Source organism: Aquarana catesbeiana, linkage group LG04, assembly GCF_042186555.1.
Source record: "Aquarana catesbeiana isolate 2022-GZ linkage group LG04, ASM4218655v1, whole genome shotgun sequence".
Taxonomy (NCBI): Eukaryota; Metazoa; Chordata; class Amphibia; order Anura; family Ranidae; genus Aquarana; species Aquarana catesbeiana.
In genome coordinates, this window is record NC_133327.1 from 9,092,654 (window position 1) to 9,164,742 (window position 72,089).

The window sequence follows — 72,089 nt, forward strand, 5'->3', positions numbered from 1 at the left end:
GTCTTTTTTTGTTTGTTTAGCAAAAAATAAAAACCCAGCGGTGATTAAATACCCCCAAAAGAAAAATCTATTTGTGTGAAAAAAAATGATAACAATTTCATTTAGGTACAGTGTTGTATGACCACGCAATTGTCATTCAAAGTGCGTCAGCGCTGAAAGCTGAAAATTGGCCTGGGCAGGAGGGCGGTTTAAATGCCTGGTAAGCAAGTGGTTAAGGACCGTCCACCAAAGGTAAAGAGAAGGAGGATCCTGCGTGTCACCTTCAAAAAAGGTAATAAAACATTAATATGTATATATATATATATATATATATATATATATATATATATACTGTATGTTGAGGGACATCTAAAGCTAGGGGGAGGACTGGACGGAGAGAGTGGAATTTGGCTTTAAAGAGGAAGTAAACTTCCTTTACTGACTTTTATGCATGCGCGGGAGTGACGTCATCACGGCTCCGGCCAGTCACAGAGCCGGAGCCCGCGAACCCGGAAGGAAGACAGGTAAAGATGGAAGCGGCTGCAGCGCTGACATTGCGGCACTGGAACAGCTTAGGTTTGAGGTAAGTTTCACATAATGTGCTAGTATGCAATGCATACCCTAGCACATTATGCAGGGAAAAAAACGTCCAGCGGTATACAACCATATTAAGACTGATCTCTGGCCTTCCCTTCAGTCTTGAACAGTTGTACAAGTTCCTCTCCGGAACAGAGCTTACTCTGATTTCACTGCACAATGTGCATAGACCCCCAGAGTCTCCATAAAGAGGCCTGTCACCTGCTAGACACTAGGGGGCTATTCATGATCGGATCGCTGTTTAGGTTTTGCGGTGAAATGCGGCATCGCACCTGTGGAATGTGTAGAGCCACGAGTGTTATTGTTCAGGGGGTCCTGGGAAACTATTTTGGTTATTAAAAAAAAAACGGTCCATCAAAGTTCATTTAATTTAACTCTCACAGTTCCATAATCAGTCAATGATCTGGTTGTAGCTCTCTGGCCATCACAAGGTAAACGGCAGCTGTTAGTAGACAATAGGGATGGTCCCGATGTTCGAGTCAAATGTAAGTCCACGCCCCACACTATATAAGGCTCCACACTATATATACGGCGGCCGTATATACAGTTGTGCTCATAAGTTTACATATCCTGGCAGAATTTATGATTTCTTGGCCATTTTTCAGAGAATATGAATGATAACCCAAAAACTTTTCTTTCATTCATGGTTAGTGTTTGGCTGAAGCCATTTATTATCAATCAACAGTGTTTACTCTTTTTAAATCATAATCACAACAGAAACTACCCAAATGACCCTGATGAAGTTTACATACCCCAGTTCTTAATACCGTGTATTGCCCTCTTAAACATCAATGACATCTTGAAGTCTTTTGTGGTATTTGTGGATGAGGCTCTTTATCTTCTCAGATGGTAAAGCTGCCCATTCCTCTTGGCAAAAAGCCTTGAGTGCCTGTAAATTCTTGACTAGAAGATAATTAGCAAGTTAATTGAAACCGCACTCTCTGTAAAGTGAAAGTGAAAAAAAAAGATCAATCTCTTACAAAACCATATAAAAAAATATTAACTGAAAGCATATAGTATACTCTCAAATAAAGTCCGATCATAAAACACCACATAAGTGTTTGATATCATGTGTCCAAAAATTTAAAAGATGTTCAAAGTAAACAAATCCAGAATGACTTGGGTGTTTAGTGCCATCAAAAAAAAGTGTTCAAATAGACAATTTCTGAATGATTTCTGGATAAAATTTTCGTATTATTCGGCAATCATCAAAGAGCTTGCTCTTCCACCACCATCACCGGCCACACAGTCTACTCACCAGAAAGTAGTGACACCCATTACAGGAGTCAAAAGCGCTTCAGTGGAACATGCCAAATAGATTCACACGACCGCGACTTGATCTGGATGATAGTGTAGTCAGGAGTACTGTGACCTGCAAGGAAGCTGGATGGACTTGTTTGTGGAGCCCTCTGTGCGGGATTGGTCATTAAAGACCATCAGTGCCATGAATTGGGAAAAGATAGAAGGCTCCCATAGTGAAATATGTCAAAATTTATTAAAAACGAAGTAAAAAGCACATATCAACTTCATAGCAACTTGTGCAGATAGTCCATATACAAAGAGACGCCGCTGGTGCTCCAGCTGCATTGGCAAAGGCGGAAGTGACGCATCACGCTCAGTATACCCTACCGGTTTCGTCGTTACACTCTGATGTCATCAGGGGTCATAAGAGCGGACACATCGCCTCCATCTAAATGCAACCGCCAATTAAGAATATCCAGTCCAGTGCAATCCTTGATAATTACCTGAGAAAATTTCATTAGGATTAGCTGGATAGATGTAGACCTCAAAGGGCTAATGTATTATAGTACTATTAGTTTAATAAACTAAATTTAAAATGAAATTTAAATTTAAAATTTGACTGCCATCTTGTGGCAAAAGGCCAAACTACAATTACATAAAAAAGAAAGATTATAGAAAGCATTCATTGAGCCATCTTGTGGTAAAAAAAAGAAAAATGGAATTTGACTGAATAATTACTCGATGATTGCGCCTTAAAGGTGCAACCTACTAATGTCCAAATTTCCAATTACAAAGCTGAATATATAAGACTGGAATGGATTAACCTTTTAACAATAAATTAATAATTAGACAGATAACAGTTTAAATCAATATCATATATATATAGATAGATAGATATATAGATATATATCTATATATACAGTGCAGTCAGTGGTACAGTATATAATACAGTGTATTGTATAGTGGAACCCTATGACAGAATTAAGAAAAAAAAACACATGCCCCCCCCCAGTCCATACCAGGCCCTTTGGGTCTGCTATAGATTTTAAGGGGAACTACACACTAAAATGTTTAAAAAAAAACAGCGTGGGGTCCCCCCCCTCCAAATCCATACCAGGCTCTTTGGGTCTGGCATACATTTTAAGGGGAACTCCATGGCAAAATCTTTAAAAAAATTGGCATGCCCCCCCCCCCAAAATCCATACCAGACCCTTATCCAAGCATGCAGCCTTGCAGGCCAGGATAGGGGGGGACGAGCGAGTGCCGTTGGTTGTGGGGGTCTGCAGGTGGGGAGCTTATCGGAATCTGGAACCCTTTAACAAGAGCTGGACATGCTTGGACACTTTTTTTTCTTTTTTTGAAAAGGAATTGTCAAAAACTGCCTTTTGGGCTTTTTACTTTTTGACACTTTTTTTGATGAATGGGTAGGGGTACCCCTACCCATTCACATAGGGGGGGACCAGGACCTGGGGGCCCCCTTGATAAGCCCCCCGCCCGCAGACCCCCATAACCACCAGGCCAGGGTTGTGGGGACGAGGCTCTTGTCCCCATCAACATGGGAACAAGGTGCTTTGGGGGGGACCCCAAAGCACCCTCCCCATGTTGAGGGCAAGTGGCCTGGTATGGTTCAGGGGGGGCACTCACTCACCCCCCCTTTCCTTTGCTTTGCTCGGATAAGGGTCTGGTATGGATTTTGGGGGGGCCCCACACCATTTTTTTTTACATTTTGGTGTGGAGTTCCCCTTAAAATCCATACCAGACATGAAGGGCCTGGTATGGATTTTGGGGAGGGACCCCACGCTGTTTTTTTTTTACATTTTGGCATGGAGTTCCCCTTAATATCTATAACAGACCCAATGGGCCTGGTATGGACTGGGGGGAGAACCCACGCTGAACCCACATCGTCTTAGCTCCCAGCCATCACAATGACAATCCAGCTTACAATATGAGGACAGGCACTGGCAAGGCTGAGCTATTTAGTCTTCCATCCATTGGGCAAAGGATGATTTCTCCCCTGCTTCTTTGCTATTGCTCTAGCACGTGAGTATGGCTCAAATCTACACTCTGGAGATGCCATTCTGGGGCCTACTGTCCACCAGGTGGTCTTGCTTTGTGCCTTTCTGAGGTGTTGGCACCTTGGTTCCCTGATTGACGGACTCATTTTGGTGGATTTGCACCCCTTGTTTTGTTTTTGAACACATGCATTATTCACCAATTTTTATTCCCAAAATGTACAGACTTGGGGGGTTATTTAACGAAAGGCAAATCCACTTTGCACTACAAGTGCACTTTCAAGTGCAGTCGCTGTAGATCTGAGGGGGACATGCAAGGAAAATAAAAAACAGTATTTTAGCTTGCACATGATTGGATGATAAAATCAGCAGAGCTTCCCCTCATTTCAGATCTTCCCCACAGATCTACAGTGACTGCACCTGAAAGTGCACTTGTAGTGCAAAGTGGATTTGCCTTTCGTAAATAACCCCCTTAGTCTTAACTGGCTCTTTCATTCATACTTGCAATGTGAGGACTATGCCTATCAGGCTTACTCATTGATAATCATACCTTAACAACAATTTGTAGCAGATTTCCAGGTAGTTGCACAGTAGTGTATACCATGGATGTCTTGATATCTACAGGCTTCTTGATCACTGAATGTCTCTTCTGGCGTTTTCAGGCGCAGTCACACACTCTACACCCTATTTTATGTATATATCATTCACTGTCCGCAGGGATGCTTGGCTGGGGTCTCTGATCCTCTTGGTGCCTCACCAACCCTATCCACTTCCTTTTGCCGGCTTTTGTGATTCCTGTTTTTGTGTCTTGATCATTTTCTGGCATGATGGAGCTTTTCAAGAGCTCTCCTTCACCTTCACTTTTTATACCCCCAGAGCGGCCCTGATATAACTGAGTCTCAGCTCAGCACTCTGTTTAATGGCTATGATATTATAGATACAGCATGTGTTTATGCTTCCTTAGCACTATTCATTGTTAACTACCTCAATCTATTGTCCAACACAATTGTCTCAGGGTTCAGCCTAACGTTTTTATACTTTGATTTACATTTATCTAGAACCTAGCAATTGCTCTTGATAGTGGCATAGTTAATCTGGTTGAAAAAAGACACAAGTCCATCCAGTTCAACCAATAAAGCAAAAAAAGAAAACCTGATATACTCAAATAAAAACCTTCATATATATCCTATACCCACAGTTGATCCAGAGAAAGGCAAAAAAAGCAATAACTCATGATCAAATTTGCTCCAGCAGGGAAAAAGTTCCTTCCTGATCCCCCAAGAGGCAATCAGATATTCCCTGGATCAACTTTACCTATAAATATTACTACCCAGTTATATTATGTACATTTAGGAAAAAATCCAGGACTTTCTTAAAACAATCTACTGAGCTGGCCAGAACCAGCTCTTGAGAGAGCTCCACATTTTCACAGCTCTTATGCTGCGTACACACGGTCGGACGTTTCGGCTACAAAAGTCAGACGGACGCCGACGGACCAAGTCCGGCGGACAATCCGATCGTGTGTGGGCTTCCCCGGACTTTCAGCGAACTTTTCCAGTCACAAATCTGACGGACTTTAGATGTGGAACATGCTTCAAATCTTTACGTCGTAACTCCGCTGGACCCAGAAATCCGCTCGTCTGTATGCTAGTCCGACGGACAAAAACCGACGCTAGGGCAGCTATTGGCTACTGGCTATCAACTTCCTTATTTTAGTCCGGTGTGCGTCATCACATGCGAATCCGTTGGACTTTTGTGTGATCGTGTGTAGGCAAGTCCGGTCGTTAGAAAGTCTATTGAAAGTCCGCCAAAAGTCCGCCAAAAGTCTGTCGAAAGTCTGTCGGACGGGCTGTTGGACTTTTGTAGCTGAAAAGTCCGACCGTGTGTACGCGGCATTGCTCTGAAGAAACCTTTCTGTATTTGGAGATTAAATCTCTTTTCCTCCAGATGTAAAGAGTGCCCCCTTGTCCTCTGTGATGACCTTAAAGTGAATAACTCAACACCAAGTTCACTATATGGACCACTTACTGTATGTATTTATACATGGTGATCATATCCCCCTTAATCTCCTCTTCTCAAGAGAGAATAAATTCAGTTCCTCTAATTTTTTCTCATAGCTGAGCTCCTCCATGCCTCTTATCAGTTTTGTTGCTCTTCTCTATACTTTTTCCAGTTCTCTAATATGCTTTTTGTGAACTGATGCCAAAAACTGAACTAGTCTAATGCCCCGTACACACGGTCGGATTTTCCGGTGGAAAATGTGTGATAGGACCTTGTTGTCAGAAATTCTGACCGTGTGTGGGCTCCATCACACATTTTCCATAGAAATTTCCGACACACAAAGTTTGAGAGCTTGCTATAAAATTTTCCGACAACAAAATCCGTTGTCGGAAATTCCGATCAAGTGTACACAAATCCGACGCACAAAGTGCCACGCATGCTCAGAATAGCGACGAAAGCTATTGGCTACTGCCCCGTTTTACGTCACCGTTTTCTTGACGTTCAGAAATTCCGATAACTTTGTGTGACCGTGTGTATGCAAGACAAGTTTGAGCCAAAATCCGTCAGAAAAAATCCATGGATTTTGTTGTTGGAATGTCTGATCAATGTCTGACCATGTGTACGGGGCATAAGTCTTACTAATGATTTGTGCAGGGGCAAAATTATAACTCTCTCTCTGTGGAGTCCATACCTCTCTTAAAGCGGAAGTAAACCCATTCATAAAACAGTTTCATTTACGGAACGTGCCGGAAATGTAACACTCCCATTGGTTGTGCTCTCAACCAAACTGTCAAACCATCCAATGGCTGGTGTCATAACTGATCACATGTGCAGCATCATGGCAGTTGTAGATTAAACATAGGCAAAGATGGCTGATGTTTGAAAATGATAAAAGGGTTTACTTACACTTTAACCACTTCAGCCCCAGAAGGATTTGCCCCTTTAATGACCAGGCCATTTTTTGCGTGGTCGTGCCCAAACAAATTTTTTTTCCCACAAATAGAGCTTTCTTTTGGTGGTATTTGCTCATTGCTCAATTTTTATTTTTTGCGCTATAAACAAAAAAAAGAGCGTCAATTTAGAGAAAAAAAAAACATTTTTTTTAACTTTTTGCTATAATAAATATCCCCCAAAAAATGTAAAAATCAGACAGATCGGACACTTTTGACACTTTTTTGGGACATTGACATTTATACAGCGACCAGTGCTATAAAAATTCACTGATTAATGTGTTAGTGTATTGTATTAGTGTGTTACTGATGGTAGCCTTTGTTACGTTGGTCCCAGCTCTCTGCAGGTCATTCACTAGGTGCCACCGTGTGGTTCTGGGATTTTTGCTCACCGTTCTTGTGATCATTTTGACCCCACGGGGTGAGATCTTGCGTGGAGCCCCAGATCGAGGGAGATTATCAGTGGTCTAATATGTCTTCCATTTTCTAATCATTGCTCCCACAGTTGATTTCTTCACACCAAGCTGCTTGCCTATTGCATATTCAGTCTTCCCAGCCTGGTGCAGGTCTACAATTTTGTTTCTGGTGTCCTTCGACAGCTCTTTGGTCTTCACCATAGTGGAGTTTGGAGTGTGACTGTTTGAGGTTGTGGACAGGTGTCTTTTATACTGATAACAAGTTCAAACAGGTGCCATTAATACAGGTAATGAGTGGAGGACAGAGGAGCCTCTTAAAGAAGAAAATACAGGTCTGTGAGAGCCAGAAATCTTGCTTGTTTGTAGGTGACCAAATACTTATTTTCCACCATAATTTGCAAATAAATTCTTTCAAAAATCAGACAATGTGATTGTCTGAATTTGTTTCCACATTTTGTCTCTCATAGTTGAGGTATACCTATGATGACAATTACAGGCCCCTCTCATCTTTTTAAGTGGGAGAACTTGCACAATTGGTGGCTGACTAAATACTTTTTTGCCCCACTGTATTAAAAAGTAAGGGTCCAAACACTGAACATTGGGGTACACCACTGATAACCTTAGACCATTCAGAGTATGAATTATTAACCACTACTCTCTGAATTCTGTCTTTTAGACACTTTTCTATCCATTTATTGTACAGACTGTTTTTTTCAAGCCTGTAGACTTTAACTTACACATTAGCCGTGTGGGGAACTGTGTCAAACGCTTTAGCAAAATCCAGTTATACTATGTCCACAGCCACCCCTCTGTCCAAGGATTTGCCCACCTCCTCATAAAGAGAAATCAGGTTTGTTTGACATCTTTCATGTATCCATGCTGTCTGTTGTTTAAAATGTTTTTCAAGCAAAAACTCATCTATGTGGTCTTTTAATAAACTCTCCAGTATCTTCCCCACTATAGAAGTTAAACTAATAGGTCTATAGTTACTTGGTAAAGACTTTGACCCCTTTTTAAATATAGGCACCACATTGGCCCTACGCCAACCCAGTCATTAACAAGTCCCTAAAAATGAGGATTAGGACTTTAGGATCCGTAGTTGAATGCCATCTGGTCCAGGTGCCTTATTCACCTTTATTCTGTCTAAGTATTTCTGGACCATATCAATTTTGAGCCATTGTGCATCGTTTGCCCATCATAGACATGGACTTCCTGCTTCTTTGTATACACAGAGCTTAAGAAGGTATTTCATAAATTTGCCTTCTCTTTGTCTTCTCTCTTCTCTTTGATAAGGCGATCCTAGCCTGGATCACCTTAGTTCTGGGCCTTGGTTAATGACCATGTTTATTATGCATTTCATTTTTCCACAGCTATGATTTCTTCCCCTTCTAGCATCATAGTAGTAGGGATCATCTTCTGATTTTCTTTTGGTTCTGCACTCCAAATCTGGTCCTTGTCATTTTTCTTTGCCATTTCCCTTTTTCCTCTCTTCTTCCCCCTTTTCTATTATTCCCTTCATCTTCCCTACCCAAACCCCTCTCCTGTCTTCCGTTTCCCATTTTTACCTTAGTCCACGTGGCTCGGCCACATTCTAACACCTCGTTCCTCCATGTCCACTCATCCTCTTTTAGTGCTACTATCTGCTACCTAGCCCCACCTCTCATCCGCCATAGCTCTCCGATTATTAACTCTGCCTATACAGTAAAATAGCATACTGCCTTCAATTGCTACATACAAAAGTGGACGTAGCCTGCATGCAGGAAACTAATTTCTGCACCCAAATACTTTCACCCAGCTATTTCAGTTGTCTATGTGGCCTCGGCACCCACTAAACATCGGGGTGTTTTAGTTGCTTTCTCCAAAAGCATAACTTTTGTATGTAAGAAAAAAAAATCTCTGATCTACAAAGTCATTAGATTCAAGGTTGCAAGGTATGCTTCAGGGGGCTGTGTCCACTATAATCTGTTACGATGCCCCGAACACCACCAATCTCCTCTTCATTTTACACATCCTAGAGTTGCTTCACTCCCACAGCAGCAGGATTTTTTTTTGTAGAGATTCTAATTTAACCACTCAACTTGTTAAATCAACTGGCTCTATTGGCCACTCCAATTCCAATTCTAAATGCTGTTAGGAAATGTTCACAGAGGCCGGCCCGGTGGATGCTTGGAGGGAACTCAATCCCTTCTCTAGGGATTTTCTTTTTTCACTGCAAATCATCTATATACACGAAACAGACCACATTTGGCTTCAACAAGCCTTTTTACCTGAATGCCTCAGAGCATCCATCCCCTTTGTTACACCATCACCAGGTGGTAATCTTATGTCACTATCTTATACAGACAACTGGCCCCTCAGCTTGGACTCTGAACGATCCCCTATGGTTGTCCCCTCCGAGGTCCTTTATCAAATACATGCAGTGACAAATGATTATTTTACACAAACTGTTGACTCTCCCATCATTCTTTTGGAATCTTACAAGGCAGACGCCCAGGGTTCCCTCATGCAGTTAGCCTCCCATAGACATTGTTTGTGTGACCAGCCCAGGAAAGATCTGGAGCTGGAACTGGGACAGGCCCACCCTCGTCCACAAAAATAGCCCTTCCCCTCAAACCTGACTCCAGCTGGCTAACGTTCGCATCAAACTGAATTTGTACCTCTTGGACATTGCTGAACGACAACTTCCCTGGGCCAAACATAAATTCTACCTACATGGTAACAAGCTAGGCACAATGTTTTCTAAATGCTTGCATTGTATGACCCCCCTTCCCCATTGAAATGCATTACTAATGAGACGTCATGTACTCACAAGTAACCCAACTAAAGTGCTATTGGAATTCCAACACTGTCTTTCTAAGCTCTATTCAGCTCCGGAACCCTTCCTAGCTGACAAGTAGGCAGATTTCTTCCCTCAGAGCACTTGTGATGATGACACCCAAACCATCCACTGACCCTCATTCCTGGTCCAACTACAGATCAATATCACTCCTAAATAATAATGTAAAACTCCTTTCCAAAATGTTAGTGTTTAGGCTCAACCCCTTCCTGGGCCACCTAATCCATTAAGACTAGGTATGCTTTGTCCCGTAAAGTGAAGCATGCAACAATATTAGTCAAGCGATACAGTTTATCCACTTAACTAAAACCCGTTCATTAGAATCCATGCTGCTCAATGTCTATGAGGGCTTTGTTCCTATCTCATGGCAATACCTGCTTTTTTGCGCTCCAGAGATGAGGCTTGGGGCGAGCTTTAGGCTGCATTTACATCTGAGCGTATCATTTTCAGGCGGAAAGTTGTGCGTTTTTGTCGCGATTTTAGGCGTTTTGCTTCAGGCGACAAAACACTCAGATATAAATAGGGGCTATTTAAATTAATAGGATTTTGCTTGTTGGGCGTTTTTGAACTTTTGAGATGAGCGTTTTACGAGCTGAAAACACTCAGGTGTGAATACAGCCTTATATCTTGGGTTCGAGTGCTCAACACTCGCACATCAGCTACTGTTAAATAGCCTAGCTTTACCTCAATCCCCTTTTCCATCCACTGAGGCACAAGGAAGGGGGGTGCCCCCTATCACTCATTCTTTTCATTTTGGCATTAGAGCCTTTGCTGGCAGTTATTTGGGACCAACCTGAAGAATTATTTAATCGCAGCCCAAATAACGCCCTTAGTTTCTCTGCACGCCACTCATGAACTTCCCATCTAGACCCACTTTACTATTGCAGACTGTCCTCCTCTACCAATATACAATCTGATTTGGCCTCTCTAAACAAAAAAGGAAGTTGTCAGACTTCATATTTTTGGCTGCCAGGCAGATGATAGCAAAAGCATGGAGACAAGCAATTGTTAATTTCTCCAAGGTAAAACAAAGGGTTATGGGAATCATAGTCCATGAGAAGCTTACCATTATTCTTAATAATACTCATGCCTAATTACTTAAAGTTTTGACCTCGTGGCTAAATTATAACAGCAACCTCGGCCTTGACCATTCCCTCCTCTCCCTATAGCCCTTTATTAATGGGACAGTGTGTGGTGATGGCTTCACTGAGCCCTGCAGGCTCCCCGAATTCTCCTCCCTTCCCCTCTTTCTCCCCTGCCTTCTTCTCCCACCTCCTCTTACTCTTCTCTTTTGTACACGCTTTACTCCTATTCCTCTTTTCCTTTTAGTCATTCCATTAATACAATGATTGAATGAGCTGCCAGCCCTTTTTCTTCCTTTCTTAGTTGTAACTGGTATCATGTTTACGTGTGCAAAAACTACTATTGCACATGCCTGACTCAATGTTCCTCATTGTTATAAGTGGTATGTTGTATTGCTCTTATGCCCCGTACACACGATCTGACTTTCCGCCAACAAAACTGTGGATTTTTGTTCAAAGATTGTTGGCTCAAACTTGTCTTCCATACACATGGTCACACAAATATTGGGCAACAATTCAGAATGTGGGAACGCGGTGACATACAAGACGTACGACAAGTCGAGAAAAAGGAAGTTCAGTAGCCAGTGTGGCTCCTTCTGCTTGATTCCGAGCATGCGTGAACTTTTGTGCGATGGACTTGTGTACACACAATTGGACTTTCCGACAACAAAGTTTTATTGGCGGAAAATTTGAGAACCTGCTAGCAAACATTTGTTGGCGGAAAGTCCGACAGCAAATGTTCGATGGAGCATACACATGGTCGGGCTTTCCGACAACAAACTCACATCCAACATTTCCCATCGGAAAATCCGACCGTGTGTACGTGGCATAACTCTTATTGCACTTTTGTGCCTTAACTTTGCTGCATTGTCTCAGGTAGAACAATTCCCAGCTATTGTATGCCTTTATGCTTTCTCTGTATTGTTCTCAAATTTTCTAAAAACTAATAAAATCTCTGTGAAATAATTAACATACCCGGGAATGTCCTGACCCCAGACAGACAGGAAGTGATGTCAGGTACAAACAGAAAGTGAGAAATATAACCTGTGCCTATTCTGCTATAGGTCAACAGTCCATAATACTCAGAGTGCAGGAGTGTGCAACACCCTAATCGTTTTCCCTATAGAGCAACCTCTAAAGAAGAATGTAAATACTTACCTCCCCCACTTACTGTACCTCCTCACCACTGAGCGCTGCAAACACACTACAGGCCAGAGTTGAACAGATTGAGATTAGCTTGTTGTTTAAGTGAGACAATAGAGAGAACAAAACTAAACACCACAATAATATGGACAGGGCTACAGGTGTGTAAGAGCAACAGTGATTACCATAAAGGAAAAATTGAGAGCAGAGTCCGCCTATTAATTTCTTATATCCCCACCCTAATATTGTACAACCAATACCATCCAGATAATTCTACGCTATCTGTTTACAGAGGAACCTGCATAGATCACATGACCACACTAATGAAGATGGAGAAGGACCGGAGTCACATGACTGAGAGGATGCTAAATCTCACCCTGGAGATCATCACCCTGCTGATCGGAGAGGTAAAGAGGATTCTGGGAGGTCACATGACATCACTCTTATCTCTGTTAATAAAACAGACCTGACCGGAGAGGTAAGGAGGATCTTGGGAGGTCACATGACATCACTCTTCTCTCTATTAATAAAACAGACCTGACCGGAGAGGTGAGGAGGATTCTGGGAGGTCACATGACATCACTCTTATCTCTATTAATAAAAACAGACCTGACCGGAGAGGTGAGGAGGATTCTGGGAGGTCACATGACATCACTCTTATCTCTATTAATAAAAACAGACCTGACCGGAGAGGTGAGGAGGATTCTGGGAGGTCACATGACATCACTCTTATCTCTATTAATAAAACAGACCTGACCGGAGAGGTAAGGAGGATTTTGAGAGGTCACATGACATCACTCTTCTCTCTATTGATAAAAAAGACCTGACCGGAGAGGTGAGGAGGATTCTGGGAGGTCACATGACATCACTCTTATCTCTATTAATAAAAACAGACCTGACCGGAGAGGTGAGGATTCTGGGAGGTCACATGACATCACTCTTATCTCTATTAATAAAAACAGACATGACCAGAGAGGTGAGGAGTATTCTGGAAGGTCACATGACATCACTCTTATCTCTATTAATAAAAACAGACCTGACCGGAGAGGTGAGGAGGATTCTGGGAGGTCATATGACATCACTCTTATCTCTATTAATAAAAACAGACCTCACCGGAGAGGTGAGGAGGATTCTAAGAGGTCATATGACATCACTTTTATCTCTATTAATAAAAACAGACCTGACTTGAGAGGTGAGGAGGATTCTGGGAGGTCACATGACATCACTCTTATCTCTATTAATAAAAACAGACCTGACCGGAGAGGTGAGGAGGGTTCTGGGAGGTCACATGACATCACTCTTATCTCTATTAATAAAAACAGACCTGACCGGAGAGGTGAGGAGGATTCTGGGAGGTCATATGACATCACTCTTATCTCTATTAATAAAAACAGACCTCACCGGAGAGGTGAGGAGGATTCTAAGAGGTCATATGACATCACTTTTATCTCTATTAATAAAAACAGACCTGACTTGAGAGGTGAGGAGGATTCTGGGAGGTCACATGACATCACTCTTATATCTATTAATAAAAACAGACCTGAATGGAGAGGCGAGGAGGATTGTAGGAGGTCACATGACATCACTCCTATTTCTAATAATAAAACACAGACCTGAATGGAGAGGTGAGGAGGATTCTGGGAGGTTACATGACATCACTCTTATTTCTATTAATAAAACAAAGATCTGACTGGAGAGGTGAGGCAGATTCTGGGAATATGACATGATATTACTGTTTTTGCTTGAATGCAGAGTTTCCCTCCTGTGAAGTCTGGAGATCAGATCACCATCACAGTTCCTCCACTGCACTCTTTCACACCCGAGCTGAACAGCAAAAAGATTCTAGAAGTCGCCGACAACATGATTGAGCTGCTGACAGGACAGGTGAGCGGTGCTGAGATTTCCAGGACATTATCCAGTAACAGACAAGGGATGTTTCTGGATGGTGACTGTATCATTGTGTGTGTCAGGTTCCTTTATATTTCTCCATGGAGTTTCTTAAGCTTTTAGAAGAACAGAATGATCTCTTCAAGGACATCATAATGGAGAATCAGTTGCCCTTCGCATCACCAGGTAACGGAGACTTTATTATAAAGGTGAGAGCAGTATGGAGGGTCCACCTACTGTAGATCCCATCACCTAATAACACACAGAATGAAAGTTTCTTTATTGTACATCATGGGACACTTCAGTTTTCTTGCCAGTGTCTGAAGGTGATGCTCCCTGCTGTGCAGGTTTCTGCACAATGTTTCCAGATTCTCAACGGTTCTGACAAGGACCAGCAGACTGGTGCTATCCAGATCGACTTCTGAAGCTATGATCCCTTAGAATGGTACCCGGACCCCACACTGGATGCGGAGGATGAGACATGGGGACAGCCTGTAACGTTGTTGGTCGGCACTGGACCCTGCGTTTACGGAACCATGTGCAATGTATGTATTGCCAAGGTGGTTTCTGATAGGGTGCCATACAGGTCTAGGAAGTGAACCTCAGTAATAGGGATCGAGTCTCTGAAGGCACTCTGGGCATGGTCCGCCATGAGGGGTGAAGATTGGATTCCCCTCCCCTGGGAAAGTTTGGGTCCTGCAGCTGGACTGCTGTGTGCCTCTGTTAACCCTGCTGGTACCTGTCTAGCTTGTTACCCTTCTCCTCTCTAGGCAGCTGGTTAGGTGGTTAACTGGTTTGATGGATGTTTTGTTTGTGCTGGCCGGGTTAGCTACAGGGCTCTGTGATGTTACTATATGTCCCATCACTGAGGGGCTGCCTGGGCTTTGCCAGTTTTTCACTGCATGCTGCTCTATTTGGCTGTCCTTATATAGTTTTCCCAGTGTGCTCCAGTGCCAATAATGAGACTGAGGGGCAGCCCAGGAGATGTTGGGTGCCAACTGCGGGAGCCGGAACTGTGTCTTCACCCCCCACTCTGAGCCAGCCGTACACACTGACTGGGCTGAGCTCGACAAGATGTTCAATCGAAGAGATTCACACAGTAATACCCAACGGAGAATCATTTCACTATGTAGCGCAGTATGTCCTCAGTAGATGCGGCGATTTGTTGTCTAAACATGATCATGGACTATGTTCTGGTGTTTAAAGATGAACATCTGCAGACCTTGTTAAAAGTGTCTTTTGCTTTATGGGGTGCAGCCGTGCAGCTGGTATTTGCATCTTGTGGAGTCTGCCAAGGCCTTAAAGCGAAGTTTCACCCAAAAACTTCTACTCATTTGTTTCCTCCCCCTTCCGGTGCCACAATTGGCACCTTTCGGGGGGGGGGGGGGGACACAGGATATCCTGTTCCCACTTCCGGGAGCCACAGCCGATGATATTGATGTCATGGCTCGGCTCCCTCCTCTTCCCCTGTCGCCGGACCAGTAGGAGAGAGGAGCGGAGCCTCGCACATGCGCAGTTGGGTTCCCGGCGTGAAGTCGTAAGGCTACACTGCCGGTTACCCTTACCCGCAATGGCGGCGGCAGCACCCGACAGCTGATGGAAACATCAGCTGCGGTGTCAACATCACTGGACTCCAGGACAGGTAAGTATCCTACTATTAAAAGCCAGCAGCTGCAGTATGTGGTTTTTAATTTTTGCAGCGGTGGGCGGACCTTTGCTTTAAGGTGAAGCATGTGGGTAAGGTGTCTTTAGCAGTGATAACGAGTTTGAAAATTGCTTACATTTTTCCTCTCATGTCCTTTGTTTTCCTGGGGAAGCTTTGAAGGTTTCCATCCAGCAATTTTTTTGTTTTAGGACTATTGTCCGTAATTGGGGAGTTGGACAATCACGTGCACCGGATTCTCTGGCTAAGATGCTGGTGTGCAGAGTTACTCTGCAAGAAGTTGCTGGTGAATTTTCCCCTTCATGGGGGATGTTTTTTTGGCCTTACCTGGATTTAAAGCATGAAGATTTCAGGTAGTAAGAGTTCTCTGTTGCCCTATAGGAAGCTGGGAAAGCATATGACTCAAAGGTCTCCTTCTATGTCTTCCTCCACAGGGTAATCCTTTTGTCACTTTATGGCCTCGACTTCAAGGTGGAAAGCTCTGTTCCAGGTCTGTAAGAAGTTCTGGGCCTCCCAGCCAGCAAAGTTGGAGCCCAAATCCTCTTCTTATTGAAGAGACACTCCCACACATGTGGGGAAGGGGGACGTTTGTAGGCCTTGTGGAGATTCGGAAGTGGGACATAGCGGACGAGTGAGTTCACTGTATAGTAGCTCATGGCTACAAGCTGCAATTTCAGAGCTTTCCGTCTCCATGCTTCTTGCTTTCAAATGTTTTCTTTGAATCTGTGAAGGAGCTTTACTCTTTTGCAAGTTCTCGATCATCTTCCATCTCAGGGAATGATCATTTCAGTGCCAGAGAAAGAGAAGTTCTGCAGGTTCTGCTCCAGCCTCTTCATGGTTCTAAAAGCAAATGGCAATGTTCCACCCATCTTTTACCTCTTTCCCCATCATTAGGATTTCATGGCATTGGTGGACATAAGGGATGCATACCTACATGTCCCAGTCTTTCCTCTGCCAGAGGTTTCTTTGGTTATGGTGGAGGATCATCATTTTTCATTTAGGGACCTGATGTTCAGCTTGTCCACTGCTCCTAGTGTGTTTACCAATGCCCTGGGTCGGGTTTTGGGACTCTTGTTTATCTGAAGTATATCTGTTATAGGGTACCTTGACAACTTACTTTAGGGGGAGCAACTCGTTTCCCTTTAGGCACCAACATGTCTCACATATTGCACACTCTGGTGAGGTTTGGATAGGTGCTGAATTTTCAGTATTCTGACCTAATTCCATCCCAGGGGTTAGAATATCTGCACCTGACCATTGCCAAGTCATGCTCTGAGGATGCAAGTGGATTTGCTCAAGACTCTAACAAATCTCTTGATTCACCTCGGATTGAGGGTTCTAGGAAAGATAACAACTTTATTTTAGGCAATGCTCTTTACCCCATTTCTTTCCCTCCAATGGAATGTCTTGGCAACTTTGTCCCAGAGAAGACAGTTGTTGGATTCCATGATGCAGACTGTCTTTGGACTGGAAAATCTCCTTGTGGATGGTGAAGATGGTAAAGTAGTTCCCCCCTAAACTTTGGAAGGATCCTGATTGCAGATTCAGGTTTGGTGGGCTGAGGAATAATTTGTTGTCCATCAACATCCTGGAATACAGCAATTCGCCTTGCCCTGCTTTAGTGATCAGTGTAGCTATGGAACTTCCCTGCAAGGGTTCAGTTGGACAGCAGCATGACAGTGATGTACATAAATTATCAGGGAGGCACCAGAAGTTGGGTGGCCCAGAGGAAGTGACTTTAATCTGATCCTGGGCGAAAGGTTTTTTTCCAGCACTGTTCGCCATTTGCAACCTAGGCATTGAAAAATTTGACAGGTGGTTTTTCTCTGGGGGAGTGAGCTCCTAACACAGTGGTGTTCAAGGAGTTCTGCCGCTCGTGGGGAACCCTGGAAGAGGATTTTCTGGCATCCACGTTCAGTGCAAGGCTGGACAGGTTTTTTTCTCCAGATCCAGGTATCCTCAAGCATTCACAGTGGATGCTTCGGTGATACTATGGTACCAGTTCTCCCTAATTTGTGCAACCACACTGTTGCAGCCTCTACCTCATCTGCTTCACAGGATTTGAGTGGAAGTAGTTCTGGTGGTTCTGAGCGCCCCAGCCTGGCCACAGGAACTTGGTACTTGGACAGTGTGATCAGGTTGATGAACAATCCTTAGACCCCCCTCCCCCAGATCATCCTAACCTATTGTCAAAAGGTCCAATCTTCCATCCTGCCTTACAAAACTGAAGCCCTGCCTGCAGGGAAGGGGTTTTATAGGAATTCCAGTGCCTAATCACCTATAAATGACACATAACCCTGTTAGTAAGTTGCTTTGTGTCCTGTAATGTACTCCAAGGAATGGATATTACAGGTTAGCTAAAAATCCAGTTATTCAGTCAGTTTGTGTGTTATATACAGATACAGATGGATCCAGTAACAGAAACCCTCTAGAGAGATGTTCCCGTCCACTGAATTTCCAGGATTCCAGACAGGAAGATCTCACCATCCCTCACTATTTCCAGGTAGGTGGAGTATGGAACATAAAGAGATTGAACCCTCTGACGGAGACAGTGTGGAACCTGTACTTCTATTTTACAGATGGTGGCATTAGAATGTAGATGTAAGGTGATATCCCAGATATTGTCTTAATTCAGAGATGTTACAAATATGTTGTTCATTCAGTGATTAATGGGGCGTACACACGGTCTGACTTTTTCGACCGGACTGGTCTGACGGACGCCGAATCCGGCGGACAATCCGATCGTGTGTGGTCTTCACTGGACCTTCAGCGGACTTTCGCAAATCTGACGAACTTTAGATTTGGAACAGGCTTCAAATCTTTACGTCGTAACTGCGCCGGACACAGAAATCCACTAGTCTGTATGCTAGTACAACGGACAAAAACCGACGCTAGGGCAGCTATTGGCTACTGGCTATCAACTTCCTTATTTTAGTGCGGTGTACGTCATCACGTACGAATCCGTCGGACTTTGGTGTGATCATGTGTAGGCAAGTCCGTTCTTTAGAAAGTCCGTCGGAAGACTGCTGGAAAGTTGTCGGACCAGTCTGGTCGAAAAGCCCGCCCGTGTGTACGCGGCATTACAATCACTTTGCAATTTTCAATTTGAAAGGAGAACTGAGGCCGTGTATTGAAGGAACTAACGTCCAGCTGTTAATGACCCCCTGACAGGTCCTCTATGCGTTTTTGCACATGCACATGAAGGATCAGTTGTAGATTTGTGATCTTCAAACCCAACAGAGTAAATGAGATCTGAACACACTGGGCTCCCCATTGTCTACAAAACATTTGTCCTTAGATCAGACTAATTATGTTTCATTGCTAATAAAGCCCAAAATATTGGGCAGAGGGGGAGATGGAATTGGTTCTGTCTGATAGGACTTACTGTGGACTACTTACAGATGAGAAATTGTATGTCCTGGCTTTACAGAAGCATATAGGGAACAGCAAAACCATTATTTGGGCCCTGCCCATGTGGTGCTTGGACTTGTTGCAATTGGGCAATGTCGGAAATCTAAACCCCGACCCAGCCAGCAGAACCAGCTGGTCCATATAACATATGGCCACTTTAGAAGGTCAGAGCCTCTCTTCCTAGCAGGTGAAGTGATACCTCCAGAGGTGATTAGCCTAGGCTTATGCCGGTTACACACGGGCGGACTTTTCGACCGGACTGGTCCGACAGACTTTCCAGCGGACTTTCGACGGACTTTCTAACGAAAGGACTTGCCTACACACGATCACACCCGACGGATTCGTACGTGATGACGTACACCATACTAAAATAAGGAAGTTGATAGCCAGTAGCCAATAGCTGCCCTAGCGTCGGTTTTTGTCTGTCGGACTAGCATACAGACGAGCGGATTTCTGGGTCTGGCGGAGTTACGACGTAAAGATTTGAAGCAGGTTCCAAATCTAAAGTCCATCAGATTTGCGACTGGAAAAATCCGCTGAAGGTCCGGTGAAGCCCACACACGATCGGATTGTCCGCCGGATTTGGTCCGTCGGCGTCCGTCAGACCAATCCGGTCGAAAAGTCCGAGCGTGTGTACGCCCCATTAGTGTACAACTTTTAGCCATACCTCAAAATGAGCTGTGTGACAATGACCATTGCAATTTGTATTCTGAACACAGCGAATTCCTGACTTTTGTCGATGTGCTTCCATCAGGAGGATAAACCATACTTCCAGTGGTGGCTGGTGAAGTTTTATGATGGGGGGGCACCAGACCACCACCCTTCCTTTTTGACCCATCCCACTTCTTATAAGCCCCACCCCTTATATAATCCACCCACTCCATCCTCTGTATTCCACCCATAGTGTCTGGTGTATACAGCTCAGCAGAATATACAGCCCCAGAATCACAGGACAGAGTATATAGCTCAGCCTCACAGATCAGGGTATATAGCTCAGCATTACAGATAGGGTATATAGAACAGCATTTAACCCCCCGGGGGACTGTACAACCAACCCCCCCGCAGGTGGCTTGTGGCACTGGTAGCACCCGCCACCCCCCCCCCTCTTGTGGCTTGCGGCACCCCACAAGCATCCAATAGGAACACCTGGCGCTTTGGCCAATCGGGAAACAGGTCTTACTGACCTGCCTCCTGATTGGTGGGGAGGCACTGTATTGTGAATAATAGTGAAAATGAATTTGCTATAGTCACACAATTGGGTGGGATCGGGGCTCACCCAATTGTGTGACCATAACGAGACCACCCTTTTTTGAAGCCTATAGGAGCCTATTATTTAAAAAGGTTCAAATTGCACTTACATGTTAAAAGATTCAAAAGTCATATAACAAAGTATAGGTATACTTGACTTCCTAAAATGGCGTCCAAATCTTGCCCAGTGTGATGACGGCAATGCCCGCTGACTCACATCAATAATAAGAAACAGTTAGGGTAAAAAAATGGCTCTAATAGGAGACTAGAACAAAATATAAATATGAAATCAGATGTATCTGCCTATATGCCTAATGTATGGGAAATCACCTCTATTGAATATATAAATAATAATACTTATTCCAATATACACAATATACTGTATATACCTCATGAAAAAAATGTGAATATAAATAAAATTTTCTTACTAAAAAAATAGAGAAGCAAAAAGGAAAAAAAAAAAAGACACCCCCCCCCCCCCCCCCGAAAAAATAAATAAATATTGTAAATACCGGTACATCTAATTAAAGTAAATTGCTCTACTAAATATAAGTGGCTAAGAAAAAGAATTTCTAAAAAAAAAAAAAAAAAAAGAAGACCCCCCAAAATACCATACTTAGTGAGAGATCGCTGCATTGTGTTACCAGTGCCTGTATGTTCGGTGTGAGTTATTGTTATTCTATTAATCTGTATAAAACTGCACACAGATTAGTGTCAGTGTATATAAACTGCCGTATCTGACAGACGGGAATCCAGGTGTGTGTATAGTTGACTAGCAGACCAGTCGGCCGACTGTAGATGGTGGGAAGCTACCCTAAGTTGTGTATCAAGTGTGTGTGTGTGGGCAATGGGAAAAGTGCTTACACCAAGGTTCTAGCTTATTGGATAGCTTGGGGAATCTCAGAAGTGTCTGGGAATTACTAGGAGGCTCCACAAGTCTTAGATTGCACCAGATTGCATTACTAAACTACCTCCTCATTCTTAATACACTAAACAAGGTCCCTATTTCAGTCAGTGGGTCACCATGGGTGTGCATCCTTGACAATGGTATTTTCTGCCATTCTGTTGGTTTAGGGTGAAGACCTAATGAACATGAAAGTTGAGGGTGAAGTAGAAGAGACATATGTGATGGATGATCAGCAATATATGGAGAAGCCTGGAATGACGAAGACATTCCATGAGGGGGACACTCTTACAGAGATCAGCACAGGTGAGCCATAATATACAGTATTCTTCTATTATCGCTGCTCTGTTACCGTACACTGATTGGTCCAGAGTAGAGCAGAAGATGAGTGCTATCAGCCAATAATAGGTTTATAATAGTCAAGTTCCTGTACTGATACCTGCCCTATATATTAGATCTTCTTATCTCTCAGATAAAATCTCTTCTCTGTACTACAGACACAATTTATTTATTTAGACATGATTTATGTATAGTGATGAGCTAACCCGACCTACGTCCGGTTCGGGGCAGATTGGGCGAACCTGCTGAGTTTGAACCCCATTGGAGTCAATAAGAACTTAATCTTTGAAATCAGTAATGCCCATTTTCTACACTAATAGGCAAGGGATTTTCAAACAAATGAGATGCTGAGCACTGGCCTTGGGGACATGTACCAAAACACCAGCCTTTTTTCTTCTTAACTGAGCTTGCAGCCTGGGATAAGAAGAAAGAGGGGTGTTCCTGCACCCCCCTTCCTCTTGAACCATGCCAGATCAAACGCCCTCTTCTCGTCCACATACTCTTCTGTTTCGAATGGAGATTTATGCCTTGTCATACCTCTTTAAGGCTGGTACACACGGGACAAATATCGACTGGTTCAACAGAAACAGGATGACAATCGGCCCTTATGTGAAGCAGCCTGTCCAACAGAAGCTGGACTAATGACTGGCTTCTGCTGAGCCGGAAAACCAGCATCCCATCAGCGCTTGTAGCCAAAGAATGTGAGCGCTGAGCAGTGCGTACTGGCGGGAGGGGGGTTCCTCTGTCAGAACACTGCGGGGGAGATCGCTGAACCAACGCTTAGTATGGTGAACTCTCAGATTTTTTTTTCATTCGGCCCGCTGGGTTGAATTAAAAAAAAAAAAACTTTTTGTGTACTTAGCATTAGACCCAGTCTGTCGGGACAATGCGGTCACCTAATGACTTGGCACCATCCACAGGCAGCTTAACTCTTCAGTCATCAAAAAGGGAAAGTGGGTAAGGGAAAGGACATGGACCTTTTGGCCATAGTGTCAGCTGGCCAGGTCAATGGTAGGGGTTCCGACTCATCCAAAGTGAGGATGGAGTTCACCAATAAGGACCAATAAAGTATTCAGAACGGGCAGAGGGTGAGGAAAGATATCCTCAAAAAAAAGGGGTCCGTACCCTCAAGAAGAAGAGATGGGAACACACAGCGGAGTACTCCTAAGATACGCTTTATTGAAAAATTGCACACAAATAAACAATTGGTAAACATTCACAAAAGATGGCAAAAAACTTTTTTGCCATCTTTTGTGAATGTTTACCAATTGTTTACTCCGCTGTGTTCCCACCTCTCTTTTTGAGGCTACGGACCCTTTTTTTTGAGGATATCTTTCCTCACCCTCTGCCGGTTCGGGAGCTTAACTCTTCAACAAGGCACAAAAGTTGAATCAACTCAATTTTACTTCAGCTAATTGCATTACAGAGGATGTTTTTCCAGTCTTTTGAAGAGTATGAAAGTAATGAGTTTTCTAAGTAGTGTCTCCGTAAAGAGCTAACATTGAGTGAAGCAATAAACTAGGAGTGACTAGCTGGGACTGAGCTAACTAGCACCAAAAATCTGAGGAAGACAGGAGATACCAAATCAGTAAACACGTTGTAGTGGCTCTAAACCACCACTAGATGTCAACATATGTCAAACAATAGTAATCTGATGCTGTTTAATACAACTAAAAAAAAAATACAAATAGGTGGAAGCTTACACCTGCTTATTAATATTCTCAAACCTATTTATGTAGATTCTGGGGTTCAGCTGGCTGTATGAGTTTGTGTTTTAATCCCAGTTACAGTAGCATTTTCTTAGTTTGGTCTAGTCTTGTGCAGAACGAAAAAAAAAAATGTTTTTTTGTTTTGATTCGTTAGTTTAGTTAAATTTGTTAAATTCATTTTCAAAATGTGCTTAGTTTATTTTATTAATTTTCAAATTTGATTCAGATTTTCAGAATTCGACCAAATCCAATTCAATTCGACCTAATTCCTAAATTTCGAATCGGCATTCGAATACAATTTTTTTTTTTTCAATTCAAATGCGGCCACCGAATTTTTCACAAATATAAAAATTGCAATATGTTTATATTTTATATTCGTTTCCAAATTCAAAATGAATTTGAATTGAATTAGAATTTTTCATTATTTCAGACAAATTTAAGTTCGTTACATGGATTACTAGATTACTATTGTGATTTGGAATTCGGATACATCTGAATTTCCGAATATATAAAATTTGTTCGAATTTAGATTCGGAACAAAACGAATCTCATGTGTCGAGTTTGGTCCCTCTTCTTTGAGCCGAACTATAGCTAAAGGGTAACATAAAACTCTATTAACAGTCTTAGTGGGATGAAAAGTCAGGAGGAACATAGAAAACTGAAACACATTTTTGCAAAAGAAAATACTTCTTCAAACACCCTCCAGTGCTGCTTGTCACCAGAATTCAAGGCCTAAAGGCTGAAGGGTCTGCATTCTGAACTTAGAACTTCTTCATTATCAGCAATCCCTTGACCCAGTGCCTCAGCTTGTGGTTGTGTGAAGAGCATGCACCTCCCAGTCCCCATTGGTCCCCGCTCTTCTGACAGGGCTGTGTACATGTAGAAGTGATCTAGGAGAAGGAGAAAAAGGCCCTTTTACTGAAGAGGTTGGAGCTGGTTGGAACATTCACAGAAAACATCTAGTCATTCAAATTGACCTGGTCCAGATGGAATGCTGATTTAAACCCTCTGATATCTATTAATCATTACACACAAAAAACCTAGCCACTATATTTGAAGGACTATAACGGCACCAAAGGGGTAAGAAGGTATCAAAAATATTTATTATACAAGATAAAATCTTTTGAAAGACATAAAAAATATACACATGTGCTTAAAACAAAACATCCAATGTAGCACACAAATATTCTGTAAATAATCACCAACCCCACTGCAGTGGAGGGATGAAAAACTTTAGCTGCAACTTCTTCCGACGCAGATTGCATTTCACGGCACATAGCCCGCTTAATCAGGAAAGTATCGCAGTCATACACTTAAAACCTATACAAAAACATATGGAAGATCAAGAGTCATATACGGTCTTCATACAGCTAGCTGCTGCCACTTCCCGGTCGAATGGTATAGTTTACACACAGGTTTATAGGAGGGCCAAAATCCAATGAGATCTATACGTGTGAAGGTCCACTCTCCTATTCCTGTAACCTCATGTCTAAGGGAAGATACCTATGGACAGGGGGAGTCATTTAAACGCTGAGGAACGGTGCTGTGGGACTCCAGGCTCATCACTCTGTCCCAAACTGTCCATAGGTATCTTCCCTTGGATCCAGACCATAGGTTACAGCAGCCCTCAAAATTTCCACTCGCCTGCTTGCATTTGGTGAGTGGAAATTAGTAGAGGGCGAGTGTGGAGCTGCATCAGAGGGGGGGCGTGTGCTGCCGGCACCAGATCAGCTCTACAGCTTTCCTCCACCTGGCTGGGCAGCCACTGCTCTGCATTCATCTGTCAGGTGAGCTCTGTGTCTTCTCCAGGTATGTCTATGGGCAGGGCCTTATGGTGCCGGGGTGGTGGGGGCTGTAAAATGCACCTTCCCCTGAGAATAATCCTTGTACCATCCCTCTGGTGTCTCTTCCTCTCCCCGATCACCCCCTGTGCTTTACCGTCGCTCCCTCTTCTTTTTTACATCTCCACCTCGTCCCTTCCCTCTGCTTGTATTTCCTGCCCTGTCGGTCTGGGACAGGGTTCCCTTGTGGTTCCCTGATTGTGTGGAGGCTCCCTGCGGGATGGGAGAGCGCTCCCCTGCCGAAGGACCCCACTCCTTTGCACCTCTGTTCCATCCCCAGCACAGCCTGGCTTAATTAGGTGTCTCTCTTACAGAGAGAGCAGGAGGAGAGAGAGCCGGGACAAAAAAGCTGCCAGCCGAATGTTTAATAACCGGCTGGTAAGAAAGCAAACAGGAATGCAGCTGAGCCTGTGAAATGAAATCATCCCCCAAGTGGATGTTTAATTTGTTCAAGTGAAATAGCTTGCTGCTTATCAAAACTTTTCCTGTTTGCTTCCATACCAGCCGATATATCAGCTGGATAAAAATTTAAAAATACCGCGCTGACGCTCAGAAATAGTATATAGAGCAGCCAGCACAACAAAAGACAATTTGTAAACAATGGATGATGGAATAATATACAGCGCTCAGATATACAATGAAATACTGATACAAAACTGTGTGACCAGAAGTGAAAAACAAATAAAGGGTTAATAGGACCCTACATTGGTGTTGTTTCGTCTGGGGTGACGTCTGTGTAGACAAAACGCATCGGATCGAGTCCTGACAACATCATTGCGCCTTTCTTTATCGTCCTTGTACATGCATTTATCTATAGATGAAAGGTGAGTGTTTTTCCGTTTTTAATTCCTTTTAAGTAAATCCTTTTATCTGCGATATCACACTATGTGGAACCTTCTTTCATTTTTTGGTTGCATCGTGTGAATACTGAGATTCATTGTGGTCCTCTCTCCATCCATGAAATATACATCTGCACATCATACTGGATATTTGTCGATGAGGAGTGTTCGGTCTTGATCTGGGATATCGATCGTAGATGTTACATCTCTGTATATACGGTGTTTAACACCACAAGACTTCATGACTTGAGAGGTGTATACCCCTTTAAGTCCATACAATCCGGTAAGCTTATGCACAGTCGGTGGTGGTGGTGGTTGTCTGCATATATTTTCTTCACCGTGTTTCCAGTGTGGTTCCAGCGGAGTCAATCAATTTTTGCTATCAAGATTTCTTTATGGACTTTTTCTTTTGTCACATGATTTTTTCCAATTTGTTTTGTATTCACCTACAGGACTTTATATTTTTCACCTTAGTGATAATATATTTTTTTCAACTACACCATTGTAGGGTCCTATTAACCCTTTATTTGTTTTTCACTTCTCATCGACATTATATCAGCTACAGTACAGTTTCCCACATATTGTAGCACCCATCCAATCTGGGCTGAGGACTTGTGTGTTCTTCTTTGGACTTTTCTGTGTGGTTGTCTGTGAAGCATTCAATAAAGGTGTATCAGTTTTATGGATGCTATACTGTATGTTTATTGTCATTTACATTGTGTACAGTGTGATGCTGGTAGATTTTGGGGGTGTTTCTTTTACAATGTTTGCTATGTTGGTTGGTTTGGCTACACTACTCACTTATTGGCATTCTAGTATCTGTGTCTGGTCACGGATTAGCGCAGATATAGTTATCCTATTTTTACAAATAGGGTGAAATGTGCAGCGCTTATGTGATCATATAAACCATAACAAATAATATTAGTACAGAAAACTTGAATAATAAATGATGTGCTCAAAAATACTCCAAGCAGTCCTCTATTATGACATGTGATGTCTATAAACAGAGTAACTTGGACGTGTGATGTCCAAAAAAGAAAAAAGTCAGTGACAAGCTTCAGTCATGTGTGATGATAATCCTCAACCACATGTGGATATAATATAGTGACAGTCTTTAACTTCAAATATGTATGATGTAATAACAGTTAATAGTGGGTCCACCACCAAAGACACCAGAAGCTGCTTACCAGAGGGATTGAACTCAAATAGGTGTACACCTAATGAGTCAATCAAGCTTTGTGGTATAATATACCAAGGGGATCAGATGCTCTATCCAGATATGACCTCCAGATGGACCTCCGAACAAGTGTAAGGTATGGATGGACTCAGTAGATATAGGCAGTCAGCCCCATAATTAAAAGAAAGAGGAAGGCATATAGTGTAACTCCGTATGGAAATTTTAATACATAAAAAGCAAAGGAAATACACTCACGTGTTAAGCAGTAAAATCAAGCGCTTGTATAAAAGAAGACAGTGGTCTCAGCATATCCCTCCGACGCGTTTCGACTTAGAAGTCATCATCTGGGGTGATGACTTCTAAGTCGAAACGCGTCGGAAGGATATGCTGAGACCACTGTCTTCTTTTATACAAGCGCTTGATTTTACTGCTTAACACGTGAGTGTATTTCCTTTGCTTTTTATGTATTAAAATTTCCATACGGAGTTACACTATATGCCTTCCTCTTTCTTTTAATTATGGGGCTGACTGCCTATATCTACTGAGTCCATCCATACCTTACACTTGTTCGGAGGTCCATCTGGAGGTCATATCTGGATAGAGCATCTGATCCCCTTGGTATATTATACCACAAAGCTTGATTGACTCACTAGGTGTACACCTATTTGAGTTCAATCCCTCTGGTAAGCAGCTTCTGGTGTCTTTGGTGGTGGACCCACTATTAACTGTTATTACATCATACATATTTGAAGTTAAAGACTGTCACTATATTATATCCACATGTGGTTGAGGATTATCATCACACATGACTGAAGCTTGTCACTGACTTTTTTCTTTTTTGGAAATCACACGTCCAAGTTACTCTGTTTATAGACATCACATGCCATAATAGAGGACTGCTTGGAGTATTTTTGAGCACATCATTTATTATTCAAGTTTTCTGTACTAATATTATTTGTTATGGTTTATATGATCACATAAGCGCTGCACATTTCACCCTATTTGTCATTTTTGCAACTTTATCCACTGCTGTGCTGGCTGCTTTAGTTTTTTTTTTTTTTTGAGACAGCGCGGTATATATTTGTTTATAACTTACATCCTATTTTTACAGCATGAGAGAGCTAATCAACAAAGTTGTTGTTAATATTTATATTTAATAATATTATTTATTTTATAATTTTTATTTCAATACCGGGCATTTTCACCCCCTTCCTGCCCAGGCCAATTTTCAGTTTTCAGCGCTGTAACATTTTGAATGACAATTGCGCGATCATACAACACTGTACCCATATGACATTTTTATAATTTTTTTCCCCACAAATAGAGCTTTCTTTTGGTGGTATTTGATCACCTCTGCGGTTTTTATTTTTTGCGCTTTAAACAAAAGAAGAGCGACAAGTTTGAAAAAAACACAATATTTTTTACTTTTTGCTATAATAAATATCCCATTAAAAAAATATATTTTTTTTTTTCTCAGTTTAGGCTGATATGTGTTCTTCTACATATTTTTGGTAAAAAAATTGCAATAAGCGAATATTGATTGGTTTGCACAAAGGTTATAGTGCCTACAAAATAGGGGATAGATTTATGGCATTTTTATTTATTATAATTTTTTTTACTAGTAATGGCAGCGATCTGTGATTTTTATTGTGACTTTGACATTGCGGCAGACATATTGGACACTTTTGACACTATTTTGGGACATTCACATTTACACGGCGATCAGTGCTATAAAAATGCACTTATTATTGTATAAATGTCACTGGCAGGGAAGGAGTTAAAACTAGGGGGCGATCAAGGGGTTAAATGTGTTACCCAGGGAGTGATTCTAACTGTGGGGGGAGGAGACTGACTATATACGGGAACACACACACGCGATCAGTCTCCTCTCCCCTGACAGGACATGGATCTGTGTCCTGCTCTGTAACGAGCGATCACGAGTGCCCGGCGGTCTTTGCGAGCGCCGGGCACGTGCATCGGTTCCTCGGTGACGCGGCGGGCACGCGCGCGCCCCCAATACCGCCGGAAAGCCGAGGACGTCATATAACGCCCGCCATATAACGATCCCATCTGTGGACGTCATATGTCTATGGGGCGGTAGGGAAGTGGTTAAAGAGGAGCTCCAGCCCCCCCCTCCATGAAAAAAAAATTAAAAGTCAGCAGCTACAAATACTGTAGCTGCTGACTTTTAATATTAGGACACTTACCTGTCCAGGGCGCCCACCATGTCGGCACCCCATGTTTCCATTGGCTCTTGGGTGCTGCCATTGCCTGTAAGGGAAACCGGCAGTGAAGCCTTGAGGCTACAGAGCTGGTTCCCTACTGTGTATGTGCGAAGCGCACTACGCTTTGTGCATGGCCTGGTGGCGGGGGAACGAGGAGGGGGCCGAACTTCTGGGGGACCTTGCCGCAGCCAGGTCTCCCGGAAGTGGGGGCGGGTACCTGTCAAAAACAGGTACCCATTTCCCCCTATGAAAGGTGCCAAATGTGGCACTGGAGCGGGGGAGGAAGCAGATAAGTGGATCTTCCTCTTTTGGGTGGAACGCCGCTTTAATTCTGCATAAAACATTTAAAAGTGTAATTTCATGAGATAATTTACGAGGGCGTGTTTAGGGGCGGGGCAGGGTAGAAGTTGGGTGGGGCAACTGGTGGCGAGTTACTCTTAAGGTCTGGCTATTAGCTCAGGACTTGAAATTTTGAGCCCTGGGTTAAAAGAATAGGAGAGTGGACCTTCACACGCATAGATCTCATTGGAGTTTGGCCCTCCTATAAACCTGTGTGTAAACTATCCCATGTGACTGGGAAGTGGCAACAGCTAGCTGTATGAAGACCGTATATGACTCTTGATCTTCCATATGTTTTTGTATAGATTTTAAGTGTATGACTGCATGATACTTTCCTGAGGAAGCGGGCTATGTCCCGTGAAACGCAATCTGCGTCGGAAGAAGTTGCAGCTAAAGTTTTTCATCCCTCCACTGCAGTGGGGTTGGTGATTATTTACACTTATGCCGCGTACATGCTAGTCCGACTGACTAAAACCGACGCTAGGGCAGCTATTGGCTACTGGCGATCAACTTCATTATTTTAGTCCGGTTGTACGTCATCACGTACGAATCCGTCGGACTTTGGTGTGATCGTGTGTAGGCAAGTCCGGTCGTTAGAAAGTCGTTAGAAAGTCAAAGACATGCTGGTCGTTAGAAACTCCAAAGACATGCTGGTAGGTTAATTGGCTTCTGTCCAAAATTGGCCCTAGTATATGAATGGGGACCTTGGATTGAGGGTAGGGACTGATGTGAGTGTGCGATGTACAGGGTTAGGGACAAGGGTCAGGGTTGTAGACACACACTCACTCAGGTTGAACTGGATGGACTGGTGTCTTTATTCAACCTTACTAACTATGTAACTATGTAACTATGTAACTATGTCAGTCGAAAGTCCGTTAAAAGTCCGTCAGAAAGACTTCCGACCTTTGTTCGAAAAGTCCGACCGTGTGTACGCGGCATAAGAAGAATATTTGTGTGCTATGTTTTGTTTTCAGTACATGTGTATATTTTTTGTCTTTCAAAAGGTTTTATCTTGTATAATAAATATTTTTGATACCTTCTTACCCCTTTGGTACCGTTATAGTCCTTCAAATATAGTGGCTAGGTTTTTTTTTTTTGTGTAATGATTTTCTCAGGATGAGGTACTGGACCATTGTTGTCCAACAATTTAGGGCTCTCTCCTATGAGATCCCTCTCCCATTTTTTCTAATATCTATCAATTATGTTTTTATATTTTTCCAGGACACGCCATTGAGGAATCTGGAATGGATCATCTCACGTTATCTTCAAGCTGTGAAATGGAAGATGAGGACGTCACAAGAGATCATGCAGGAGAAAAGACATTGAGCTTGGCTATTGATGGTGGACTTCTCAGTGTGGATGAACCATCAGATCCTTCTGACTCTGAGCAACCTCGTACTGTGAGGGATGGTGCCACGGGTGGTAAACCACATTCCTGTTCTGAATGTGGGAGATGTTTTTCACATGTTTGCCATCTTTACAGACATCAGAGGTCTCACACAGGGAACCGTAGAGAACCATACTCCTGCCCTGAGTGTAGGAAATGTTTTGAATTTAAATCAATTCTTGTTAGACATCAAAAGTCTCACACAGGGGAAAAGCCATATTACTGCTCAGAGTGCGGGAAATTTTTCTCAGACAAATCAGGACTTGTTTGTCATCAAAGATGTCACACCGGGGAGAAGCCGTATTTCTGTTCTGATTGCGGCAAAAGTTTTAGGGGGAAGTCAAAACTTAATAGACAACAGAGGTCTCACACAGGGGAGAAGCCGTATTCCTGTGCTGAGTGCGGGAAATCTTTTTCACGAAAATCAATCCTTGTTATACATAAGAGGTCTCACACAGGGGAGAAGCCGTATTCCTGTGCTGAGTGCGGGAAATCTTTTTCACAAAAATCAAACCTTGTTATACATAAGAGGTCTCACACAGGGGAGAAGCCATATTCCTGTGCTGAGTGCGGGAATTCTTTTTCACAAAAATCACACCTTGTTATACATAAGAGGTCTCACACAGGGGAGAAGCCGTATTCCTGTGCTGAGTGCGGGAATTCTTTTTCACAAAAATCACACCTTGTTATACATAAGAGGTCTCACACAGGGGAGAAGCCGTATTCCTGTGCTGAGTGCGGGAAATCTTTTTCACGAAAATCAATCCTTGTTATACATAAGAGGTCTCACACAGGGGAGAAGCTGTATTCCTGTGCTGAGTGTGGGAAATCTTTTTCACAGAATTCAACCCTTGTTAAACATAAGAGGTCTCACACAGGGGAGAAGCCGTATTCCTGTGCTGAGTGCGGGAAATCTTTTTCACAGAAATCAATCCTTGTTAAACATAAGAGGTCTCACACAGGGGAGAAGCCGTATTTCTGTGCTGAGTGCGGGAAATCTTTTTCACAAAAATCAGACCTTGTTATACATAAGAGGTCTCACACATAAGAGAAGCCCTATTTCTGTGCTAAGTGTGGGAAATCTTTTTCACAGAAATCAACCCTTGTTATACATAAGAGGTCTCACACAGGGGAGAAGCCGTATTTCTGTGCTGAGTGCGGGAAATCTTTTTCACAAAAATCAAACCTTGTTATACATAAGAGGTCGCACACATAAGAGAAGCCTAATTGCTACCCTGAGTGCAAGAAATGTTTTTCAGAGACCCCCAAGCTTTGACCACACTCTCTTGGAAACATAAATGAGGTTCACTCATGACTGTGGTATAGGCTTCACTGCTACAGCGTGGCATGCTTGCCAGACTACTTTGTTTATTTTGTGTCCTTGCTTTAATAACACATTTTTCACACTAGATGGCGCACCGTGTTTATTAAGAATTAGGCATTGTAATTCTAGTGTGAGTACGTTGCCAGGATTAGAGTTGATGATACTGGTGAAACACTAGATGGTGCACATTAGGAATAACCGAGTGTATACCGATATTTTTCTTCATGTTGGGCATTCTGCCAGTATCTAAGATGGTGATAGCGCTCATTTTGATGTGTATTTAAATGACGTGCGTGACGCTCTCCCATAGCCCACCCCCGTGATGACTTCATCAATGACGAAACGCGTCGGATGGGGCTTATGGGAGTGACGTCATCATGCCCAGGTGTACGATTGAATTAGCAGGATGAATCCAAAATATCCTATAGGAACGCAGTGTGGATTATACCATACACACTGTGAAGCTCTTTTGGCTCTTTTGTAAGTGTTCAATTTTATATCTTAAATAAATCTTAAAATACGTTTTTACACTATAGAAGTGCTTTTGCCTTTTCTCTTTGTGTTTTTTGTATATGTAAGCACATGCTGATTGCGCATTAATTTTCACATTACAGATTTATGCTATAGCAAAATTTTTTATGATCACTTTTAAGAGGATAGGATTTTTGTTAACACGTATGCACACAGGAGTCGTATACTACCTCATTCACACTGTTTTTTTAGAACGCTGCACTATTTTTTAACTCTCTCCAGCCCTGGACCCTCCACATAGAGCAGCCCTGAACCCTGTACATAGTGCAACTCTGAACCCTGTATGTAGCGCACTCCAGAACTGTACATAGTGCCCCCCTGAACCCTGCACCCTGCACTCAATATGGAGCATACCTCTGAACCCTGCACTCTGCATGTAGCGCACCCCTGAACCCTGCACTCGGCACATAGTGCACTCCTGGAATTGAATGCCCCATTTAAGAACCTCCAACTATGCAAATTTTCCACGCCCACCATGGTGTGGGGCAGGTGTGGTATGGTTGAATTCCTGCACCTATTATTTGAGAAAAAAAAGCCCTGGTCTAGAAACATATAAATTTGAGTCCCACCCTATCAGAGATGTTCCTTTATTAATCCTTTTTTCTCCAGGATGAAGAATTGTCCAGCTCAGCAAATCTGATCATATGCTATAGGAGCCGTTGTAGACATAACATGTTGTAATGCCCCGTACACACGGTCGGACTTTGTTCGGACATTCCGACAACAAAATCCTAGGATTTTTTCCGACAGATGTTGGCTCAAACTTGTCTTGCATACACACGGTCACACAAAGTTGTCGGAAAATCCGATCGTTTTAAACGCGGTGACGTAAAACATGTACGTCGGGACTATAAACGGGGCAGTGGCCAATAGCTTTCATCTCTTTATTTATTCTGAGCATGCGTGGCACTTTGTCCGTCGGATTTGTGTACACACGATCGGAATTTCCGACAACGGATTTTGTTGTCGGAAAATTTTATCTCCTGCTCTCCAACTTTGTGTGTCGGAAAATCCGATGGAAAATGTCCGATGGAGCCCACACACGGTCGGAATTTCCGACAACACGCTCCGATCGGACATTTTCCATTGGAAAATCCGACCGTGTGTACGGGGCATAAGTGTTGTCGGAGACTGAGAACATTTTTAACCACTTCAGCCCCGGACCATTTGGCTGCCTAAGGACCAGAGGACTTTTTCCAATTTGGCACTGCGTCGCTTTAACTGCTAATTGCGCGGTCATGCAATGCTGTACCCAAACGAAATTTGCGTCCTTTTCTTCCCACAAATAGAGCTTTCTGTTGATGGTATTTGATCACCTCTGCCATTTTTATTTTTTGCGCGATAAACAGAAAAAGACCCAAAATTTTTTTTAAAAATTATATTTTCTACTGTTTATTATAAAAAAAAAATCCAAAAAACTCAATTTTAGTCATACATTTAGGCCAAAATGTATTCGGCCACATGTCTTTGGTAAAAAAAATGTCAATAAGCGTATATTTATTGGTTTGCGCAAAAGTTATAGCGTGTACAAACTAGGGTACATTTTCTGGAATTTACACAGCTTTTAGTTTATGACTGCCTATGTCATTTCTTGAGGTGCTAAAATAGCAGGGCAGTACAAAACCCCCCCAAATGACACCATTTTGGAAAGTAGACACCAAAAGGAAATTGCTGAGAGGCATGTTGAACCCATTGAATATTTATTTTTTTTGTCCCAAGTGATTGAATAATGACAAAAAAAAAAAATATTTACAAAAAGTTGTCACTTAATGATATATTGCTCACACAGGCCATGGGCCTATGTGGAATTGCACCCCAAAATACATTCAGCTGCTTCTCCTGAGTATGGGGATACCACATGTGTGGGACTTTTTGGGAGCCTAGCCGCGTACGGGGCCCCGAAAACCAATCACCGCCTTCAGGGTTTCTAAGGGCGTAAATTTTTTATTTCACCTTCACTACCTATCACAGTTTTGAAGGCCATAAAATGCTCAGATGGCACAAACCCCCCCCCCCCCAAATGACCCCATTTTGGAAAGTAGACACCCCAAGCTATTTGCTGAGAGGCATGTTGAGTCCATGGAATAGTTTATATTTTGACACAAGTTGCGGGAAAGTGACAATTTTTTTTTTTTTTTTGCACAAAGTTGTCACTAAATGATATATTGCTCACGCAGGCCATGGGCATATGTGGAATTGCACCCCAAAATACATTCAGCTGCTTCTCCTGAGTACGGGGATACACATGTGTGGGACTTTTTGGGAGCCTAGCTGCGTACGGGGCCCCGAAAACCAATCACCGCCTTCAGGATTTCTAAGTGTGTACATTTTTGATTTCACTCTTCAATGCCTATCACAATTTCGGAGGCCATGGAATGCCCAGGTGGCACAACCCCCCCCCCCAAATGACCCCATTTTGGAAAGTAGACACCCCAAGCTATTTGCTGAGAGGCATGGTGAGTATTTTGCAGCTCTCATTTGTTTTTCAAAATGAAGAAAGACAAGAAAAAACTTTTTTTTTCTTTTTTCAATTGTCAAAACTTTGTGACAAAAAGTGAGGTCTGCAAAATACTCACTATACCTCTCAGCAAATAGCTTGGGGTGTCTACTTTCCAAAATGGGGTCATTTGGGGGGGGGGGGGGTTTGTGCCACCTGGGCATTCCATGGCCTCCGAAACTGTGCTAGGCAGTGAAGAGTAAAATCAAAAATTTACGCCCTTAGAAAGCCTGAAGCCGGTGCTTGGTTTTCAGGGTCCCGTGCGCGGCTAGGCTCCCAAAAAGTCTCACACATGTGGTATCCCCGTACTCAGGAGAAGCAGCAGAATGTATTTTGGGGTGTAATTTCACATATTCCCATGGCATGTTTGAGCAATATATCATTTAGTGACAACTTTGTGCAAAAATTAAAAAAAAATTTTTTTAAGCAAATGCCCTACAGATTAAAATGGTGGGTGTTTCATTTTTTTTTTCACACAGTATTTGCGCAGCTATTTTTCAAACGCATTTTTTGGGGAAAAAACACACTTTTTTAAATTTTAATGCACTAAAACACACTATATTGCCCAAATGTTTGATGAAATAAAAAAGATGATCTTAGGCCGAGTACATGGATACCAAACATGACATGCTTTAAAATTGCGCACAAACGTGCAGTTGCGACAAACTAAATACATTTTTAAAAGCCTTTACAAGTTACCACTTTAGATTTACAGAGGAGGTCTACTGCTAAAATTACTGCCCTCGATCTGACGTTCGCGGTGACACCTCACATGCATGGTGCAATTGCTGTTTACTTTTGATGACAGACCGCCGCTTGCGTTCGCCTTTGCGCGAGAGCAGGGGGGGGACAGGGGTGCTTTTTTTTTTTTTTTTTTTTTTTTTTTCTTTATTATTTTTTCGCTTTTTTATCTTATTTTTAAACTGTTCCTTTCATTTTTTTTAAATCATTTTTATTGTTATCTCAGGGAATGTAAATATCCCCTATGATAGCAATAGGTAGTGACAGGTACTCTTTTTTCAAAAAATTGGGGTCTATTAGACCCTAGATCTCTACTCTGCCCTCAAAGCATCTGACCACACCAAGATCGGTGTGATAAAATGCTTTCCCAATTTCCCAATGGCGCTGTTTATATCCGGCAAAATCTAAGTCATGAAATGCTCGTAGCTTCCGGTTTCTTAGGCCATAGAGATGTTTGGAGCCACTCTGGTCTCTGATCAGCTCTATGGTCAGCTGGCTGAATCACCGGCTGCATTCTCAGGTTCCCTGTTGAGACAGGAGAGCCAGAGAAAAACACGGAAGACGGTGGGGGGGGGGGCATTCCCTCCCACTGCTTGTAAAAGCAGTCTAGAGGCTAATTAGCCGCTAGGATTGCTTTTACATGAAAGCCAACCGCTGGCTGAAAAGAATGATACCAAGATGATACCTAAACCTGCAGGCATCATTCTGGTATAACCACTCAAAGTCGTGAATGGCGTACCTGAAGACAAAAAAATGGTTAACAATAAAACACAGTAAACGGTAAAGTATAAAAAATTGCATACCTGAAAAGCAAACATGATAAAACATAATAACAATAAAACATTGCAGAATAGAATACAGTAAAAAAGAGCAGAACAAGAGAGAGAGAATAGAGAGAGAGAGAACAATAAAACGACAACTATTATTTTTTATTTTATATATTTATTTATTTTTTTTTTTTTTACACTTTTTTTTGTAACTAACTTTTATAACTGTAACCGGTTCCAGGTTCGGGTCTCTCAAAATGCGATGGCATCTTGGGAGACCCTGTGAAAGTGTGCCTAGTCTGTGCAGTGCTGTACCCTACGCTAATACTCAACTAGTGAATGGTAGCGTTCAAAACATTCACCAATGCAAAGACCAGGATTGTCAGGACAGGAGGGACAATAATAGCAGGTGTCACGCCTATATCCGCGCTTGCTGCAGACACGACATCTTTTTTGGAGGGGTTCGCTGGGTAGGGGTACTCGGGAGGACATAAAAATGCCTCTCATGCAGCTGACTGCATTTGGTTGGGGATGTAAATATGGGAAGTATGGGCGCTGCAGAAGTGGTTGGTTCCCAATTATTAGGATTGGCGAATGCAGCAGGAAGGGCATTATGGGCACGACAGGCCTGTTTGTCTTCTTCTTGGTGGCAGAGGGACACTACTTGTGCTTGTCACCTCACCAGCTTGAACTGCACTTATGGGACTCGCCACGTCACCAAGTGTTACTGCAGTGCTGGTTTGACTACGACCGGGGTGTACTAGGCCGCTGGTGCTTGCCAGTTCACCAAAACGCTACCAAAAAAACTGTTAGCGATCGCAGGGATCAGGCCTGACTCTGTGAACGCTGCAGTTATGCGTTTAGTGTTTTGTAAGTGACAGTGATCGATCGATACTGCACTTGGGTGGGCTGGGCTGGGCTGGGCGGAGGGGCAAAACGCAGGTGCTAGCAGGTATCTGGGCTGATCCCGCTAACACTGCGTTTTTGGGAACCCTAAACTGCTGGGGACGCTAGTATAGATCTGATCGGATCAGATATTGATCCGTTCAGATACTATACCACTAAGGGAGGCGTATGCTGCGTGAGTGGGTGGTAGCGGTACTGGCGCTAATCTGACGCTGCCTGGGGCGACGCATATCACCGCCGGGCGATCAGGGGGCTAAACCTTTATTCGATAATAAACGGTGGGTGCCCTGACACTATAAAAAATAAACGAACTAACCAGCGTCACCCGCAACGGTTATACGGTGATCAGTGGTGAAAGGGTTAACTAGGGGGCAATCAAGGGGTTAAAACATTTATTAGGTAGTATATGGGGGTCCCTGTCGCTATAAAACGCTGACAGCGAACCTAATTATTTACCTCCCTACCTAGCGTCACCAGTGACACTAATACAGCGTTCAGAAAAATGATCGCTTAGTGACACTGGTGACGGGGGGTGATCAAGGGGTTAAAACTTTATTGGGGGGGTTAGGGGGGTACCCTAGACCTAAAGGGGGCTAACAGTAACTGTCCTACCACACTAACTGTCACAAACTGACACCATGCAGTAATCAAAAAAAAAAAAAAAAAAAACTGCTTGGTGTCAGTGTGACACGGGGGTGATTAGGGGGTGATTGGGGGGATCTGAGGGTAAAGGGGGGTGTTTTGTGTGCCTGGCATGTTCTACTGTATGTGTAGTGTGTTTTCACTCACAGTGCAGTCTTCTCTCCTCGGCGCCAGAACAGAAAATACCGAGCCGAGGAGAGATGACATCATTTCCTTTGCTGCTGTTTAGCATACAGCAGCAGAGGAATGATCTGATTGGCCGGCGGCGATCGCGAGGGGGGGGCCACGAATGGATGGTCTCCTCCTCACCTCCGATCGCCGCTGGACAAAAGCGGACCGCCTTGGGCACCGGGGGGGGGGTCCGATTGGACCCCCCGCCCACGGGAGGCAGATCACGTTCATGTACGTGATTCTGCCTGCCCGTGCCACCTTGCTGACGTACATCGGCGTGAGGAGGTCCTTAAGTGGTTAAGGAGTTTGGACAATGGGGACATGCTACAGGATTTGTTGGAGATGGTGGACATGCTGTAGGAGGTGCTGGAGACTGGAGACCTCCTATAGGAGTTGCTGGAGATGGTGAACATACTGTAGGAGTTGCTGAACAATGCAAAAATTGCTATAGAAGCAACGACTGGTGACATGCTATAAGAGCAGCTGGAGACAGTGGACAGGCTGTAAGAGTTGTCTGGGACATTCTCTATGAGTTGTTAGAAATTAGGGGCATGCTATAGAAGTTATTAGATATTGGGCATGCTATAGGACAGGGTCTTCAAACCTACGAGACAAAGGGCCAGTTTACTGCCCTTCAAACTTTAGCAGGGTCGGAAGGTGGCTACTGGGAGTAGAAAATGCCCTGGCATCGGTGGGAGTAAACAATGCCATAGGTTTGGTGCTCAGTGGGAGCAAAAAATATTATGTCATTGGTGTCAGTGGGAGGAATAGTGCCCCATCATTGGTGTCAGTGGGAGGAATAGTGCCCCATCATTGGTGTCAGTGGGAGGAATGGTGCCCCATCATTGGTGTCAGTGGGAGGAATAGTGCCCCATCATTGGTGTCAGTGGGAGGAATAGTGCCCCATCATTGGTGTCAGTGGGAGGAATAGTGCCCTATCATTGGTGTCAGTAGAAGGAATAGTGCCCCATCATTGGTATCAGTGGGAGGAATAGTGCCCCATCATTGGTGTCAGTAGAAGGAATAGTGCCCCATCATTGGTATCAGTGGGAGGAATAGTGCCCCATCATTGGTGTCAGTAGAAGGAATAGTGCCCCATCATTGGTGTCAGTGGGAGGAATAGTGCCCTATCACTGGTGTAAGTGGGAGAATTAGCTGTTCATTTCTGGTATCGGTAAGAGGAATAGCACCCCATATCAGTGGAAGGGATAGTGCATCAGGGTCCAGATAAAGGCAAGAAAAGGGCCACAACCGGCCCACAAGCCACAGTTTGGAGACCCCTGCTATAGGAGTTGTATACAAAGAAAACTAATAACACACTTATTCAAAAACAAATTGGTAAAGCTGTAAACACATAAGAGAAAGTATCCCTTACAGCAGTGGTCATCAACCCTGTCCTCAGGGCCCACTAACAGGGCAGGTTTTATGTATTACCTTGGGGAGATACAGACTAGAATACTGCAATCACTGAGCAGCAAATGATATCACCTCTGATGTATTTCAGTTATCTTGCAAACCTGGCCTATTAGTGGGCCCTGAGGACATGGTTGATGACCACTGCCTTACAGTGAACAGAAATATAGAAAAGTGTTGCGCTATACCCAACAAATTACAAATATCAGTGAAATGTGACAAAATTGATACATAGATCATATGATAAAATAATATATAGAATATATAATAAACTAAAACTAAATCTTATGAAGTCCAAATAATTAGGTTCAATATGATCAAATGCTCAATCAGTAGATTCAACAAGACTAGACATGCCGAAAATTTTGTTCATTTTAGTTCTCGTTTCAATCCTCTTTTCTTTTTTCCGTTTTTCAGGTCATTCGTTATTATCGCAATTCATAAATTCGAAAATTCGTAAATTTGAAAATCCAAAAGTAAGATAGAAAATCCGAAAAAGTAGTAGTATTAAATAAGCCCGATTATTTGTGTCAGTAGGATCACATAATCCCTGTTGGTGTCAGTAGTATGAAATAAGCCCCATTGTTGGTGCCAGTGGGACAAAATAAGGTGTATATTATCCCACTCACACCAACACTGAGGCTTTGTTTTTTTCTACTGATCCCTGGACTCTGCATTACTCACTATTACTACTCACATTTACCTTACTTTTTAATTGGGTCATGGGGTCTGCACATTGCAGCTGACAGCCCACACCGTGGCACTTCTGCCCATTGGGGCACTAGAAGACCAGGAAAAGGGCCAAGGGCTGTTACCCCCTCCTTGGACACTTCCCTGGTTTATCAGTACAGGACGGAACAAGAGACGGCCTTCTAGCAGTTAGTAAAGGCAAGACAATTCCATAGAGTGTTAATCATGACTACAAACTGATCTCCGGATAACAGCTCCTATGATGACCATAGAGGTGATCATTTTGGTTCTTATCTTCTTTCAAATGAAAAAAAAAAAAATTTGCATGGCATGGAATGGTCCACATCAGTTTGCTGTACATGGTTTCAATCAATTTTCAGGGAGCCAAAACCATGGGGCGAAATTTGCATGAAAATGTTGCAGCTGGCATTGTAGTTTTTCTAGACAAGAAAAGTTGCATATATTTTTGTCATCCTAAATGGGAAAAGACTTAGGTCCCATTCACATCTCAGCTTTTTGAAGCTCGAAGCTCCAAAACGCTGGGAGAGGAAAAAAAAATCAATTATTCTCTAGGGAGATGGTTCACATCCCTACTGCAAGTCACATGAAGCTCAACAAAGTTCAGCAGTTGGCATCAATAGACCCTTCAGCACACCCCGGCACCCCATCCAGTTCTGGAGTTCCCTGCGGTCCCGCTGAAAAAAAAATCCCTGTATGTATGGATTCCTCAAGCCATAGAATGGGGGTATCATGTATAGCTGTATCAAGTGTGGGTAATTAATGAGAAACTCTCTCATTGCTAAACAGGAAAAAGGGTCTTTTCAACAGACTGATTTATAAAGCTACCCAAGAACTTGGACTACCATATCTAGCTTTATCCAAAGATACCCCATTATGTTCCCATAACTTTACAATCACTTATAATTTCTCCTATCATTGCTATGTACAGTACACTATATACAGGGGGGCCACTGATAAGGGGGTGGAACTGGCCCTCCTGTATGGGGCTGATACCTCTTTTTTATGGTTGACTAAGGGGAGTGGGGGGACCCTGCTAGGTAGGCTGTATGCAGCCCTATGATTTCTAATGGTGGCCTTATCTGTATATATATATATATATATATATATATATATATATATATATATATATATATATATATACACACAGTATATATACTCTGTGTGTGTGTGTATATATGTGTGAGTGTGTGTATATATATATATATATATATATATATATATATATATATATATATATATATATATTATAAATACTGTGTGTGTGTATATATAAATGTATGTGTATAAATAATACACATAAGGCAGGAATTAGGCCAATCTGAGTTTTAATAATTCTCTTCATCTTCATAACAGAGTGCCATCAGAGGATGTATTTGGAGGTGATTAGCGATCATTTTGATCTGATGAGATTGGGTTCATCCATCCAGAGGATTCTGGGGGGAGCTTCAAGAAAGAGAAAAATTATTACAGTGATATTCCCAACGTTACGCATAGTTATATATAGAGAATCAGTTATAGATAAGTTGATAAAAAGACATCTGTTCATCAAGTTTAAACCAAAGAAAAAAAATAAATAAATTAAAAACCTACATCTTCAGATCCTTAAAGTATCAGTAAACCCACATCATAAAAAACAGTAAATGGTGTATTACATGCTGTTCAAACTCACTCAGTCTCTATGAGATTTGTTTTCTGTAGTCTGCGAAAAAGCATGGTTGATCCTGCTGCTCTCTATCTCCCCCTTCTGTCCATGTCCCCAATTCAGCCAGGGATTTTGCAGGGCAGTGTTGGCAACTCTGCACATGCTCAGTTTTCCGTGAGTTTCTATGCTAAAAATGTCCTCCCTATCACATTGGAGCAGCCCATGTGACTATAGAGTCACACATGTGGGCGTATACACAGTGGTAAATGACAACCCACTCACTCCCCCTCCTCCATGCCTACTAACCAGCTAAACACAATGGGAGCAGGATATTACATGTAGTTTGAGAGGGGCGTGACACAGCATGTGACTGGTAGAAATCTGCCCACACCATGTTATTACCAAAGAATATTAAAGATTTAATTTCAAATATACAGTTGTGCTCATAAGTTTACATACCCTGGCAGAATTTATGATTTCTTGGCCATTTTTCAGAGAATATGAATGATAAAACAAAAACTTTCCTTTCACTCATGGTTAGTGTTTGGCTGTTTATTATCAATCAACTGTGTTTACTCTTTTTAAATCATAATGACAACTGAAACTACCCAAATGACCCTGATCAAAAGTTTACATACCCTGGTGATTTTGGCCTGATAATATGCACACAAGGGGTTTGAATGGCAGGTAGACCAAATAACATTTCAGCCACAACTGCCAGGAAAACTGTTCAGGATGCAAAGAAAAACCCGAAAATAACTTCAGGGGAAATTCAGGACTCTCTGAAAACATGTGGTATGGCTGCTTCAAGATGCACAATAAGGAGGCACTTGAAGAAAGATGGGCTGCATGGTCGAGTCGCCAGAAGAAATCCATTACTATGCAAATGCCACAAACTGTCCCACTTACAATACGCTAAAAAGCACAAAGACAAGCCTCAAACCTTCTGGCACAAAGTCATTTGGAGTGATGAGACCAAAATTGAGCTTTTTGGCCACAACCATAAATGCTACATTTGGAAAGGAGTCAACAAGGCCTATGATGAAAGGTACACCATTCCTACTGTGAAACACGGAGGCGGATCGCTGATGTTTTGGGCATGTGTGAGCTACAAGGGCAAAGATTTGTCTAACTTGCTTTTTTTAAAGCAGACACTCACTAGATCAACAAGCTACTTATAAATATTATTAGCCAGTTATATTTTGAGCATTTGCCATCACATCCTGCCCTTTTTTAAAGCAATCTACACAAATGTCCAAAGCTAGCTCCTTTGGAAGACTAATGTACAGTTACTGTAAAGAAGCCTTTCCATATGTGAAGGTAAACCTCTTTTGCGCAAAGCGTAAAGAGTGGCCCCTTGTCCTCTGGACCTTTAAGTGAAAAATGAAGATGAAGTTTACTATATGGATCATTTATATATTTATGCATATTCTCTCTAATCACCTCTTCTCAAGGAAGAATACTGTACTTCAGTTCAGCTAATCTTTCCCTATATCCAAGGTCCTCCATGCCCATTATTCTTTTAGTTGTTCTTCTCTGCACTCTCTCCAGTTCTCCAAACTGGTGCCCCAAAATGGTCTACATTTTCCAGATGAGGTCTTACTAATGCTTTGTACAGGGGCAGATTATATGTCTCTCCATCATGAGTCATGTTTATAACTAGGGATGAGCTGAACACCCCCCAGTTCGGTTAGCAGCAGATCATGCGAACAGGCAAAAAATGTGTTTAAACACGCAAACACCGTTAAAGTCTATGGGACACGAACGTGAAAAATCAAAAGTGCTAATTTTAAAGGCTTCTATGCAAGTTATCGCCATAAAAAGTGTTTGGGACCCGGGTCCTGCCCCGGGGGACATGTATCAATGCAAAAAAGTTTTAAAAACAGACGTTTTTTCGGGAGCAGTGATTTTAATAATGCCTAAAGTGAAACAATAAAAATGAAATATTCCTTTAACCACTTCCCGCCCGCCCTATAGCGGATTGACGTCCGGGAAATGGTTCTGTTATCCTGACTGGACGTCATATGACGTCCAGCAGGATAACATGCCGCAGCGCGCCCCCGGGGGCACGCATCGCGGCGATCGGTGGAGCGGTGTGTCAGTCTGACACACCGCTCCACCGTTCTTGGTAAAGAGCCTCCGGCGGAGGCTCTTTACCACGTGATCAGCCGTGTCCAATCACGGCTGATCACGCTGTCAATAGGAAGAGCCATTGATCGGCTCTTCCTCACTCGCGTCTGACAGACGCGAGTAGAGGAGAGCCGATCGGCGGCTCTCCTGGCAGGGGGGGTCTGCGCTGATTATTTTTAATTAATTTCTAATTATGTTTATCAGCGCAGCCCCCCCTCAGATCACCACACTGGACCACCAGGGATCACCACTAGGACCACCAGGGAAGGGGCAACATGTGGATGGCCAGGTATGTACCCCATGGCCATCCACATGTGCCCAGTGTGCCAAATCTGTGCCAATCAGTGCCCACAAATGGGCACTGATTGGCACCATTATGTTGCAGTGATGCCCAGCAATGCCACCCTTAGGGGCATCACTGCAAACAAGCAGTGCCATCAGTGCCACCCATCAGTGTCCATTCATGCCACCTGTCAGTGCCCATCCGTGCCCATCAGTGCCCATCTATCAGTGCCCATCCATGCCCATCTGTGCCAACTATCAGTGCCACCCATAAGTAACCATCAATGCCACCTATGAGTGCCCATCAATGCCACCTATGAGTGCCCATCAGTGCCGCCTATAAGTGCCCATCTGTGCCACCTATGAGTGCCCATCAGTGCCGCATACCAGTGCCACCTATCAGTGCCCATCAGTGCCGCCTATCAGTGCCCATCAGTGCCACCTATCAGTGCCCATCATCAGTGCCCGTCAGTGCCACCTCATCAGTGCCACCTCATTGGTGCCACCTCATCGGTGCCCATCAGTGCCACCGTATCAGTGCCCGTCAGTGCCCGTCAGTGCAGCCATATCAGTGCCCGTCATTGAAGAAGAAAACGTACTTATTTACAAAAAAGTTTTAACAGAAACAAAGAAAAACTTGTTTTTTTTCAAAATTTTCGGTCTTTTTTTATTTGTTGCGCAAAAAATAAAAACCGCAGAGGTGATCAAATACCACCAAAAGAAAGCTCTATTTGTGGGAACAAAATGATAAAAAATTTGTTTGGGTACAGTGTAGCATGACCGCGCAATCGTCATTCAAATTGCGACAGCGCTGAAAGCTGAAAATTGGTCTGGGCGGGAAGGTGTCTAAGTGCCTGGTATTGAAGTGGTTAAATATCGTGCTTGGGGGTGTCCTTAGTAAGCCTGTAAAGTAGCGTATCTTTCCCATGTTTATAACAGTGACACAGCAAAATGACATTTCTAAAGGAAAAAATTTCACTTAAAACTGCTCGCGGCTGTAATTTATTGTCGGATATAGATAAAAATACTACAAATACCCCAAAAAAATGGCGTGGATGTTACCCCCAAAATCCATACCAGGCCCTTCAGGTCTGGTATGAATATTAAGGGGAACCCCGCACCCAAATTTAAAAAAAAATGGTGTAGGGGCACCAAGGCACTGTATACTCTGAACAGAAGTATATATACTATGCGGCCTGCCCTATATACTCTGCAGAAAATTGGGCCTTACGTGTTGGTGGTACCAGAACACTGTAAGCCCTCACAATTACTCTTGTTGGGCGTAGGAACGGGCCCTGTTGTGAAATATTATATCAAGAATTGTAATTACATGCCCCTCTTAAACAGGGGCAGAAAAATTGGGCCTTTGGTGGTGGTGGTGCTTCAACACTGTAACCCCTCACAGATACTCTTGTTGGGCGCAGAAATGGGCCCTGCTGTGAAATATTAGATCAAAAATTGTAATTACATGCCCCTGTTAAACAGGGGCAGAAAAATTGGGCCTTGGGTGTTGGTGGTGGTGCCCTACACCAAAAATATTGTTGGAAGCTAGCATCATCAAGATTGAGGAGGAATAGGATAGTCAGCATAGGCAGTCTTCAAGGGATCCCAGATCAAAAGCAAATTCAATCAGTTACATCAGCATCAGGTGCTTGATAGCTGCTGATCCAAGACTGATTCATTTTTATGAATGTGAGCCTATCAACGGAGTCTGTGGACAGGCGCACTCTTTAATCCATTACAAACCTTCCAGCAGCACTAAATGTGCGTTCAGAAAGAATGCTGAATGCAGGACCGCCCAGTTGCTCAATTGCATATTAAGCAAGTTCTGGCCACTGGTCCATCCTCAAGACCTAGTAACCCAGTGGATACTATTTTGGAAAGGTCTCCAAGTCTGTTCTTGCCCCTAGATATTCCTGCACCATGTAATGCAGATGCTGGTGATGGTTGCTTGAACCAATCAGACCTTGGCGCTGAGGACTGAAAAATTGTTTAAAGGCATCGGTCAGCCGGCCACCTTCTCCACCGCTCTTCCTCTGACTGAATGAAGCCTCAGCAAAACTTTGTCCAGCACCAGGAAATTGTAACCTCCCAGGGTCTGGAAATGCATTGCACAAAACTTTCTTCGAGGCCTCCTGAAGATGTTTCATCCTCTGCTCCCTCTGCGAAGGCAGGATGAGCTCTGCAACCTTACCCTTGTAACGTGGATCAAGAAGGGTTGCCAGCCAGTAATGATCCCTCTCCTTGATACCACAAATCCTAGGGTCCTTTCGCAGGCTTTGCAGAATCAGGGAGGCCATGCAGCGCAAGTTTGCAGAGGCATTTGATTCTGAGTCCTCAGAGTCACTAAGGATTACATGATCCGTAACTGCCTCCTCCAAGAAATGTACAACTCCTTGGGTTTATGTGGACTGAAAACCATCCCTTGAAGACTGCTGCTGAGTGTTATCCTCCTGACACAATCCTCCTCCTCCTCTTCTTGCTGTGTGTTTGGTGGGCCCGCAGGAATGCTATCTGAATAAAGGGGGCCTTGAGAGGAAAGGGAGTCCTCCTCTTCCTCCTGCTGTTCTGCCTCAAGTGCCCTCTCCATGATTCCACAAAGCATGTGCTCCAACAGGAAGACTAGAGGAACAGTGTCACTGATGCATGGATTGTCACTGCTCACCATCGTCGTGGCCTCCTCAAATGGTGACAGGACAGTGCATGCATCCTTGATCAGTAGCCACTGGCATAGCGAAAAGAAGCCAAGCTCCCCTGACCCTGTCCTGGTGCCATACTCGCACAGGTACTCATTGATGGCCCTCTGCTGTGTGTGCAGCCGCTGCAGCATTGCCAATGTTGAGTTGGTGGGCATTTCATAAATGAGGCGGTTGGTGGGCAGGTTGCATTCCCTTTGAATGTCAGCCAGCCCAGCACTGGCATTGTGTGACCAGCGGAAATGACCACAGACTTTTCTGGCCTGCCTCAGGAGATTCTGTAAGCCTGGGTACATGCTCAAGAATCGCTGCACCACCAAATTCAGGATGTGTGTCAAACATGGAACATGGGTCAATTGTCCCTGTCAGAGGGCGGAGAGAAGGTTGGTGCCATTGTCACATACAACCATTCCTGGCTGAAGCTGGCATGGCATCAAACACCTCTGAGCCTGCCCCTGCAGAGCTGACAGAATTTCTGCCCCAGTGTGACTCCTGTCCCCTAGGCAGACCAACTCAAGCACCACATGGCATCTTTTAGCCTGATTGCTTGTGTAGCCCCTTGAATGCTTACAGAGCATCGCTGGTTCAGAGGACAAATCTGCAGAAGAGGCCATAGAGGAAGAAGAAGAGGAGGGGGTGGAGGAGAGAGCTGTGGCAGAATCACCACTAGCATTTTGGAGGCGTGGTGGCGGAACAAGCTCCAATAACATTGAACCCTGTCCTGCACCCTTCCCAGCTCCCAGCAGAGTTACCCAGTGCGCCATGAAAGAAAGGTAATGCCTGCTGGACCATGAGTCAGCGGTAATATGAACCTTACTGCTGACCGCCCTGTCCAACAAGGCCAAAACATTGCCTTCCACATCCCAGTAGAGAACTGGAATGGCCTTCTGTGAAAAGCAATGGTGTTTTGGAACCTGCCATTGAGGTACAGCACATTCCACAAATTCATGAAAAGGGGCAGAGTCTACCAGCTGAAAAGGCAGCAGTTGCAGTGCTAGCAATTTGGCCAAGCTAGCATTTAGACGCTGAACATGTGGATGGCTGGGACCGAATTTCTTTCAGCAACTGGGGTAGGGAAATTTGCCTGCTAATATCAGATGATGGTGTGCTGCTAGCAGATTGGCTGCAAGTACTTGGGACACCTATTGCTATACCTTCATTCCATGCAGGTTTTTGAGAGAACTGAAGCTATAGTAGGGTTGGAGATCCGAGATGAGGAGCAAGGAGAAGTCTGCCTTTTTCTTTGATGTCAGTCTTTCAAGTGCTGTTGCCAACGGACTGCATGGCAGGTCGTCATATGTCTGGTCAGGCATGTGGTGCCCAAGCAGCTGCTGTTCTGGCCACGCTTGATCTGCCTCAGACATAGGTTGCAAACAGCAATGGTGCAATCTGCTGCACACGTGTTGAAAAAGGCCCACACCAAGGAACTTTTAAAAGTCAGCGGGGAGTCAGCAGCGCCCTGCACCTGTGGAGCTCTGCAGTGTGATGCAATAGGGTGGTTGCCCTTAAGCTGCCCCCTAGAGGACATCCTGCCTCGTTGGAGTTGTGCCTCCTCCCCCTCCTCCATCACCTCTCTCACCTCACCATGTCCACGACCACCACTGTTGACTGTAATCACAGAGGCTGCTTGCCCTCTTTTAGTGGCCTGTGAGCGTCTGCCTCTCCTTGGTGGCCTTCCAGACATGATGTATTTTTTGTTTTGCAACACCACACTACACTGTATTGTATACTGTGTACACCACCAGAAGTGTAGTAGAAACTGTACACACTGTATTAGATACTGTGTACACCGCCTGCACTCTATTAGCAGCTGTACTATGGCTGCACTGTATTGTGTACTGTGTACACCACCAGAAGTGTAGTAGAAATTGTACACACTGTATTAGATACTGTGAAAAACTGCCTGAAGTGTATTAGAAACAGTACATCACGGAATGCACTGTAGATATAGGCTACACTGGATGCAGAGTATATCTATATATTAATACACTGCCTGCACTGACTGAATATCGAGTAAACACTGAATATATAGTCTATGCTAAATTCAGAGTATATACAGTAGGGACAGAAAGTATTCAGACCCCCTTAAATTTTTCACTCTTTGTTATAGTGCAGCCATTTGCTAAAATCATTTAAGTTCATTTTTTTCCTCATTAATGTACACACAGCACCCCATATTGAAAGAAAAACACAGAATTGTTGACATTTTTGCAGATTTATTAAAAAAGAAAAACTGAAATATCACATGGTCCTAAGTATTCAGACCGTTTGCTCAGTATTTAGTAGAAGCACCCTTTTGATCTAATACAGCCATGAGTCTTTTTGGGAAAGATGCAACAAGTTTTTCACACCTGGATTTGGGGATCCTCTGCCATTCCTCCTTGGAGAACCTCTCCAGTTTTGTCACGTTGGATGGTAAACGTTGGTGGACAGCCATTTTTAGGTCTCTCCAAAGATGCTCAATTGGGTTTAAGTCAGGGCTCTGGCTGGGCCATTCAAGAACAGTCACGGAGTTGCTGTGAAGCCACTCCTTTGTTATTTTAGCTGTGTGCTTAGGGTCATTGTCTTGTTGGAAGGTAAACCTTCGGCCCAGTCTGAGGTCCTGAGCACTCTGGAGAAGGTTTTTGTCCAGGATATCTCTGTACTTGGCCGCATTCATCTTTCCCTCAATTGCAACCAGTTGTCCTGTCCCTGCAGCTGAAAGACACCCCCACAGCATGGCGCTGCCACCACCATGCTTCACTTTTGGGACTGTATTAGACAGGTGATGAGCAGTGCCTGGTTTTCTCCACACATACCGCTTAGAATTAAGGCTAAAAAGTTCTATCTTGGTCTCATCAGACCAAAGAATCTTATTTTTCACAATCTTGGAGTCCTTCAGGTATTTTTTAGCAAACTCCATGCAGGCTTTCATGTGTTTTGAACTGAGGAGAGGCTTCCGTCGGGCCACTCTGCCATAAAGCCCCGACTGGTGGAGGGCTGCAGTGATGGTTAACTTTCTACAACTTTCTCATATCTCCTGACTGCATCTCTGCAGCTCAGCCACAGTGATCTTTGGGTTTTTCTTTACCTCTCTCACCAAGGCTCTTCTCCCCCCGATAGCTCAGTTTGGCCAGACGGCCAGCTCTAGGAAGGGTTCTGGTCATCCCAAACATCTTCCATTTAAGGATTATGGAAGCCACTCTTTTCTTAGGAACCTTAAGTGCAGCAGAAATTTTTTGTAAGGCCAGATCTCTGCCTTGCCACAATTCTGTCTCTGAGCTCTTCAGGCAGTTCCTTTGACCTCATGATTCTCATTTGCTCTGACATGCACTGTGAGCTGTAAGGTCTTATATAGACAGGTGTGTGGCTTTCCTAATCAAGTCCAATCAGTATAATCAAACACAGCTGGACTCAAATGAAGGTGTAGAACCATCTCAAGGATAATCAGAAGAAATGGACAGCACCTGAGTTAAATATATAAGTGTCACAGCAAAGGGTCTGAATACTTAGGACCATGTGATATTTCAGTTTTTCTTTTTTAATAAATCTGCAAAAATGTCAACAATTCTGTGTTTTTCTGTCAATATGGGGTGCTGTGTGTACATTAATGAGGTAAAAAATGAACTTAAAAAATGAAAAATTTAAGGGGGTCTGAATACTTTCCGTCCCCACTGTATATATATATATATATATATATATATATATATATATATATATATATATATATACTAGACTGACTATATATATGTATATCAAATACACTCCCACTAACTGAATAACCTGCCTGCTTAATCTAAATCAAGCTATCTCTCTGTCCATGCCAACAACACTACACACAGCTGCTGTGTAAGCAGCCTTATATAGTGTGGGGCTTGGACTTAGTCCCCCTGAGCACCCTGCCTTTGGCCAATTATGGCTCTCTTAGCAGAGTGAATTATGAGGCATTCCGTGGAGCTCAAATTTTCCGTGAACGCCCAATAATGTTTGCTGTTCGGCGAACGGGTGAACACCCGAACATTGAGCTCATCCCTATTTATAACTCCTGAGGGGGCAAAAAAAAAGAACATTTTCCATGCTTCTGAATTCCCCAGAAAACACATGACACAATGGCTACCAGATAACGATCATATCAGGAAATGATTGTACCACCCAGGGGTGGACTGACAACTTATGGGGCCCCAGGCGAAAGGAGATCACAGGACCCTCTGTGTCCCCACTCACACTCAAGCCACACCCACACAAAGCCCCACCTACATATTGCAGCTCTGCCGCATAGAGAAGGCATTTAAATATCTACTGCAGCATAGTCTGCATAAAAGTTCCCTGCTTCTTTTCGTAGAAGCCACTGGGCACTTCCAGGTTTAAATATAGTTGCCACATGGCACCCATCCTTATGATGCAACCAGGGGTGTTTTATGAAAGCATTGAGTCTGTGTGCAAGGTCATAATTTGGGCCCTAATACCAGGGAAAGAATCCTCTTGAGTGCTTTTGTCATATACCGCTTCCTCCCAGTCTGAATATAGATATCAGATATTCCAACCACTAACAACCAGAAAACAAGACAATACTTGTTTGGTTGCTAAACATGGACAGTTTATTGAAAACACAGATACACAGGTAATACTCTGGACAATCCCCCTACCTTTGCATTCCGGGCGGGGTAGACTGTCCAATCAGCAGTGAGAGCTGTTGGAGGAATTCGCCCCCCACAAATCTCACAGCTAATCTACACACACATACCATAATATCCAAGGCAGACAGACACAATAGAACATTGGAATACAGCCACACCCCAAATGACCCAGCAAAGAGTACACAACAAAATGAGACAATATACCAACCACTCCAAGCTGGCAGAGAGCATCATGGCCTCCTTAACAATGTCCTTTTGCATTACATAACAGAATATCTTCCTAAATGCTTGTAGCTCTCTCAAATGCCAGGGCCCATAGTCGGTAGGCAAGAGGCTAGCATTCAGTACCCTCCAAAAGCTTCTGTCCTGGGTGAGTCTGTCACAATGACCAGGCCAGTTTTTGCTATACGCACTTTGCTACTTTAACTAAAAATTGCGTGCTCATGTGAAGGGGTTAACATCCCGGGTAACCAAGGGGTTAAATGTGTGCCTAAAAGTGGGTAATGTGTGCTGTTTTTTACAAAATATCCCTTTGTTTCTTCTCCCTGCCCTAGAGGGATAAGAAACGGAGAGAGATTGCTCTCTCTGACAATTAACACAGGGCTGTGATTGGACACAGTTGATCAGCAGGTCCCGTTGATAAATTGTTGACCTCGACCTGGTGACAAATTTGCGCTGTGTATAATCACAGTAGGTGCCCTAAACCTGGAAACAGGCAACAAAGTACTAGTATGTCGATGTGCCTGTATGGGCTGTCCGTCCAAAGTACATTTCAGCAGGTGAGTGGTCCGCAAGTGGTAAAAGGACACTCTGATCATGTAAGGTTGTATTTCCATCGTAAGAAACAACCTGTCCTTTGTTGAATTTCCAATTGCTGCTCATAAATTGTCCTATGCTGTTACTCTTTCTCAGCACTAGCCTACCAGTCAGATCTAAGCCTACTGAACACAAATTATTCTCTACAAGCCTAAGGATCCATCTATGACCATCTCCCCATGGGACAATCATTTTATCTCTTTATGGCAAATGGCAGACTTACCTAAGTTTAGCTCAGCTCACTAAATTGGATTCTTGCAACTGTAGTTACAGCCCCAGTTGCAACACTTCTGTTTGCCCGCACAGTGCTTATCTATCATACAGCCTTCATAGATCATATATGCACATTGGGGCTGGGCAGGCTCATTGGAGGGAGGACACCGTCCACTTTTTCCACCTGCAATAAACAGGAAAATTTTTTGGCATGGATTTGTTACTTGGGTCACATGACTTTAGTGTAGCACCCTGACTGGTTGCTTGTATTAGGTAAATTTAGTTGGCTCCTCTGTAGGCAGAGGAGCATGGAGTTAATTGTGTAAGGAGCTGTGCAGTGTCTCACAGGTTGCTGGTCTTCTGCTTTACCTTGTCTTCTACAGTGTTCTGGAAGGTTTTGAGCAGAACAATGCAGCCTGAATATTTATGGGTCTCCAGTGAATCTCTGAAAGGGCATGCTCAGTATGTGGAGGGAACCCCATAAATACTCTGAGGCCTAGCAGTCGGGAGCAGAGTCCAGGGTCCAGTTGTCTGAAGGGGACCCCTAAACTGGGGGCTCTGCCCCTGGGGCAGAAGAGAAAAAGAGACAAGTGGGAAGCTTCAGGTCTTCAGTCAGCGTAGTCTCAGCAAGACTAAGACCAAGATGCCAATAAAGTTTATGTGCGTGTAAAGGTAGGCGTCTCAGTACTTTGGTAATATAGTGTATGTGAGTGTTAATTCTCTTAGTCTAAGCTAGCAATATTTTTTTCAGGTCAAGGGAGTAGCCATAAGGGCCAGGTTTGCCCCCAGTGTGGCAAACCTGTTCATGACTCACTGGGAAGAAGAGAAGATAATAAAAGATCGCGCTAGGGAACTAATATTTTATAAAAGGTTTATTGATGATCTCATGCTTATTTGGAAGGGGGATATCACCACCTTCAAATCTTTTATGGATGAAATTAATATGAATAATAAAAATATCAGGTTGACATGGACCACTAATTATTATAGTATTAATTTTTTAGATTTAGAGATATTTAAAGAGGGTCGGTTATATACATGGAACTATTTTGAACCTACAGATCGCAATGCCTACCTTTTTTTGGATAGCTGTCACCACAAATCAGGGTTATTTAATATCCCTAAGGGACAATTTGTAAGAATTTGTAGGACATTTTCCCGAGAGACAGATTATCTACAACAAGCAGAAATTCTGGCAAATAGGTTTGTACAAAAAGGTTATCAAGCGGAAACTATTGAAGTAGAAAAAAATTAAGGTTTTTAATATGGAGGTGTTGCTGCATAACAAAGGAGGTACTGGGTCACAAAGTTATGAATATAAGGTTATGTTAGATTTTAATATGCAATATAAAGAGGTTGAGAGATTAATTAAAACACTGGAACATTCTACTAAAATATAGAGTATTAGGTCCCCACTTACCAGCCATCCCAGGGTTTATATATATAAAAAAGGCGCCTTCTTTAAGAGATAAAATAGCCTTAGGGGTAATAGATTACCCCAAGAAAAAGAGTAATAAATTATTTAGTTTTTTTTTTCAGGGTTCCATGCATGTGGTAAATGCTTAGCATGTAGACACGGATAACATAAAAAGAGGAAAAAATTACATCTAATAGTACCCATAAAATATATAATATTAAAGATCTTGTCACCTGTTCCTCCAGAGGGGTTCTCTATATGTGGCTGGGGGCTACAATATATTGGACGTAAAACCAGAAGTTTGCAGGTTAGAATAGCAGAACATGCGAAAAATATAAAAAAAGGGGTAACAACGCACAGCGTCTCTAAACATTTTAAACATGTCCATGGCAGAGATCCCAGTTCTCTTAAATCTTGGGAAATTGAAAACATAGAAAGGCATTGGAGAGGAGGAAATGATGTTAGACAGCTAAGCAGAACATGACTGCCGGAAGCAGGCTGGACTGTCAGTACCAAGCAGTGGAAAACAGTAACCCAGTTATTAGTGAATAACTTTACCAGTTGCCATCATCTATGGCAGCACAGCAGTGGTAAGTGGACTGTGATGACACTTAGTCTCTGAAGCGGAGAGCCCAAAGGGAAAGAGGGAGGCTCAGCTACCCAGCAGCAGTTCATGCAGCAGCTGTGGCTACACAGCATTGCTAGCAGCCAGCCCTTGCTCATTCTCTGCTCTAGGCCAAGCTCCTCCCAAGTCCAAGGCGGGAAACGGCAGTACAGAGGGTAAAGGCGGTCCCTGGGTAGGGCTACAGGCACCACCCACTCGTGCTGTGTCTATACTGGTGGTATTTGATCTGTCAGCCGGGAGTCTAGTCCAACCTGGCCGTAACAGCAGAAGTGTCTGTGCCCTACACCTTACCTGTTGCATTATTCACCCTGCCCTCCATTGACTGACTGCTGTGCTGCCTGTTGTAGCAGCGTTGGTGTCATGTGCGATAGCAGGGCAGGGACAATTTTCATTTTTGGCAGGATGCTCAGGGGAGTGAACCCCCCTGACCCCCCACCACATCTACGTCCCTGCCTGCTTTACACATACTTATAAAATGCACTGTTTGGTACTCCATTGCTTTGGTGTGTACTAAGCACCTGATGTATGTCCCAAACTAGGGGTTGTGTACATCAACTATTGGCACTGCTTTTTTGCTTATACTGTAATTAAAGTCCTTTTCTTGGGCAAAATATGTTGGGGAAGGTGAGCTTGTCTTATAGGATTACATTTTTTTTTTTAACTTGTGATTTCATTGGTATGCGGCCGCTTATTCCTTTTAACACTAGCCTACAGAGCAGGGAATTGCTCTCAGGTGGGAACCCAATAGTATTTGGAGAGATTAAGAAGAAGAGAACATTTCCAGAGTGGCATTGATTACTACTTTTCTTTTCTGCAGTTATGCAATGTAGCCTGGTCACCTTCCCAGCTCTCACCTGTGACTGGAAAAGGAAGGAGCAACAGCAAGGTAATGAGCTCATTCCTCTGCTCTCTCAGTCTGTCTTCAGGTTCCATTTTATGTGAATCCAGCACACCTTACTGTCTCTTAGTGCTGCCACTCCTTCTCCCTGTGAGTGGTCTACAGGGGATTGAAAGCAGCTAATATCAAGTCAGTTTTATATATTTATACTACCTGCTATTTTTAATGATTTCTAATGAACACTCTCTTTAATGACTTTGGTTGTTTTAGATAAACATACTAAGTTTGCTGAGGTCTTACATCATTTATGATACATTTCTAAGAATTATACATAATATAAACAGAGAGAGGGAGGAATAAAAGAAAAGGCTTAGGGAAGGAATAGTAGTCATGGAATAGATCCACTTACTTGCAGTCCCTGCTTGGAACAGGACTGTCCCCAGAAGGAAGAGAGATACCACCATCACCTTCATGTCTGCTGGGAATATACCTCTGATTATCAGCTCTGCAAATTGATTTTATAACCAATTAGGACAGGTCAGGAATTGAAACAAAATGTTATATTTTGATATAGTTCCCAGTTTCTCAATCTGTTAGTAACTCAACAATTAATGATTTTTTAAATAGTTATTAGGTTATTGGTCTAGGAAAGTTGACAAATAAGTCAAAAATATTTGCCAAATCCATCACATTCAATCGGATGTGGAATTCCTCGTTCACTCTGAAGAATTCTTAGTTCAGTTTATTTGCCATAAACAAGTCATGATTGTCCAAGGACCAAAATAGTGGATTAAGGGTAATTCTGCTACTTGTCATTGCTTATGATAAGGGCCTAATTATCAAAATTATTCACTTATGGGCCTTCAAGTTATTTAACAAGATATGGTTGTTTCCATTAAATAAGTAATTATTGTCAATGTATTTTTCCAACAGAATAACCTAAAGCCTTTCCTTTACAAATGGCACACCTTACCTGAGGATTGTAGCCCACCACCCATAGCCTCCAACTTTTTCTAGAAGAATGACCACCAAAGTCCATAAAAATAATCACAGCTTCACAAAGCTGTGAAATGGAAGATACCATACTTAGAAATTCCTTCATTATTCAGAAAAAACTTAATTAGAAAAAAATAATATGACTACTACTTTTCCCAGAGAATTTTTTTTTTTGTGGAAACGCAGAGCGTTACCCCAGAACTTAAAAATCTAATACTAAGAAAAAAAAAAAGACTTATATGGGACAACACAATGGGCATACTGTATGTGGAATTTCATTCAAAAAGGTGGAAGGGGGTTAAAGCTACTAGTTAGGGTTTGTATTGCGTGCAGTTACCAATAGAGGTCAGAGCCAAGATAACAACGTGTATAAGGGTTGACAAGCCTGAAAAGGATTACATTGCATTGCAAAAATATGTTCCACTAAAAAAATGGTGCTGACTTTACAACATGTATAATGCAAACAGGCAACCCTGACCATACATGGACTACAATCAGCCTATCCTGACAATACATGGACTACAAACAGGCTATCCTGACAATACGTGGGCTATCAAGCGGCGACCCTGACAATTATCATAGACTACAAATGGGTAACCAAGACAATGTGGGCTACATAGGGACAAGCCTGCCAATTTGTGGCATACCATAGGGCAATCCTGACAATACAAACAGGCAACCAGGACAATATATTGGTTGCAAAGTGTCAATCTGTCCTTCCCACAATCCAAAGCTCACTGTCCTCTTCCTCTCTGCAATCTCTGGTGACAAGGCTTTGGTTCAGCTTTTTCTGTAGCTGTCTATAGTCCTTAAAGGAGATGTACAGCCAAAGCTTGTTGCAACAATGGAGTCAGGATATGCCCACATGCCTGGACCGACACCCGGCTTAGCCTCTCAGCGAGCCGCTGAGAGGCTGGCGACCCACTCCTGCCCCTTCACAGCCCAGCACTCTAGTGAGCGCGGGGGTGCAGAACAGAGAGCTGCTGACTGACAGTCAGCAGCTATCTGCTCAGGGAGCTGTGACAACCAAGCGATCGGCGGTGTTCGATTGCTCGGTTCTCAGTGTTGGAGGTGCCAGGGGACAGATGCAGCATCAGACCAATGCTGCATCCATCTAGGAAAGTATGATTCTGAAAAAAAAAACCAAAAAAACCCCATACATCCATTTTAACAGCTTGAGAGGAATAGAGGATGTGCAGGGCAGAAGCAGGGATTTAAAGCCCAGCCCCTATTGCCAGACATAGTACCCTTTTCAACCAGGGGCTACACACTCCCCCCACCCAGAGTCTTTGGTCCCCAAAGAAACAACAGAATACAGCAAATACAGACAGGAGCATAACATAAAACTATACAAAGCTCTAACATTCAACTAAACAGGCCTATTGGAAATAGCTTGTATTATAACATGTTCTCTAACAAACATTTCAGCCAAGGGAACTTCCCACCAAAGTATGTCAGGAGAAGAGCCAGATTTGTTATCCACCAAAGCCATAGAGGAAAATACTAGCATCTCTTGTGATCTTTAGGTTGTGGACACAGTCCTCAGGAACCGGAATATGGATCTGGGAATACTGCAGAGACTGAAGATGATCCGATACACAGAGACTGGTATGACAGTTCCACATTACATGGCATAAGAAATCATATCAGGAATAGAATACACTCTTTTGACAATTAGTGCCCAGTGCTTAATTAAAACAAACAATGATACCCAGATTTTACCTAATAAATTTAAATACAGTCTATATGTTGCAAATATGGTTAATAATCTCCACAGTGCAAAAGTGGGTGGGAGTAATTAGCATGCTTTATTAAATGGCAGCTGCAATCAAATAGAGGATAGTCATCACTCTGGGGGGAAAAGGGGTGTAACTGACAGAACAATTATACAGTACATAGAACAAATATAAACTGTGCAGGTATGCTACAAAATAATTCTGACTAACATTGCAATGACAATGTGCAAATATCCAATATGCTCTGTATGCTGTGAACATCTTCCTGTAAACCTACATTGACAATCATGCAGCTTGTTCTCCCATTACACAGTGGTTGTTTTACTTGTCACAGGACCATAAACTAGATCATTTTACTCTACCACAGTCAAAATTATGGCTCCGAGAATAATATTTCTTACCTGAAATAGAAGACGTTCACTGCTCTGTGGGAACAGGGCTGTAACTGATGGGACGCTCTCAACAGAAAGAGGGTGACTATGTTTCTCTTTCAGTATTTAGCATTTACAAATATTGAGGTAGTCAAGCATATCAATGTGAGCAAAGAAAGCTCCCAAAAAGTAAAAAAATAAATAAATAAAAAATAAGAATACTTTTATTTATACCAAAACTTGAAAAACTGAGGATTATGGTGCATCTCAGTAATTAAAGAAAAGAACATATATCCACAGCATTAATAACAGTGGGTAAACACAACCTTATATGGGTGACTTGTACCAAAAACAACTATATCTATACCAGAAATACAATGCATTATGAAACAAAAGGCATGATACAGAACAAATCACAATTGTAAAGCAGTATTCCCTCTGTCAACGCATTTCTCTGCTGAACCCAGCTTATTCAGGACAAAAGAACCCAAATATTTGGTTGATAATTTTACATAGGTCCTCACTGTGACATACTCACCCGGTACAGAGGCTTTTGGAGGAGATTGAATGCTAGCCTCTTGCCTACTGACTATGGGCCCTGGCATTTGAGGGAGCTACAAGCATTTAGGAAGATATTCTGTTATGTAGTGCAAAAGGACATTATTAAGAAGGCCATCATGGTCTCTGCCAGCTTGGGACTCAGTGGACAGATGTATGTGAAAGGAATGCTGATTAATGAGATCTGGAAAGCCTGGGTCTTTCACCCAATAGTTTATTGTGCTCAATAACACACCCTTGTCTACTTATGTGTATTGTAAGTTGAGAGTGAGGAGACGATAAATCTACCCTGAAAGGTCATATCTCTGAGTCACCTAGTCTGGGTAAATGATTAGATAATAAGAATGGGAAGAAGTTGGGACTTTGTATGAGGCAGAGACTTGGCGAGGACTCGTGCCTCCATCCCTGTCAATATGATAAAGGGGAGAGGCGGGACTTTAAAAGAAACGCGCAGTCGATAGTGGAGGGTCAAAAAAAGGATATATATTTTATAAAAAGCATGAAAAATATTCCATACAGATAAGTACATAGGGCACAAAAATTCATCATTTATTACATATATTTATATTTATCGGAAAGTGTGTGTCTAATGTGTAGGCAGCATATTGAACCTGTGTCAGGGATGGTAGCCGTGAAAAACAAACCAATAAATCAATTGAATTATGTGATAAGCAGATCCAAAATTAATGTGAAGTATGGTCCAAAAAAAGTTAGTGAATGCAATGTCTTGGATGCCTTACCTAGTGCTGGGAGGTATACACACAATCCACATCAGGGACCACCACCCTTTGGAATTCTGTCCACCCCCGGTGTTGTCATGTGAGGGGGTCCCACTTGCGCCGGTCGCCGGCACAGCTCCCGGAAAAGGTGCCCCCATATGGGGAGCCACCAGCTCTCACCATTGCACTCCTACTGCATGGTAGTTGTGAGTACTTTTATGGATAGGGGTTATTCCCAAGTCATATACATTTTTATATATTTTTCCTATATTTTTTACAAGCATTGACCTTGAAATTTATTATATGTTTTATTTTCAGCGAATACTTTGTCGCTCCTGTGGAGTGGATATAAATACTCCACGAAACGCGTCAAGCTTTTGTACATACAATGTGTAGTACCAATGTAATACAGATATATTTATTATAGATGAACCACTAACCCTTGTACATGCAATGTGTAATACCGATACAATATAAATATATGTAATAAATGATGAATTTTTGTGACCTTATGTACTTATCTGTATGGAATATTTATCATGCTTTTTATAAAATATATATCCTTTTTTTGACCCTTCATTATCGACTGCGTGCTTTATTTAAAGTCCCACCTCTCCTTTTATCAATGATTAGATAATTAGCTCATGTTAATTAGATTTCTGGTTACAGTTTGTATTGTCAGCCTGCTGTATATATTTGCGTGTCATCTCAAATAAATCAGTTCATGTTTAGCAACCAAACGAGTATTGTCTTGTTTGTTGTTGTGAGCGGTTGGAATATCTGATATCTATATTCAGACTGGGAGGAAGCGGTATATGACGATAGCACTCAGGCGTAGTGTGGGACGTTTCGTTACATTGGTGGCAAGCAGTGGGATGCTTCCTGCAGTTTGGGACATCCAAACCTCCACCTGGATCGAAGGTCCGGATAGCAGGAGAGGAGAGGTACAGATACCAACTGCCATGGAAGAGGAATTCAGAAGGAGGTTGCAAGAGATACAGATACAGCACAGAGGGCCAGTATCAGAGCAGGTCCTGCTGAGATAGTATGATTCTATCTGCTGCGAACTCTGGAAGGAAGCGCTAGCCCGTGAGCAGCACCGCCAGGGAAAAGTTCTCCCCTCCATCCAGGAATGGTACTGGTTGCAGCATGGATTGCGGGTGCTGTTTTTGGGGAAAAAATGCACAAGGAGCAGACAGCTGAATTAAGCATGCTGGTCTGGGCAGAGATGCAGTTGGGTGAGAGCTACAGAGCCCTCTGGTGGCATGTATCCCAAGCATGCCCTTGGATAGCAGATGACAGCCCAACAGAAGGCTTTGGCTACGGTGGCCTGGGACTGTTGTATGTGAAACTGACAGGGGACCCTAACTTTGGGAGTGATTTGGAGTGGTGGTTGGACAAAATCATGGATTTCAGAGAAGAGCTACTGAACATCTCGGAAGTGGACTGGGCACTGGAAGATATAGAGTTTCTGGCCATTCAGGAACGGGAGCTGGAGATCGCCTACAGACGGCTGCTAGACTCTGCTCAGCGCCAGGGCTGGGCTCCCTTTGCCTGGGACTATCAGGAAGTACCACCTGACAGCTCTGAAATCCTGGCTGAAGAGTCAGCAATGTGGCATAGTAACAGTGTGCTTTGCCAACCTGCCCCTGCAGGTATGGACACGGAGGTCTTAAGGCAGATGTAGCAAGTGCTCGGCAATGGAAAATCTGGAGATTGCCAACCACAAAGCTGAAGTGCTGACAACAGGACAGAGCTCTGCTAACCTCTATCCCCAGACACCAGTTGCAGAGACAGGGGATTTTACAGACATTTCTGCTAAGGAAGAACAACCTGGTGAGCCTCCAGCAGAAGAGCTGGTATCAGGGCCGAACTTCACTGAGCTCTGCCCAGCACCAACAGCGGTATCTGTGGAGTTACAAGGAACTTCCCCAGCTGAAGCGCTGGCCACCGGACAGAGGGTCCAAGACCTCTGCCACTTCTGGTATTGTCAGCCTGCTGTATATATTTGTGTGTCATCTCAAATAAATCAGTTCAGTCCATGTTCAGCAACCAAACGAGTATTGTCTTGTTTGTTGTTGTGAGCGGTTGGAATATCTGATATCTACATTCAGACTGGGAGGAAATGGTATATGATGAAAGCACTCAAACGTAGTGTGGAACATTTCATTACATTCACGATATACAGTAGGGCTGTTGAAATTAATCGCCGAATCGATGCATCGGCATCTGACCGTCCACGATGCGGCATCGATGTTATAGCTTTAAGGCATCGATTGAGGATGAAGTCATCCTCGCGCCGCGTTATGCCCGCCTCCGCGACCGAAGGGAGCCGAAAGCCGCCGAAGAGTCGCGGGAGTAAGCTGCGCCGGCTTTTTCTTCTTGCTGCCTCTGACTTACGTCATCCCCCTGCTGCCCTGCGAGGAGCAACGCTGTGTGCATGTTCGCGGGGACATGGAGCACCGGTGGCTGGAGCTGCTACTGCTAAGAGTGGTGGCGGCCGGCTTGTGGAGCACGGAGCTCCGAGGAGGAGAGTGGAGCCGCGGCATGTAAAGCAGGTGTGACAGAGACGAGGAAGAGAGTGAAGCTGCAGCATATCAAGCCAGGTAAGGGGGCCGCATGGAGGACACCTCTGCTCTTCCCCCACCTCTACACAGTGAACATGCAGATAGGGCAATAAACCAAAAAAATTGCGTGCAGAGCTTTGTGGTGATAATAAATGCACAAAAAAGTCTAATGCCGCGTACACACGGTCGGACTTTTCGTCTACAAAAGTCCAACGGACGCTGACGGACTAAAGCTGGCTGGTAATCCGATCGTGTGTGGGCTTCTCCGGACTTTCAACGGACTCTTTCAGCCTCAAATCCGACGGACTTTAGATTTGAAACATGCTTCAAATCTTTCCGACGGACTCAAGTCCGGTCGAAAAATCCGCTCGTCTGTATGCTAGTCTGACGGACAAAAACCCACGCTAGGGCAGCTATTGGCTACTGGCTATCAACTTCCTTATTTTAGTCCGGTGTACGTCATCACGTAAGAATTCGACGGACTTTTGTGTGATCATGTGTAGGCAAGTCTGTTCGTTAGAAAGTCCGCCGCAAGTCCGTCGAAAGTCCGTCGAAAGTCTGTCGGACAGGCTGTCGGACTTTTGTAGCTGAAAAGTCCGACCGTGTGTACGCCCCATTACTTATTCAAAGTAATTCCAGTGCTGAGTGTTCTCTGCTGTGCCATTCCTGGTTTCTGGTGAATGATTTGAACACAGCAGAGAACACTCAGCACTGGAATTACTTTGAATAAGTAAGACTTTTTTGTGCATTTATTATCACCACAAAGCTCTGCACACAATTTTTTGATTTATTGCCCTATCTGCATGTTCACTGTGTAGAGGTGGGGGAATAGCAGAGGACTGTGTGGATGCTAGTCAAGAAGGATGGGAATTGGTCCGTGGTGACACTGGGCAGGGGAGCGCTATGGTAATAGTATTATATGGGACAGGTTAGTGGTGAGGGCGGCGGGGTATTATTCATCTTGGATAGGACAGTCTGGCACCTCCCTTACCACGTCCAGCAGGTCTGCAGTCTCTGACCATCTCCTGTACTATGTCTGCAGTCTCTGACCATCTCCTGTACTATGTCTGCAGTCTCTGTCCATCTCCTGTACCATGTCTGCAGTCTCTGACCATCTCCTGTATCATGTCTGCAGTCTCTGACCATCTCCTGTATCATGTCTGCAGTCTCTGTCCATCTCCTGTACTATGTCTGCAGTCTCTGTCCATCTCCTGTACTATGTCTGCAGTCTCTGACCATCTCCTGTACTATGTCTGCAGTCTCTGACCATCTCCTGTAGTATGTCTGCAGTCTCTGACCATCTCCTATATCATGTCTGCAGTCTCTGACCATCTCCTGTATCATGTCTGCAGTCATTGACCATCTCCTGTATCATGTCTGCAGTCTCTGACCATCTTCTGTAGTCATTTGGGGGCAGTCTGGAGCTCCTCTTTAAGTTGTCTGCACTGTTTACACTTTGCTACATGCAAGGAGTGTTGTCTATTTTTTAAGAACAGATAAAATTTAAAAAATGGAGTTCTTCTGACTACTTAAATTTTTTGGATGAAAACCGCGCGCAGTAATCGTACTGCATCGTGAATCATGGACCTGATAATCGTAATCGAATCAAATGGTGAGGCCAGTGAAGATGCGCACCCCTAATATACAGTAGTTGTACATAAAGTGAATAAACAATCTAAACATCTGAAATGCAACCATATGATTACAAATTGCACAAAAAAAACATAATGCATTAAATACACATCATATAACCATATACACATAAATCCTTGTACCAAAGTTGTCACATGGTTATAGATCATACTTGGGTGGACCCACTTTCATTCACCGCTCCTGTTCTTTGTACCATATAAAGCCTGTGATGATCTTTTAATATGTGAGTTTACACTCTTATTTTTAATAAATCCCTTGCCAAATTTTATTACACTATGCAGGTTTTTCATCTGTTTTTCCGCATGGTTTGTTGAGTGAATATTGGGTCTCTGGCTCCCACTGGATTATTACTTATAAATGGATGCCTGATAACGGTTGTGGTCAGCTGTAGATCCGTTCCTAGGATTTATGGTACCTGCTTAACCGGGAGTATCCTTCAAGCCAGTTGATCTAAAGCTTTTATGACTTGGGTGGTATAAGCCTCTCCAAGTCATCGACCTCTGATAAGCCTCCCTTTTGTTCACTGGTGGTGGCTCTTTCACTATACTGGTCCCTTTGGAATATTGGCGTGTGATGAATGTCCGTTCCAGTGCATTTCCGACCACTCTTCCATCCATGGACTTCGTTATTTATATTTATTAGTTACACACTATTTTTCAAGATGTTTAGTGTTTGATCATTGGATTTGTTTTATTGGCACTATATTTGCACTTATTTTTCTCACTGTGATAATCTTTTCACATATTTTTTGATTTATTTAATATTGTGGTATATATAACACGTTTTTTGTGTACATATCTCAGATTTAGCATATTCTGTATTTTGGGTTATTAAGATAACTCTTGCACCAGTGGCATATACACAGACATATTTATACACAGATTTTAGATACAGTATATATTTGTATTTCCAAACTTTCAAGATTTTTTGCACTTGATGTTACTAACACTTCAATGGTTATATGTAACACATCATTCACAAGGTTTTTTTTAGCGCTACACTTTTTTACACTTATAGATCACACTTGTCTATGGTATATACAGTATATGTTTAACACTCTCCTAGTTGGGCTGCTAGGAAAATTTCGTTTTTTTCAAGAGGCAATTGTTTGGTCTCATCTGTTCAGGGCTTCACAGGCTGTCTGCCTCTAGAAGAAGTTTTTAGAGCTTAGGGAGGGAGAATTCAAATGACCATGGCAGACATTAGAGCTGCACGTGTAAGGGTGGAAGTCTGTAAAGGAGAGACTGTTACATGTTGACTTGACTGGAGACATAGATTTTTTTCGGTTACCAAACAGTGCTGCTGGCAGGGAGTGCAACCTTATGGAGGTAACTTGATGGCTGAACTACAAGGAGATCATCTCATGGACACAGGTGTCCACCTGGTGCATTAGGGATGCTTGGCTCTGGGCACTTTTAAAGGACTCAACTTCTTTGGTCGACCATGGCGAGGCCTGTTCTGAGTGGAACCTGTCCTGTTAAACCGCTGCATGGTCTTGGCCACCATGCTGCAGCTCAGTTTCAGGGTCTTGGCAATCTTCTTATAGCCTAGGGCATCTTTATGTAGAGCAACGATTCTTTTTTTTCAGATCCTCAGAAAGTTCTTTGCCATGATGTGCCATGTTGAACTTCCAATGACCAGTATGAGATAGTGAGAGTAATAACATCTGCTCCCCATTCACACGTGAGACCTTGTAACACTAACAAGTCATATGACACCGGGGAGGGAAAATGGCTAATTGGGCTCACTTTTGTTGACAGCGGTTTAGACATTAATGGCTGTGTGTTGAGTTATTTTGAGGGGACAGCAAATTTACACTGTTATACAAGCTGTACACTCACTACTTTACATTGTAGCAAAGTGTCATTTCTTCAGTGTTGTCACATGAAAAGATGTAATAAAATATTTACAAAAATGTGTACTCACTTTTGTGAGATACTGTATGTATATATGCTGTAAGAGTTCTGACACCTGTTTGGTCCTGACATGACCTGGCGGTGCCAGTCTCCTGATATGTAGTATAAAGTCTGCATATAATTTTTGTTACACTGTTGACTTCCCCTCTCCCCATCCAGTAGCTCCTATAGGGATAATGCTTCATATGCATCCTAGCAATGAAAGGCAACTATAAATGTGGATAAAAATCACCAAGTAAATACACATAAGCCGAGCACAGGCAATTGCAAAAAAAAACCCATATCAAATATACCTGGCTCATTGAGAGTAAAAGATCTCCAAACAAAAGACCAACATTGGTGTCTGTCATTCTCTTCATCCAATGGAAAGGGAAAAAAACTCCCTGGCATCCCTTGGCTTATATAGCCAGCAACTGTGTAGACTTCCCTAGGGTGTGACATAATTTCGGGGGCAGGTGTAGGAGCCCCCAGTCAACAAATTGCCACCCTGAACAGGGGTTTGCAAATCATGATCATATATATGATATTCTAACATTCTTGAAGGTCTTCCACCTCTGCTATCTCTCTTTATCTTTGGCATTCTTGACAGATCATCTTCTTCTATATCTGCATATATGGCCTCCTGTAATTTCCTCAACTGTTTACGATTTGGATTTTCTTCCATTAACTCATCATTCCCCCTTTTAAGGTTATCATATTCAGCTTTTACATGTTCATATTCCTGTTTGAACAGAAAATAGTATCCAGGTCTTGGATTATTGTTTAATATTATTTTGTTTAACTTTGTTTTTCACATTAGGATCACAGGTCTTTAGTAAATCTTCCCAGGCTGTTTGTGTTTGTTTTTACCTGCTGATCTCTCCTAAACAATGTCGCTACCTCAACTTTCACAGCCTCTTTTTTTTTTTTTCTTCTAAAAAATAATCAGCTTTTAACAATGTGATATTTTTCTTGATGTATCCGTTCAAAGCCTCTAAAATCATGTTCCTATGTGCCAAGTCTCCATGCTCAAATGCAGGACTATTGTAGTCTAAGAATTCCATCACAGATGCTATCCCGTGTGACATCTCATAGGGAGACTCAGTTTGTATGTGTGTGATCCTTCTATTTAAGGTGACATTAGATCGTACACCAAACAATACACATACCGTATATACTCGAGTATAAGTCGTTCCGAGTATAAGTCGAGGCCCTAATTTACCACAAAAAAATGGGAAAAACTTATTGACCCGAGTATAAGACGAGGGTGAGAAATGCACAGCTACTGTAAGTGGAAAAGCGGGTCAACAATGCCCATTTGCAGCCTCATTGTGCCATTTTGCATGCCTCCCTGTGCCCATTTGCAGCCATAGGTCCCCCGAACTTCAAACTTGGTAGTTAGGGGTTCCTAGATGCCCCCTAACTGCAGCCAAAATTTGGGGTCTCTGAACCCAAAGGGTCCTGAAATGACATTACTGCAGATGGACACAGTTAACCGACTTTGGGGCCCCGTATCTCGGAGCCACTTAATGCTAGGAACCCCAATTTTGGTTCAGAAAATGTCAAGCACTTTTCTGCAGCAGGGAATGACATTGTCCGAACCGATTTTGGGGCCCCGTATCTCGGGGCCATTTGGTGCTAGGAACTCCAGCTCTAACACCACGTGGCCCTGAGATACGGGGCCCCAAAGTCGGTTCGGAAAATGAAATTTTTTGCTGCAAAAAAGGGCTTGACTCAAGTATAAGTCGAGGGGGGCACATTCAGCACAAAAAAATTTGCTGAAAAACTCAACTTATACTCGAGTATATACGGTAATTACTTTACTATATCTCTCATTCCAAGATGCTGGATATACAGTAGATCTGTTTAATCACTTGCCATCTGGGATGTTCCTCCATCTCCCCGGTGGAAAGCCATCCAGACCACTTGCCATGGTCTCTAGCTCCATAAAGGAGTGGGAGAGCCCAGGAACCACCATGGGTTTTAGCGGGAGAGGTCCTTCCCAGCACCACAAAAGTGGTCATACGCTCAGATCACTTTCATGTAACAGCAGATCACTTGATGAAAAAACAGTGACAGTATCATGGCTGCAGCACAACATTTCCAAAGCACAAGCTCCTGAAACTGGCTGGGAACTGAAGATATTCAAAGCAAGAGTTATGTTACATGCACACCTGGCCCACTGAGCTGCATGCTCGGATAAGGGTATGGTATGGATTTTGGAGGGGACCCCATGCCATTTATTTTTTACATTTTGGCTTGAGGTTCTCCTCAAGATCCATACCAGATCTGAAGGGCCTGGTATTGATTGGGGGGGACCTCCATGCTTTTTAAAAAAACAAAAATGTAATGCCATTCCGAACATACAAAACGAATACCAAAAATCCCAAACAAATTCCAAAGTTAGTTTTGTATCTTTGGCATTCATTTTCTATATTCATGGCAGAACGTGGTGTCCTTAACAACCATGACTCATTTGTTGTCAGCAGGATTCCCGGATGACAGTGGAATGTAAACAAAACAATTGCCAGTATTTAAAAAAACAGCGTGGGTGTCTCCCCCAGTCCTTACCAGGCCCTTTGGGACTGGAATAGATTTTGAGGGGAACTCTATGCCAAAATAAAAATAGAAGCTTCACTTTGTCATATAGCTCATATTTAAGTGATTTCTTGATTCAACAGGTCTGGCAGTAATCAGGCCTCCGTGTGGCAAGTGAATTTTAACTCAGCTTTCGAAAAAATTTGGTTAATCACAGTTCATTCATAATTTAGCAGGGTGGGAAATACCTGCCAGGCAGGTTTGGACAGCTTTTTTCCTTTAATAAATGCAATCATCCTTTAAAAGCTGCATTTTGTATTTACTCGTTTTATCCTTGTGTAATATTACAATTTGTTTAATGATCTGAATCATTTAGGTGTGACAATTATGCAAAAAAAAATTAGTTGGTCTGCCTAGGGGACAGGGGCCACACTGGGGCAGAGATTCTGTCAGCTCTGCAGGGGCAGGCTCATAGGTGGTTGATGCCACGCCAGCTTCAGCCAGGAATGGTTGTATGTGACAATGGCACCAACCTTTTCTCTCCAACAGGGACACTTGACCCATGTTTCATGTTTGGCACACGTCCTGAATTTGGTGGTGCAGCGGTTCTTGACCAGGTACCCAGGCTTATAAGATCTCCTGAGGCAGGCCAGAAAAGTCTGTGGTTATTTCTGCCGGTCATACAATGCCAGTGCTCGGCAGGCTGACATTCAAAGGGAATGCAACCTGCCCACCAACCGCCTCATTTGTGACATGCCCACCAGGTGGAACTCAACGTTGGCAATGCTGCAGTGGCTGCACACACAGCAGAGGGCCACCAATGAGTATCTGTGCGAGTATGGCACCAGGGCAGGATCAAGGGAGCTACTGATTAAGGATGCATGCACTGTCCTGTCACCATTTGAGGAGGCCACAAGGATGGTGAGCAGCGACAATGCATGCATCAGTGACACTCTCCCTCTAGTCCTCCTGCTGGAGCACAAGCTTCGTGGAATCATGGACAGGGCACTTGAGGCAGAACAGCAGGAGGAAGAGGAGGACTTCCTTTCCTCTCAAGGCCCCCTTTATCCAGATAGCATTCCTGCGGACCTGCCTAACACACAGGACAAGAGGAGGAGGATTGTGTCAGCATGGATGTAGAGGATAACACTCAGCAGCAGTCTTCAAGGGATGGTTTTAAGTCCCCAGAAACCCAAGGAGTTGTATGTGGCTGGGAGGAGGTAGTTACGGATAATGTGATCCTTAGTGACCCTGAGGACTCAGAATCGAATGCCTCTGCTAATGTACGCTGCATGGCCTCCCTGATTCTGCAAAGCCTGCGAAAGGACCCTAGGATTCGGTGTATCAAGGAGAGGGATCATTACTGGCTGGCAACCCTTCTTGATCCAAGTTACAAGGGTAAAGTTTCAGAACTCATCCTGCCTTTGCAGAGGGAGCAGAGGATGAAATATCTTCAGGGGGCCTTGAAGAAATGTTTGTGTAACGTATTTCCAGACCCTGGGAGGTTACCATTTCCTGGTGCTGGACAACGTGTTGCTGAGGCTTCGTTCCGTCAGAGGAAGAGCGGTGGAGAAGGTGGCCGGCTGAACGATGCCTTTAACCACTTCAGCCCCGGAAGATTTGGCTGCTCAATGAACAGGCCATTTTTTGCAATTCAGCACTGCGTCGCTTTAACTGACAATTGCGCGGTTGTGCGACGTTATACCCAAACAAATTTGAAGTCCCTTTTTTCCCACAAATAGAGCTTTCTTTGGGTGGTATTTGAAAATCTCTGCAGTTTTTATCTTTTGCGCTATAAACAAAAAAAGAGTGACAATTTTGAAAAAAATTCAATATTTTGTACTTTTTGCTAAAATAAATATCCCCATTTTTTTTAAAAAAAAAAGCTAATTTTTTTCCTCAGTTTAGGCCGATATGTATTCTTCTACATATTTTTGGTAATAAAAATCACAATAAGTGTATGTTGATTGGTTTGCGCAAAAGTTAGAGCATCTACAAAATAGGAGAAAGATTTATGGCATTTTTATTTATTTATTTATTTTTTACTAATAATGGCGGTGATCAGCGAGATTATGGCGAACAAACCGAACACTTTTGACACATTTTTGGGACCACTGGCATTTATACAGCAATCAGTGCTATAAAAATGCACTGATTACTGTGTAAATGTCACCGGCAGGGAAGGGGTTAACACTAGGGTGCGATCAAGGGATTAACTGCATTCCCTAGGGAGTGATTCTAACTGTGGGGGTGGGGACTGACTGGGTGAGGAGAGAAATCGTTGTTCATACTTAGTATGAACAACAGATCGCTCTCCTCACCCCTGACAGTACGGAGATCTGTCTGTTTACATTGACAGATCTCCGTTCTGTCTCTGTGTGGAGCGATCGCGGGTGGCCGGCAGTCATCGCCACCACCAGGCATGCGCATCGGCTCCGGCATCGCGCACTCGCCCCCTAGTGGTCAAAAGGCGAACCGACGTTCAGTTACGTCGGTTCGCCCAGGGGAGCCAACCTGCTGCAGTACAACTGCGGCGGCTGTTTGGAAAGGAGTTAAACAATTTTTCAGTCCTTAGCACCAAGGACTGATCGGTTCAAGCAACCATCGCCAGCGTCTGCATTATATGGTGCAGGAATATCTAGGGGCAAGAGCAGACTTGGAGACCTTTCCAACAAAGCATCCACTGGGTTACTGGGTTTTGAGGATAGACCACTGGCCAGAACTTGCTCAATATGCAATGGAGCTACTGACCTGTCCTGCATCCAGCGTGCTTTCTGAAAGCACATTCAGTGCTGCTGGAGGGTTTGTAATGGATCAAAGAGTGCGCCTGTCCACAGACTCTGTTGATAGG

At 43.2% G+C, this 72,089-nt stretch overlaps 1 protein-coding gene, 1 long non-coding RNA gene and 1 pseudogene across 2 annotated transcripts; 2 read left to right on the top strand and 1 right to left on the bottom strand.

Annotated features, from left to right (window-relative positions):
- Positions 1-12,569: 12,569 nt before the first annotated feature.
- Positions 12,570-18,407, top strand: LOC141141112 (uncharacterized). Its single transcript, XM_073628821.1, has 5 exons — positions 12,570-12,665; positions 14,011-14,142; positions 14,229-14,354; positions 16,190-16,298; positions 18,208-18,407. The coding sequence occupies exons 1-5, from the start codon at positions 12,570-12,572 to the stop codon at positions 18,405-18,407; spliced, it is 663 nt and encodes a 220-aa protein (XP_073484922.1).
- On the top strand, positions 18,225-32,443 carry LOC141139030 (uncharacterized; annotated as a pseudogene).
- Positions 32,444-42,238: 9,795 nt separating this feature from the next.
- Positions 42,239-59,488, bottom strand: LOC141139031 (uncharacterized). The gene is made up of 4 exons (XR_012243707.1): positions 59,339-59,488; positions 56,615-56,710; positions 53,336-53,509; positions 42,239-42,373 (listed from the first exon to the last, which is right to left on the bottom strand). It is a non-coding gene; the product is annotated as an uncharacterized lncRNA (long non-coding RNA).
- Positions 59,489-72,089: the final 12,601 nt, after the last annotated feature.

What these genes read in the sequence shown, in the direction of transcription:
- LOC141141112 (XM_073628821.1), top strand. Translation starts at nt 12,570, where the DNA reads ATGACCACACTAATGAAGATGGAGAAGGACCGGAGTCACATGACTGAG. An exon ending in TTGAGCTGCTGACAGGACAG is followed by an intron (nt 14,143 to 14,228) that starts GTGAGCGGTGCT and finishes TGTGTGTGTCAG; the next exon opens with GTTCCTTTATATTTCTCCAT. An exon ending in ACGGAGACTTTATTATAAAG is followed by an intron (nt 14,355 to 16,189) that starts GTGAGAGCAGTA and finishes GTTGCCCTATAG; the next exon opens with GAAGCTGGGAAAGCATATGA.